This window comes from Mobula birostris, chromosome 7, assembly GCF_030028105.1.
Source record: "Mobula birostris isolate sMobBir1 chromosome 7, sMobBir1.hap1, whole genome shotgun sequence".
Classification (NCBI taxonomy): domain Eukaryota; kingdom Metazoa; phylum Chordata; class Chondrichthyes; order Myliobatiformes; family Myliobatidae; genus Mobula; species Mobula birostris.
The window spans coordinates 131374872-131446960 of record NC_092376.1 but is presented as its reverse complement, the minus strand read 5'-3'; the positions used below and the strand labels follow the sequence as shown (position 1 = coordinate 131446960).

The 72089-nt window shown below is 41.3% G+C and overlaps 1 protein-coding gene across 1 annotated transcript; it reads right to left on the bottom strand.

The window, feature by feature from the left end:
• Positions 1-23808: 23808 nt before the first annotated feature.
• Positions 23809-46881, bottom strand: LOC140200822 (histamine H2 receptor-like). The gene is made up of 3 exons (XM_072264440.1): positions 46823-46881; positions 45589-46667; positions 23809-24173 (listed from the first exon to the last, which is right to left on the bottom strand). The coding sequence occupies exons 2-3, from the start codon at positions 46656-46658 to the stop codon at positions 24152-24154; spliced, it is 1092 nt and encodes a 363-aa protein (XP_072120541.1). The 5' UTR covers positions 46659-46667; positions 46823-46881; the 3' UTR covers positions 23809-24151.
• Between the last annotated feature and the right edge of the window lie 25208 nt (positions 46882-72089).

Genomic DNA, 72089 nt, shown 5'->3' with positions numbered 1-72089 from the left:
CCACAGCTGTCTGTGGCAAAGAATTCTACAGATTCACCACTCTCTGGCTAAAGATAGAATTTGTCAAATGTGTTCAGAAATGATTTCTTAATCAGTACATAGAAGTTCCAATGAGAGTGTGCAATATGTGATCTCCTATTAGAGAATGAGACAGGGCAGGTGACAGAAATTTGGGTTGGGGAACACTTTGTACAGTATCTAGTGACCACAATACAATTAGTTTCAAAGTAAATATACAAAAATATGGGTTTGGTCCACAGGTTGAGATTCTAAATTGGAGAAAGGCTCCAGGATCCTTTAGTGGTATCAGAAAGGATCTGGCAAGTGTTGATTGGGACAGGCTGTTTCCTGGCAAAAGTGTACTTGGTCAGTGGGAGGCCTTCAAAAGTGAAATTTTGGGAGTACAAAGCTTGTACATGCCTGTCAGAATAAAAGGTAAAGAAAAGAGGTTTCGAGAACATTGTTTTTCAAGAGATATTGAAGCCCTGGTTGAGAGAAAAAAGGAGGTGCATAGCAGGATTTTGTAGGCAGTAAAAAATGAGGAGCTTATAGAGCATAAGAAATGCAAGAGAACTCTTAAGAAAGAAATCAGGAGGGCTAGAAGAAGGCATGACATTGCCCTAGCAGACAAGGTGAAGGAGAATCCTAAGGGATTCTACAGATATGTTAAGAGCAAAAGGATTGCAAGGGACAAAATAGGTCCTCTGGAAAATCAGAATGGTAATACATGTGTGGAGCTAGAATAAGTGGGGGAGATCTTAAATATATTTTTGCATCCGGTTTTAATCAGGACATGAACTCAGAGTCTATAGAAGTGATGCAAAACAGCATCAACTTCATGGACCATATACAGGTTACAGACAAAGAGGTCTTTACTGTCCTGAGGCAAATTAGGGTGGATAAATCCCCAGGGCCTGACAAGATTATTTGGTCGGACCCTCCAGGAGTCAAGTTCAAAAATTGCTGCGACCCTAGCAGAGATAGTTGAATCATGCTTAGCCACAAGTAATGTTCCGGAGGATCAGAGGATAGCCAGTGATGTTCCACTGTTCAAGAAAAGTTCTAAAAATAAACCAATAAATTATAGGCTCGTGAGCCTGACATCAGTAGTGGGAAAGTTATTGGAAGGTATTCTGAGGGACTAGATATACTAGCATTTGGATAGACAGGGACTGAGTAAGGTTAATCAGTATGGCTTCATATATGATAGGTCATGTCAAACCAAATTTACAGATTTTTTTGAGGAAGTTGCCAGAAAAGTGGATGAAGGCAAGGTGGAAGATGTTGTCTACATGGACTTTAGTACGGAATTTGACAAGGTCCCACATGGGAGGTTGATCAAGAGGATTCAGTCACTTGGCGTTCAAGATGAGGTAGTAAATTGGATTAGGTATTGGTTTTGTGGGAGAAGCCAGAGAGTGGTAGTAGAGGGTTGCCTCTCTGATTGAAAGCCTGTGGCTAGTGGATTGCCGCAGGGATCAGTACTGGGTCCATTGTTGTTTGTCAACTATATCAACAATCTGGATGATAATGTGGTTAATTGGATCAGCAAATTTGTAGACGACACAAAGCTTGAGGTATAATGAACAGCAAGGAAGGCTATCATGTCTTGCAGCAGGATTTGGACCACCTGGAAAACTGGACCGAGAAATGGCAGGTGGAATTTAATGCAGACGAGTGCGAGATGTTGCACTGCAGTAGAACCAACCAGGGTAGGTCTTACACAGTGAACGATAGGCACTGGGGAGTGTGAGATAGAACAAAGGGATCTGGAAATACAAGCCCATAATTCATTGAAAATGGCAACAGAGGTAGATGTGTTATTATGTGTGTACATAATAAAGAACTTCACTTCCCAGTGTGCAATGCAGGTAGTTCAATTGGAACCAGAAGTGATGCTGGTGAATGGGAGACACACACAGACACAGTCTCGGTGGGCTAGAAGTCCAGAGTAAAATGTAGGCAAGCTGGAGCCATGACTGTAGAATTCTCTAAAAAAAAAATGTTCTAATGTTTTTACACATGCAAGTTTGTCTTCATTAAAATACAAACATTACAGTAGATAAGGTCGTTAAAAAAGCTTTTGGCACATTGGCCTTCCTAAATCAAAGTACCGAGTACAGGAGATGGGATGTTATGTTGAAGTTGTATAAGACATTGGTGAGATCTAATATGCAGTTTTGGTCACCTACCAACGGGAAAGATGTAAATAAAGTTGAAAGAGTAGAGAGAAAATTTACAAAAAGTTTGCCGGGTCAGCAGGACTTGAGTTATATGGAAAGTTTGAATATGTTTGGACTTTATTCCTTAGAATGTAGAAGATTGAGAGCAGATTTGATAGAAGTATACAAGTTTATGAGGTGTATAGATAGGGTAAATGTAAGCAATCTTTTTCCACTGAGGTTGGGTGAGACTACGATTAGTGATCATAGGTTAAGGGTGAAAGGTGAGAAGTTCAAAGGGAATGTGAGGGGATGGTTCTTCACTCAGAGGGTTGTGAGAATATGGAGTTAGCTGCCAGCACAAATGGTGCATGCAAGCTCAAGTTTAATCTTTAAGAAAAGGTTGGATAGGTAATTGGATGGTTAGGGTATGGAGGGCTATGGTTCCAGGGCAAGTCGATGATAGTAGGCGTCTTGAGTGGTTCGGCACGGACTAGATAGGCCATTGGCGTGTTTCTGTGCTGTACTTTTCTGTGACTCTATATTGTGTTATGTGACTTTCCCATGTCATGCAGTAAACTTTATAATTAGCATGATGCACCTAAGCAATTCATGAAACAAAATATTGTGTGGAAATGTTTTTAAGGGCATATTCTGGGTGATTTAATGAACACTGTTTCTCCTTTAGGTTGACAGCTGTTTAGAACCTCTTTTTGACTATTAATTTGGCTGTTTTTGTGTTAATTTGTGCCCTGCTCCCAATTCTGACCTCTCTGTTTGGTGGATTCTCTAAATGTTTAACCTGTGATTTCTAATGAAAATAGCACAGATAAAATTGTGATGCCTACATACTTTGTAGATGAGATCAAGTTCAACTCATTTGGCTACAGTTGGAATAAGTTGAAGCCCTCATGCTGACAAGTTCCATATCAAAATGTTAGCAGTTAACAATTAGCAAATCTACTTTAAATGTGAATTTTCTGTCATTTTATATTGTTTCAAGTTAGTCTGCAGCTAACTTTGCTGCACATGAATGAATAAATATTGTGAAAAGATCAGAAGATAATTCTGAAGATTTAAATCTTATAAATTTCACTTGATGGTTAGGACGTCAAATTTTCTGTAATGTGCTGTTATGCCAAGTTTTAACTGTTTCACTGTATATAGCACTGTTGAAATCAATTTACTTGTCTTCCTGAAAGATATCAATTACATGTCGTAGTATCTTTAATAGAACAAATGGTGCTATGGAACTACACTAATAAATAGATACCACAGTAATAAAGATGTACCAGAGCAATACCTCAGATGCTCAATCAAAGAAAAGGTTTTAACATCCATCTTATAGGAGGGTAGAACCCATCAGATTCTCCTCCCATCCACCCACGCATGTTAAAACCTTTTCTTTGATTGAACATTTTGAGGTATTGTTCTGGTGGGTTTGAAGAGCTTTGGATCTAAGTAACTGATGGTAAGGATGTCAAGAAAAGCATTCTGTCGTGTTCTAATTACTGCGATAAGGCAAAGATAATCAGGGAAACACAAGACAAAGTAAATTTCCTATCAAAGTACATATATTTAACTGTATACCATCCTAAAATTCATTGTTCTGTAGGCATTGTAGGACAAAAAAAGGAATACAAGTGAATTTGCAAGAAACTGCACATAAATAGACAGCAATTGACAAACTACCAATGTGCAAAAGAAGACAAACTGTACAAATAAAAAAAAATACTGAGAATCTGAGTTGTAAAGAGTGCTTGAAAGTGAGTCTATAGGTCACAGAATCAGTTCAGAGTAGTGGTGATTGAAATTATCTACACAGCTCAGAAGCCTGATGTTGATAGGGTCATTATTTATCCTGAACTTGGTGATATAGTCCTGATGAAGGACCTCAGCCCGAAACGTCGGCTATACTCTTTTCCATAGATGCTGCCTGGCCTGCTGAGTTCCTCAAGCATTTTGTCTGTCTTCCTTGGATTTCCAGCATCTGCAGATTTTCTCTTGTTTGTGATATGGTATCTAAAGCTTCTGTACTTCCTGCACCGCAGAAGTGGGCATGGTCTGGGTATGGGGTCTCTGATGGTGGATGGTACTTTCTTGTAGCAGTGTTCCTTGTAAATGTATACAACTTTAGCTTTAGATTTAGAGATACTGCACGGAAACAAGCTTTTCCACACCAATGAGCCGGTGCCACCAATTATACCTATGTGACCAATTACTCTACTAACCAGCGCATCTTTGCAATGTAGGTGAACACCGGAGAACCTGGAGGAAACCCACATGGCCACGGTGAGGTTGTACAACTCCTTTCAGACTGCAGTTGGAATTGAACCAATGTCACTGGCGCAGAGATAGAGTTACACTAACCACTATGCTACTGCGTCACCCCAGTGGTGGAGAGGGCTTCAGCTTTGATGGACTGGGCAATTTCCACTACTTTCAGTAGATTTTTCCATTTCTGAGCATTGGCGGTCCCATACCAGGCTGTACTGCAGCCATCAGGATACTCTCCACTGTGCATCAATAGAAGTCTGTCAAAATTTTTGTCACGTGCCAAATCTACGCAAACTTCTGAGAAATTAGGGGTACTGTTGTGCCTTCTCTTTGATGACTCTTACATGCTGACCCTCTCCATTCCAGTCCCCAGTTGAGGACTGGACCTCTGGCTTCTACCTCTTGTAGTCAACAATTAGCTCTCTGGTTTTGCTAATATTGAATGAAAGATTGTTGCTGTGGTACCATTTACCCAGATTTTCAATTTCCCTCTTATATGCCAATTTATCACCACTTTTGATTTGGCCAACAAAAGTGGTGTCATCAACAAACTTAAATATGGCTTTGGACCTGTATTTAGCTACACAATCATAAGTATACAGTAAGTAAAGAAGTGGGTTCAACACACAGCCCTGTGGTACATCTGTGCTTCACAAATGGTGAGTCTGGTAGGGATGTCATTGCCAATTCGTAAAAATGGGACCTGCCAGTGAAGAAACCAAGGATCCAGTTTCACAAGGAGGTACTGAGGCCCAGGTCCTGGAGCTTAGTAATGAGGTTGTGGGCATGATAGTGTTGAATGAAGAGCACCCTGACAAATGAACCTTCATTGTCCAGGTGTTCTAGAGCTGAGTGAAGAGCTAATGAAATGGCATCTGCTGCTAACAGAGGGAGTTAGATATGGCCCTGCGGGAGTTAGATATGGCCCTTGTGGCTAAAGGGATTAGGGGGTATGGAGGGAATGCTGGTACAGGGCTTTTAGTTGGATGATCAGCCATGATCATACTGAATGGCGGTGCAGGCTTAAAGGGCCGAATGGCCTACTCCTGCTCCTATTTTCTATGTTTCTATGTTTAACCTGGTCTGTGAGTAAACAAACTAGAGTGGATCCAGGTCACTCCTCAGGGAGGAGTTGATATGCTTCATTACCAGCCTCTCAAAGACCTTCATCACTGTGGGTGTAAGTGTTAATGGATAATGGACATTGAAGCAAGTTATCATGTTCTTCTTGAGGACTAATAGCACTGGAGCAAGTGTGTATCTCAGACTGCCAAAGTGAGAGTTTGAAGATACACATAAACACTCTAAGCAGTTGGTTAACTCAGATCTTCAGTACTCAACCCGATATGCCATCTGGGCCAGACGCTTTCCAGTGATTCACACTTCTGAAGGACAGTCTGATATTGGCTTCAAAGACTGGGATCGCGAAGTGCTTGTGGGCTGTGGGGTTTGTGTTGGTCAAAGTGAGGGGGTTTGTGAGGAACATAGGGATCTTGTAGCTTTGCAGGGCTGAGGAGGTTGTCAAGAGAGCGAATAGCAAGGATTTATAAACTGGCAAATGAATATTATTATTGAGATTCTACTGGAATGCCAAGCACCGTAGGTTGGCAAACACAGATATGAAGGATTAATTGGAAGTAATATCAGTTAGAATATACACTGTAACTTTGGATGTGTTCTAGTTGCAAAATATGCATGATAGTAAGTGAAATAATCACATTTATACCTAACAAAGTTAGTAACAGAAAAAAATGCAATAATAATTATCTAATAATCTGCGCAATTGTGATTTTAAAGAGATTGGTTACTCACTTGCAAAAAGTTAGAACAAATCAATTATGACACCAATAATTCAGTTGTTATTGGTCAGAACTTTTTCTGTTTTCTCTCATTTTATGTTGTCTAATTTTGCTGCAGTTAAATGCATAATGATTGTGAAAAGATCAGGAGATAATTCTAAATGAATCACAGGACAGATGAACATCTAATTTCATTACAAGACACCATACTGTTTACCATAAGGCTCCTGGTGGTTTTGTGGCATTGTGAATATGCTCTGCTGAACATGTTTAAGCACATGCCTGACTCAGAAGCCAAGAGAAAGGCAGTTAGTTCTCTTTTCCCCCAAGGTCCCGCTCTTTGTAGAGCTACTGTTGAAATAAGAATCTAAGTATCTGAACAAATGCCTTTTAGAGTTCTCATTGCCTGCCCTAACTACCTTTTTTCCAAATAATCACTATCCTCTGCATGAAAAGCTCCATTCGCACCTTAAATTTATGTTTTCTAGTTCTAGACTGCCCTGTCTTTGGAAGTAGACTTTCATTATCTATTCAATCTAAGTCCCTTATAATTTTATAAACTTCTATAAAGTCACCCTCAGACTTTTACATTCCAGTAGGAATAAACCTGACCGATCCAATCTTTCCTCATATGACATCCTGGTGACTGTCCTCTGCACTACCTCTCTTGCTGCCATTCCTGTAGTCTGTACAGTCTACCAATGTTTTATATACCTACAACATAATGTCTCAAGTCTTGTACTCAATCCTTCTAAAACTTCTGCCATTTACTACAGTGTATATCACACCAGAATTTGACTTCCCAAATTGCATTACCTTACACTTCTCTAGATTAAACTCCACCTGCCCCACTTCATCCAACTTTCCTGCTGATCTATGTTTTGCTGTACACTCAGCTTTCTTTAGTACCTATGATTCCACTAGTTTTAATATTGTCTTTAAACTTGCTAATCATATGTTCTACATTCTCATCTAAGTCATTCAACCACTTTACCAACTACAGTGTTTCCAGCACCATTTCCAATGGTACACCACTTGTTACAGACTTTCAGAAGAATAAGTATCCACTTATCCATCATTGACCTCTGCTTCCTATCAACAAGGTAACTATTGATCCAGTTGGTCAACACACTTCAGGTCCCTTTTGACTTAACTTTATTTGCTTTTTGGCTTATTTCATTTTGGCTTGGCTGTGTGCACTCTTATGAATTCATTTGGGAAATGTTGCTATATTAAAGCTACTTTAATAATTCAAGTTTATAAATACATGTAAATTGAAAATTGCATGGAGTACTCCACAGAAGTCTCCTGGTTTTCATTTTGTGGAAAGAGTATATCAGTTTTGATTTTTACTTGACTGTCATTTAATATAAACATAAAAACTAAGAGCAGCAGCAAGATTATGGATATGAGGAAGCACTCCCTTCTCCTCCTCAGGGATTTTATCCTCCTTTTCTCTCCTTGAATTTTTGAATGACTTCATGAAGCAGAACTTGCCTGCATGTCCCAGTTTATTGGCATAGGCTTAAGGCAGTGGTGATACCACCACCTTGCTGACTGTGGTGCTAGCTGTCCTCAAACCATACTGGTAGCATCCTCATAAAGTCCAATCGAACAGCATGTAATTCTATAAGGTTCCCAGCTCAGCAACTGGAAAACCTGCCTGAAGTGGTGTTGGTACAATGGCTCCATTCAAATGAATCAGAAGAATTGGTTTCTGGGAGAATGGTGAGTGGAGCTAATTCTGTTATCTAAGGAAGTTACAATAGATTAACAATCTTATACCTGATATATAATTTTTAGTGTATTAAATGTAAAAAGAGGTCCATATTTTTGTTGAGTCACATGTAAGTTTGTGAATATCTGTAATGAGCTTTATGGGTCTGTGCAGGGTGCCAGAGAGCATTGGAATCTGTGTTTTTTAGAGCACCTGATTTGGTTAATTGTTGCTTAACGGGAGTTTTCATTGTTTAGATTTTGCTGTGTTTTTCTGCAGCGACTCAATCTTTATAATGCAGTCTCCGAGTGCTTCCTGTTTAATCTTGGTAAGTTTATTTTGATAGGCTTGGGAATTCTGTTTTTCTTGTATTACTAAATTTAAGAGGACACCCAATTAGTGCTAATCATGGAGTCCTAGTTTTGAGAATGTTGCTTCTTGCACTTGGGTTCTGATATTGCCAGCACACATGTGACAGAAGGACCTCACCCAGCAGCGTTTTGATATCGGTCAGCTTTAGGTGAGAATGCCATCTATTCTAGAGTCCATGTTCCGACTTTCTCAAGTTCACGTTCCAAGCCCATGTTCCGAGCTTCTCTAGTCTCTGTTCTAAGTTTCTCAGGTCACTGTTCCGAGCTTTTCAAGTCAAAAGAACTCCGGTTCCCAGCTTTGGTGTCCTGTTACTCAGGTCTACAAAACAACTGAGCACTTCAAGCAAGCTCGCCGATAAAGTTCGTTTGATTCAATAAACCAGTATTCAAGTCAATAGTGTTAATTTTGGAAGAACTTGCCCTTTCCTGATGTTCCTCCTTCCAAGTAATGGTACGCCTTTGTTAATGTAAAATCAATGTTCAGAAGGACACTATCATGAATCATTGACATAAGCTTTATGCCAACATCTGCAGCAGGAAGGACTAACCTTTGACAAATTATAATTCCCGTCTGTCTGATCTGATGAGTGATGGTATGGTCGCAAACATTACAGTGTACAAGTGTCTCCTGAAACAGTAATTTGAGTTTGCAACCCTGACGAGCCCTGCTCCAAAAACTGATCCCTGGCTGGTGTGCAAACACACAAGTAATCCTATCAAGCAACACACATAAAAGTTGCTGGTGAATGCAGCAGGCCAGGCAGCATCTCTAGGAAGAGGTGCAGTCGACGTTTCAGGCTGAGACCCTTCAGCAGGACTAACTGAAGGAAGAATAAGGGATTTGAAAGTTGGAGGGGGAGGGGGAGATCCAAAATGATAGGAGAAGACAGGAGGGGGAGGGATGGAGCCAAGAGCTGGACAGGTGACCTCTACCTTGCCGAGACACAGTGACAACTCGCGGATACCTCTTCTTATTTACCCCTCGATCGTGACCCCACTAAGGAGCAGCAGGCCATTGTCTCCCACACCATCACCGACTTTATCCGCTCAGGGGATCTCCCATCCGCTGCTACCAACCTTATAGTTCCCACACCTCGCACTTCCCGTTTCTACCTCCTACCCAAGATCCACAAACCTGCCTGTCCTGGCCGACCTATTGTCTCAGCTTGCTCTTGCCCCACCGAACTCGTTTCTGCATATCTCAACACGGTTTTATCCCCCCTTGTTCAATCCCTTCCGACCTATGTTCGTGACACTTCTCACTCTCTTAAACTTTTCGATGATTTTAAGTTCCCTGGCTCCCACCGCTTTATTTTCACCATGGATGTCCAGTCCCTATATACTTCCATCCCCCATCAGGAAGGTCTCAAAGCTCTACGCTTCTTTCGGGATTCCAGACCTAATCAGTTCACCTCTACCACCACTCTGCTCCGTCTAGCGGAATTAGTCCTTACTCTTAATAATTTCTCCTTTGGCTCCTCCTACTTCCTCCAAACTAAAGGTGTAGCTATGGGCACCCGTACGGGTCCCAGCTATGCCTGCTTTTTTGTTGGCTTTGTGGAACAATCTATGTTCCGTGCCTATTCTGGTATCTGTCCTCCACTTTTCCTTCGCTACATCGACGACTGCATTGGCGCTGCTTCCTGCATGCATGCAGAGCTCGTTGACTTTATTAACTTTGCCTCCAACTTTCACCCTGCCCTCAAGTTTACCTGGTCCATTTCTGACACCTCCCTCCCCTTTCTAGATCTTTCTGTCTCTGTCTCTGGAGACAGCTTATCCACTGATGACTACTATAAGCCTACTGACTCTCACAGCTATCTGGACTATTCCTCTTCTCATCCTGTCTCTTGCAAAAACGCCATCCCCTTCTCGCAATTCCTCCGTCTCCGCCGCATCTGCTCTCAGGATGAGGCCTTTCATTCTAGGACGAGGGAGATGTCTTCCTTTTTTAAAGAAAGGGGCTTCCCTTCCTCCACTATCAACTCTGCTCTTAAACGCATCTCCCTCATTTCACGCACATCTGCTCTCACTCCATCCTCCCACCACCCCACTAGGAATAGGGTTCCCCTGGTCCTCACCTACCACCCCACCAGCCTCCGGGTCCAACATATTATTCTCCGTAACTTCCGCCACCTCCAACGGGATCCCACCACTAAGCACATCTTTCCCTCCCCCCTCTCTCTGCATTCCACAGGGATCGCTCCCTACGCAACTCCCTTGTCCATTCGTCCTCCCCCCATCCCTCCCCACTGATCTCCCTCCTGGCACTTATCCGTGTAAGCGGAACAAGTGCTACACATGCCCTTACACTTCCTCCCTTACCACCATTCAGGGCCCCAAACGGTCCTTTCAGGTGAGGCAACACTCCACCTGTGAGTCGGCTGGGGTGATTTACTGCGTCCGGTGCTCCCGATGTGGCCTTTTATATATTGGCAAGACCCGACGCAGACTGGGAGACCGCTTTGCTGAACATCTACGCTCTGTCCGCCAGAGAAAGCAGGATCTCCCAGTGGCCACACATTTTAATTCCACATCCCATTCCCATTCTGACATGTCTATCCATGGCCTCCTCTACTGTAAAGATGAAGCCACACTCAGGTTGGAGGAACAACACTTTATATTCCGTCTGGGTAGCCTCCAACCTGACGGCATGAACATTGACTTCTCTAACTTCCGCTAATGCCCCACCTCCCCCTCGTACCCCATCTGTTACTTATTTTTATGCACACATTCTTTCTCTCACTCTCCTTTTTCTCCCTCTGTCCCTCTGAATATACCCCTTGCCCATCCTCTGGGTCCCCCCCTCCCCCTTGTCTTTCTTCCCAGACCTCCTGTCCCATGATCCTCTCGTATCCCCTTTTGCCAATCACCTGTCTAGCTCTTGGCTCCATCCCTCTCCCTCCTGTCTTCTCCTATCATTTTGGATCTCCCCCTCCCCCTCCAACTTTCAAATCTCTTACTCACTCTTCCTTCAGTTAGTCCTGACGAAGGGTCTCGGCCTGAAACGTTGATTGCACCTCTTCCTAGAGATGCTGCCTGGCCTGCTGCGTTCACCAGCAACTTTTATGCGTGTTGCTTGAATTTCCAGCATCTGCAGAATTCCTGTTGTTTGCGTTTTAATCCTATCAAGAGTAGGCTACCTTAAATTTGAACTGTTGATGAAAATCGTGGTACAGATTGTGAAAATGAACTTCCTTGCAACAAATGAAACAGATCTACAGAGATCTCAGTGATCAGAAGAGCCTGTCTATGCTGTGTCAATTTGTAAAACTGAGAGTACAGCACTTTATATCCTAATTTGCTCTGGGAAAAAATGAAGAGTAAAACACTGTTAGCAAGATTCGATTGGGATCCTTCCTACATAATGAGCTTCATGTTTTCAATGACTCAATCTTTTGGGTCTCAATGTTTTTTCTGGGTCTAAGCATCCTGTCCTAAGTGTACTGGCATAAGCATTCAAGTTTCTCAAGGTTGTTACGGTTTTCAGGGTCATCACAGTTCTCCAGGTCTCCCATAGCTCTGTAGGTCCCCCATGGCACTCCTGAATTCCCATGGATTTTAAGGTTTACAAGCACTTTTCAATGTTTCCAAGGATTTTTCATTACTCTCTCCGTTTCGAGGACTCCTGAGTCTATCTTGAGGACTCCCTGGACTCCCTCTTGGGGCCCCACTAGAGGTTCCCCTTGAGGTTCCCAAGTCCCACTTGAGGTTCCTCTTGAGGTTCGCAGGCCCCACTCAAGGTTCCACTTGATGTTCCCTGGCCCACTCAGGGTTCCCTGGTCTTGCCAGAGGTTTCGCTCAAGGTTCCCTGGTCACTCAGTCTCTCAGGGTTTCCTGTCTCACAGTCTCTCAAGGTTCCCATGTCTCTCTCAAGATCTCCAAGTCTCCTTGCACCTTGAAATTCCCAGGCCCCACTCAAGATTCTCCTTGATGTTTCCAGGCCCACTCGCAGTTCCCTGGTCTTGCTCGAGGCTCCCTGGTCTCTCAGTCTCTACAGGTTCCCAAGTCGTTTCCTCTCAAGTTTTTCCAGAACTCTCTCTCTCGATGTCCCTCTCGAGTTTCACAGTCCTCCCTCTTGAGTTTTCCATGCCTCCCACTCAAAATCTACATGCCTCCTCTCGCGTTTCCCAGGTCTCTTAAGTTGTCCCCGGATCTTGAGTTTTCATGTCTTCCTGAGCTGTCAGGTGCCAGCCATAGGGAGGGGGGTTGCTGTAATAATCTCTTTAGGCCTGTGTGGAGCACTGGAGACCATTGGGTTCTAAGGTTTTTAGAACACCTGAATTGGTTAATTGTTATTTAATAAGAGTCATTAATTGTTTAGAGTTTCTTGTGTTTTTCTCAAGTGACTAGCTCTTTGTAATGCAGTTTCCTGGTGCTTTCTGTCTAAGCTTATTAAATTTATTTTGATAGGCTCAGGGATTGTGCATTACTTGTATTAGTGATGTCTTTAGTCAGATTTCTTACCTCTTTGACTACCAGGAAGCTGTCACACATGTTCAATAGCACCATCTTAACTGGAAGTAACTTCCAGTTAAGATGACGCTACCAAACAACGTTGTTGTTCAATTCAATTGTTTGCATGGCTTGTATTTTCTTCTTTCTCTTGCAAATCGAGTGTTGGTCTTTTATTTTTATTTTTATTCTTTTGTTTCTTTAAATTGGGTTCTTTTGGGTTTCTTGCTTTGTGTCTACCAGTGAGCAAGCAAATCTCAACATTGTATGAGTTATATATTCTTTGATAATAAATGTACTTGAATCAGAATCAAAATCAGAATCCTTCATTATCACCAAGTATGTGGACGCATACAGGGAATTTGATGTCGGTTTCCCTGAGCTCTCGCTGTACAGAATCAAAAAGCAAACAATACAATAGTGCAAATAATCATGAACTATATACAATGAGGTATACCTGTGTATGTACAGGTGGACTTGGTTTATAATAGACTAAAATTCAAGTGTTCATAAGGCTGATGGCATACGGAAAGAAACTGTTCTTGTACCTATTTGTCCTGGCATACAGTGATCTAAAGCGCCTACCAGAAGGAAGGAGTTGGAACAGGTGATGTCCAGGGTGTGATGGGTCTACAATGATGCTGCTTGCTCGCTTCCTGGCTCAAGATGCATAAAAGTCCTGGATCGAGGGCAGCATTACTTAGTTAAGCAGGTGCCAATTTAGTACTAATCGCGGGGTCCTAGTTTTGAGAACATTACTTCTTGCAGTATCACTCGGCCAAGCCACCAAAATACTTTTGGAATTATTATGAATATACTATCATTGCTAAATCTACATCGGAGTGTGTCTTTTCTCCGCACTTGGCTCTGATGTTGCTAGCATGCATTGTGACAATGCCAGCAGGATTCACAAACATTCAATAACTTAGCTTTGTCCACCAGTCCAGCTCATTTGTGTGTGCAGCTGGCTGTCTGCTTGGTGACAACCCCTACACTGAAATCCCTAATGCTGGAAAATGTTGGGAACTAGCTCTGACCAGAAGACTGCTCCCATGTTATAATGATAGAAATAATATGGCCCATGAACAGAGTGCCAGTAATTTCAAATGATGGAGGATCAGCCCAACACCTGCATTTCCCATTTTTAATTCTTTTTCTGTCATTTAATAGTGTTTCATTGTTTTTTGAAAACCTTTAAGCTTTATTTTATTCATTAACTAGCAGTTTCTATCATATTTATGTTGAGTTAATATTTATAGAGATTTTCCTAATCTTTCCATTTGTTAATGATATTTTAAAGTTGCCTTCCAACAGTTGAATCCAAACGTTGCAGGTTCAAATCAGAAGGTTTCAACAAACAGCCTGGCCTTTTCCTTTGAAAAAAAAAGAAGCAAAATTAAGGTAAAATTTTCCTTCTCATATTTATATTTTTTAAAAGAGAAAGAGACATGTGCCAACTAGTGGAATGGTGCCACAGCAACAACCTGGTACTCAATGTCAATAAGACGAAAGAGCTGATTGTGGACTTCAGGAAGGGTAAGACGAAGGAACGTATACCAATCCTCATAGAGGGATCAGAAGTGGAGAGAGTGAGCAGCTTCAAGTTCCTGGGTGTCAAGATCTCTGAGGATCTAACCCGATCCCAACATATTGATGTAGTCATAAAGAAGGCAAGGCAGCGGCTATACTTTATTAGGAGTTTGAAGAGATTTGGCATATCAACAAATACGCTCAAAAACTTCTTTAGTTGCACCGTGGAGAGCATTCTGACAGGCTGCATCACTGTCTGGTATGGAGGGGCTACTGCACAGGTCCAAAAGAAGCTGCAGAAGGTTGTAAATCTAGTCAGCTCCATCTTGGGCACTAGCCTACAAAGTACCCAGAACATCTTTTGGGAGCGGTGTCTCAGAAAGGCAGCGTCCATTATTAAAGACCTCCAGCACCCAGGGCATGCACTTTTCTCACTATTACCATCAGGTAGGAGATACAGAAGCCTGAAGGCACACACTCAGCGATTCAGGAACAGCTTCTTCCCCTCTGCCATCTGATTCCTAAATGGACATTGAATCTTTGGACTCTACCTCACCTTCTTTTAAAAATGTACAGTTTTTCTGTTTTTGCACGGCATGTTTTTTAAAAAAATCTATTCAATATATGTAATTGATTTACTTGTTTATTTATTATGTTTTATTTTATTTATTATTTTTTTCTCTCTCTGCTAGATTATGTATTGCATTGAACCGCTGCTGCTAAGCTAACAAGTTTCACGTCACAGGCCAGTGATGATAAACCTGGTTCTGATTAATGTTCACTCTAAGAGATCCCATGCATCTCTGAAACTCTTTTTCACACTGAATATTTATTGTGGTGAATGAGCACTTAGAAACTGTGAAAAAGGCCAAAGTATGTCAATTCACAAATGCAACACAAGTTCTTACTGAAGAAGTAGATTTGATTATGAAACATTTTGGTTGATGAAATTCCAAGCCAACCATCCAAAATGTTTATATTAACCATTTTGTTCTGCCTATGTTATTATTGGAGGTATGCCCAGTAATTTGAAGTTTCATTACTTTCCTAAATACAGTTGCAGCACTTGTGTTGGCTTATGAAGCCACTATGGTTACCAGGGTGAAAACCTGATTCATATCTTTCTATCATTCCAATAGTTATTAAAATTAAAAGTTAAAGATCAAATGTTCTTGTTAAAGTTCCCAGGACCTTCAAAGTAATTTTATATCTAATAAAATAAAGAGAAATAAACTTATTTTGATCATGAACATGAAAGTTCCATGCTTTGGTGTACTGTAACACTTCGTCCTTTTACAGGGACAATTTTCTGTAGGTTATTGACACTTGAAACACTTGAAGTGAGAATGCATAGGCGTTCTATAAAGAGTCTGCTACAACTTCAATAGAAGTCCATGCATTACAGCAGGCATTCCCAACCTCTTTAATGCCGTGTACCTCTACCATTAACCGAGGGGTAAGTGGACCCCAGCTTGGGAACCCCTGCTTAGAGTGAGTGAAGTAAATGTCACTAATGCTTATTCGAGGATTTCCATATGTATGGCACCAAAGTTAGGAAAGATATTAGAATTAAAAGGATCTTCATGGAAATTAAATTCCTGGAGTCTAATTGAATAAAACCTGTTAAAAAGAAGCCTTTTTATGCAGCTTGTTTTTTGTTGGGCATGAAATTTGGAGTTTACTTGGAGAAAGTCTTGTTCCTTATTTAATTATATGGAATAAAGTTATTGAGAACGTTTTTTTAGTTAAGACTGCAGTAAGAAATTAATAAGAATTCAGTTCATGATTACATTAGGACTAGAGTACGAAAGGAAACGAGAGGGATTTAAAACATCAATTTCCTGAATTTTCATATTTATTAATTTTATAGAATGTGGAAATCTCTGGCAAGATGATTATTTATTCCTTGTATCTAAATGCACTTGAGAAGAAAGTGGTAGACTGGCCAATGTCTTGCTGAAGATGCAACCATGATGCTTTTGAACGGTGAATATTAGACCCAGCATTACAGTATATTTTATAAGCTAGAATGGAGTGTAATGTGGAAGAATGCTTACGGGTGATAGTGTTAATGGTTGGAAAATGCTTTGGTAGTTTAGGGAGTAACTGCAATGTATTTTATAGATGATGTGCACTGCAGCTTTGATGGATACTTAGTGAAAGGAGTCAGTGTTTAGAATAGTGATAGAGTACTAATCAGACTGAATACTTCTTGAGCACTGTTGAAACTGCATACATCTGAGCAATGAGTTTTCCATTGTACTCCAAACTTGTGCCTTGTTCAAAGTTCAAATTGTAAAAATGTCACCATATACAACTATGTGGTCCTTTTTGTTATAGGCAAACACATTAAATTTGAGAAACATGATAGAAGCAATGAAAGGCTGTACTCAACATGTCAGACCAACAAACAATCTGCAACAGACAACAGACTATGCAAATACAAAACAGAAAAAAAGAAATAATCATAATGATAATTAATAAATACAATAAATATCAAGAACATGAGATGAAGCATCCTTGAAAGTGAGTCTATAGGCTGTGGGAACAGTTCAGTGATGGGGCAAGTGTAGATGAGTGAAGCTATCCCTCTGGTTCAAGAGCCTGATAGCTGGGGAGTAATAACTGATCCTGAACCTGGCGTTGTGGGTCCTATGGCTCCTATACCTTCTTCCTGATGGCAGCAGCGAGAAGAGAGCATGGCCTGGATGGTGTGAGAGGGTCTTTGATGATGGATGCTCCTTTCCTGTGATGGCACCACGTGTAGATGTGCTGAATAATAGGGAAGGTTTTACCAATGATGGATTGGGCTGTATCCTCTACTTTTTACAGGTATTTCCCTTCAAGAGCATTGGTGTTTCCATACTAAGCAATGATGCAACCAGTCAATATACTCTTCATCTCACATCTATAGAAGTTTGTCAAAGTTTTGGATAACATGCCTAATCTTTGCAAACTTCTAAGAAAGTAGAGGAGCTGCCATGCTTTCTTCATAATGGCACTTATGTACCGGACCCAGGACAGAGCCTTTGAAATGATAACACCCAGGAATTTAAAGTTGCCGACCCCCTCCACCTCTGATCCTCCAATGAAGACTGCCTCACTGACCTCTGATTTCCTCCTCCTGAAGGCAATAATCAGCTCCTTGGTATTGCTGGGATTGAATGACAAGTTGTTATTGTGGCATCACTCAGCCAGATTTTCAATCTCCCTCAAACATTCTACTTTGTCACTACTTTTGATTGGGCTAATGACAGTGGTGTCATCAGCAAACTTAGATATGGCATTAGGGATGTGCTTAGCCTACGGTCATAAGTGTAAAATGAGTAGAGCAGGGGGCTAAGCACACAGCCTGTGTGGTGCACCTGTGCTGGTGGAGATTGTGGAGGAGGTGTTGTTGCCCATCCAAACTGACTGGGGTCTGCGAGTGAGGAAATCAAGGATTCAGTTGCACAAGGAGGTATTAGGAGCTAGGTCTTGAAACTTATTGATTAGTTTTGAGCAAATGATGGTCTTAAATGCTGAACTGTAGACAATAAAGATCATCTTCACTGTCCAGATGTTCCAGGGTCGAGAGAAGAAACCAATGAAATGACATCTGCTGTTATCCTGTTGTTTTTAGTAGGCAAATTGGAGTGGATCCAAGTTGATTTTCAGGGAGGAGTTGATATGTTACATCGCCAAACTCTCAAACCTCTTCATCACAGTGGATGTTCAGGAGTTCCCAACCTTTTTTTAGGCCATGAACCCACTAACGTTAACCAAAGTGCCCATGGACCTCAGGTTGGGAACCCCTGATGTAAGTGCTCCGAGATGATATTGGATAGGCATCAGTTTCTCAGGAAGTGAGTCATTTGCTTTAGGATACTTTGCTTCTGACCTGCTCCCATAAATACCTTATTTATGTGAATGATTTGCCTAAGCATCATACAAAATGGTGTGCCCAGGAAATTGTGGAATAGACTAATATACAGTATATCAATGTATATCCATTCTGAATTGATGAAGAAAAACCTGCTAATGATTCTGTTAAATGTCAAAAGTTGATGGTTATATTATCTATTAATGCACATGGTCATTACTTCGTACTTATGTACTAGAAAATAATCATCCATTTATCACCCTTGTCTAAGTTCGCTGCATGCTTCTGAATGGAATAATTTTAAATGTATTTGAATATGATAGCGAAAGTGAATGAAAAATGTGTTTAATTATTAAAAGGAATAATATATAATATTCCAGAAAACCTAGTCTGGCACAACAAAGTCCTGAACATATCAGAAAATTGGAACTTTACTGCGTCCTTTAAATCAAGACGATCTATTCTGAGCATTCAGGCTGAATCCCCTGTGGATATGATACACTTATATCGTATTGGAAAGTCAAATGCAGCCTAATACACATTTTGACAACAAAATTCCTTTTACAGTCTTGCAAATGTCAGTGACAGCCCACTATGAAGCAAGACTTCATCGGAGAGCAAAGGCCAATTAAAACATAACATTTGGCTGCTGCTATCTGTTCACGCAGACTGATCCTGTGCAACTTTACTGCACCCTTACATGACCTTACAGAATTTCCAGATCAAGAACTATAATTCTGAGATAATTCTCAGCTTTATCTCTCAGTTATGAAGAGGTCGGCTAAAAGTAGATATTTTTTGCATTAAGTTATGGAAATTTTATGGTTGCAATAATAATACAGGTTAAGTTACTCGTCTTTTTGCAACTGTGCCAGTTAAGTAAGTGAGATGAAGAAAATTCACTTCGTCTAATATTGTAAAGCCCAATGAAGATAAGGAAGTAAACATAAGAAATTTTTTTTTATATTTTAAATGTTATGGAAAACATCATCACTGCTATCTAAACATCAGGATTGATACTTGACTGGGGTTTTAGTCAATCCACACTTTTTTCATGCCTTTTGGTAACTAACATGTTAAGGTGGGGCAGACAGAATGAAAAACAAGAAAAGTCTACATGATTGAAATCGCACTATTTTACTTTCCTAAACCCCATTCAATTAGTGCAAGTTTATGAATTAATTGTTTTTGTAAAGAGAATTCAGCATAATAAACGCTCAGATATGCCCTGCAATGAGCACTGACAGAAACAAAAAAAAGATTATAGTCAAGCTGAAAAGCCACATAATGATCTGAATAATTTATAAACTGTATTTCTTCTGACTTTATTTAACACTAATATGTATGTAGTGGGCACACACTGTGCACGAATATGTTGTATATAAAATGCATTTGGAAAGAAAACTTGACCCTACACAAAGCCTTTGCAATCCCCACTTACGGCATCTTTTCTCACAAAGCAGCTGCAGCAACTCAGAGACTTAAGAATATCTACATATCCTGATTGGATATCTGTATTATTTTATACAGTGTAGCAGTAACTTAGCCGGGGAGCTATGTGGTCATTTCACTTTTTCTCCCCTGCACCTTCCTCTAACAGACGAACAAAATAAATTATACCAACTAACAACACACATAAAAGTTGCTGGTGAACGCAGCAGGCCAGGCAGCATCTCTAGGAAGAGGTGCAGTCGACGTTTCAGGCCGAGACCCTTCGTCAGGACTAACTGAAGGAAGAGTGAGTAAGGGATTTGAAAGTTGGAGGGGGAGGGGGAAATCCAAAATGATAGGAGAAGACAGGAGGGGGAGGGATGGAGCCAAGAGCTGGACAGGTGATAGGCAAAAGGGATATGATAGGATCATGGGACAGGAGGTCCGGGAAGAAAGACAAGGGGGGGGACCCAGAGGATGGGCAAGGGGTATATTCAGAGGGACAGAGGGAGAAAAAGGAGAGTGAGAGAAAGAATGTGTGTATAAAAATAAGTAACAGATGGGGTACGAGGGGGAGGTGGGGCATCAGCGGAAGTTAGAGAAGTCGATGTTCATGCCATCAGGTTGGAGGCTACCCAGACGGAATATAAGGTGTTGTTCGTCCAACCTGAGTGTGGCTTCATCTTTACAGTAGAGGAGGCTGTGGATAGACATGTCAGAATGGGAATGGGATGTGGAATTAAAATGTGTGGCCACTGGGAGATCCTGCTTTCTCTGGCGGACAGAGCGTAGGTGTTCAGCAAAGCGGTCTCCCAGTCTGCGTCGGGTCTCCCGATGTGGCCTTTTATATATTGGTGAGAATATATATATTGCCTGGCCTGCTGCGTTCACCAGCAACTTTTATGTGTGTTGCTTGAATTTCCAGCATCTGCAGAATTCCTGTTGTTTGCGTTTTTAAATTATACCAACTGTTGAATGTCAGTGCAACTGAAAATACATCATTCCACATTTGGTATTAAGAATGAGGAGAGATCATGTAAATAGAGGGCACTTCTCTAAAAGGGGTAAAAGAAATCAAGAGATGAGACGTATATATACAATACATAAATTATTGAAAGTGCCTATGGCAGGATGAGAAACCATTTAAAAAGCAGAAGGAATCTTGTGCTTTATTTATAAAAACATAGACTAAATGGGCACTGATTTAATCATAAGAAAAATTAATTTGACAAGAAATTAATATCCTTGCTGGATACTACACTTTAAGAAGAACATGAAGGCCTCATAGAAAGTGCAAAGAGGATCAATTTTTGAAACAAGAAACACCAGTTCTGTTATTTTTTAAAAGCTGTTCCACTTTGGAACAGAGGAGGTTGATAGAAATATTTAAAACCATGTTGTTTAAAACCATATTTAAAACCAGTTCTGTTATTTTTTAAAAGCTGTTCCACTTTGGAACAGAGGAGGTAGATAGAAATATTTAAAACCATGTTGGAAACAAGTACATGAAGAAAAACTGTTCCCATTAACAGAAGGGTCAAAAGTGAAGGGAAATAGAATGGAAGTGACTGACAAAATGAAGAAAAACTAGTTTTTTACATAGTGGGTGTTTAGAATATATATTTTTTCCTTAAGAGTAGGGGAAGGATGGGAGAAGTAATGGAACAGAGTCATACATGGAATTCAAAAAAGGGCTTAAATACAGATATTTATGCAGCACCCTTAGCATTATCAGTGATCACTCACATCTGTCCAACAATCTCTTTGACATCCACCCCTCCCCCACAACGCACCATCAGGCAAATAGTATCATCGCATTATTTTAAGAACTGTTAGGATGGGAAATAGCTTCCTCCCTCCCCCAGGCCAAAAAGACTGCTGAACTCTTTGCTACCATATATGGATCTCATCATGAAGACTCATCACGTATGAAGTAACAATCTTTACTCTTAACTTGTATTAGAGATGCACCTCATTATCTATTAATTTATTTGTAGTAATATTACTTGATGTGTTGCGTGTATGAATTATATGTGCTGAGTTGTGCACTTTGCTCTGGAGGGATGTTATTTCGCTTGGCTGTATACATCCGTACATTTGAATGACAATAAGGTGAATTTGAACTTAAAATGTACGTTAGTTGCTTTGCATAAAGTTAGCATGGCTTCAGAAGGCAGAAAGGCCTCTTTACATGCTGCAAAATTTTATAATAATAATTTTCCATTGTTAGTACAATGGAGAACCATATAAAAACAGTTGCATTAAGGTAGCACTGAGGACAGTTGAACAGAAGTTTGGTCAAACTGTTTTTAAAAAGTAACGGGAGGCAAAAGGTTTAGGAATGAAATTCCATAGTTTGGTGCTCAGGTACCTGAAAGAATGATCAGAAACGTGTGAAGAAATTTGAACAATATGCACAAAGCCAGCCACTTTGTTTAAATGATTCATACCTTTGCAAATAACCATTTATGCCATCTATTCCTTCAGAAAGAAAGTGTAACTAAAACATGCACAAAACTGCAGCAACGCAACAAGGTTACTTAGACAGCATCCGCCTTTGACGCAGTCTCTACCATCAGGATGGACAAATGGCTTGAGAACACATATCTGAAAGTTACATTGAGAAGTAGACATCTATAACTCTTTCTTAATGTCAGTATTCAATATTCTATCATTCAACATCTAAAATCACTGAGGGGCCACAATGATCACAGTTCAGAGGAGCTCTTGTCTACTTTGTTTTAGTCCAGAAGACTATAGGACATAGGAGCAGAATTAGGCCATATAGCCCAGAGCCATCAAACATTCCTCATATGATAACTATGATAACCCTTTCATTCCTGGAATCATCCTTGTGAACCTCCTCTGGACCATCTCCAATGTCAACACATCTTTTGTAAGGTGAGGAGCCCAAAACTGTTCACAATACTCAAGGTGAGGCCCCACCAGTGCTTTATAAAGCCTCAGCATCACATCCTTGCATTTGCTACATTGCATTTGCTTTCCTCACCACTGACTCTACCTGCAAGTCAACCTTTAGGGTGACCCCCAAGTCCCTCTGCATCTCAGATCCCTGGATTTTCTCCCTGTTTAGAAAATATTCCGGACATTTATTTCTACTACCAAAATGCATGACCATACATTTTCCAACATTTTATTTCATTTGCCACTTTCTTGCCCATTCTCCTAATCTGTCTAAGCCCTTCTGCATCCTACCTGTTTCCTCAACAATACTTGCCCCTCCAACAATCTTCGTATCATCTGCAAACTTGGCAACAAAGCCATTTATTTCATCATCTAAATCATTTATATACAGCATAAAAAGAATTAGTCCCAACACCCTCCCCTGCGGAACACCACTAGTCACTGGCAGCCAACCAGAAAAGGATCCTTTTATTCCCACTCGCTGCCTCCTACCAATTAGTACTTTCTTCTCTCTCAACAGAAGGTAGCCTGATTTTCTGAATATTTGCAGCCCTTGTTATTTATATTCTATGTATTAGGCAGCACTCACGTGCTGTCTGCTTTCCTTTTTGCCTTCAAAAAGCTCATTGTTTCCAGGTCATGGAGAATTCTCAGAACCATCACCCTCCTCAGTTTAGTAGTTCCTAGACCAGGTACTAGGTATGCCCACAATTACCTCTTATGGCCTTATTGCCTGAATGCATGTCATCAGTGCCTGCAATGACAGACATTATGTGAACTACCTCCTACCATATTTATCATCTCTATCACCACTTCTCTTGGTGCCTTGTATCAGATGGTAGTACCACATATTATCAACTTGGTAGCCAGATTGCAAAATAAATTAGGACACAGTGATAGTTATAATTGGTAACATTTGGTTATGAATCTACAGCTGTGCTTCTGTTTTGTGGTTAGGACATAATCTGTCTCATGATTCATCTTCATCTAAATATGAAATGAATTTACTTAATACAGACTTAATCTGGTGGACTCATTTCTTAGTTTGTAGGAAATTTTGAGTTCTTGCCTTGAGAGTGATAGAAAATAACCTTTTATTTCCTGTGTTCCAGGATTACAATAAAAAGCAGACTCAATACATTGATCATGTTATGTTCTGGGGAGAATTTTATTTTTGATCTGACGGTTTAAATATGTCATCCATTTTAACCAATAACTATAAAATATCATAAATCTAACCATAGAACAGAATAAACAAGTTTAAAGGTTAACATACAGATACAAGCATAAACTTTGAAATTCTGTTTATGTATAAACAAACTGTAAAACACTGTTGAATATCTTTCAATAACAAACAAAGGAAAGCAGTGATCAATAAATTACCAAATATTGCATATTCTTGCTGAAAACAATGTAAATACTGGACACAGCAGTTCAGTGCTCAAGGCCCAGTAATTTTTGGTGTATTAAAGAATTCACCTCGGTATCAGATTCAGGAATCCCAAGTTCTTTCTTCATCATTTCAATCCTTATCAACTATAAGTCTCTGCAGCAAGAGATGATCTCTTCTGGTTTTCCTCAGGGAGTGGCAAGATTTCAAATGTAGCAAGTTGTATGTCAGGTTAAAGGGCAGGATGCACCTTCCTGTAATGGGTAAAAACAACAAATAAACTAAGTTATCTGATCCACTAAGTAAACATGATGATTGTAGAACAATATTACTGAGTACATAACTGATAGATAGATAGATAGATAAATATTTCATTCATCCCAAAGGAAATTACAGTGTCACGGTAGCATTACAAATGTACAGATATACAAATATATAAATATTAGAAGAGAAGTAACAAAGAATAAAAGGAGAGTCTAACAGGAGGGGTCATCACTTTCCCGGCTATAGGTTGACACATTATAGAACTGAATGGCCGAGGGTAAGAATGACCTCATATAGTGCTCTTTGGAGCAGTGCAGTTGTCTTAGTCTATCACTGAAAGTGTTCCTCTGTTCAGCCAAGGTGACACGCAGAGAGTGAGAAACATTTTCCAGAATTGCCAGGATTTCCCACACATATTGTAGACAAGGGATTTCCTGAAACGTGGCCTGAAGTGTATCAGAAGCTTCAGAATATCAGTATCAATATGTGAAAATTCAAGAAAATCAATAAAGTTATGTTAATTATAGTCGACTAAAATTTTTGTTTTCTACGTAGGTATTTTCTTCTTTTTCAATCTTTTTATTAATTTTGAAGTGTAGAAACAAAACATAGCAATAATACAAATAGTAGGAGAAATATTGTTACACTTAAGAAAAGTAATTGTAAAATCAGATAGTGTAAGTTAACAAAGCTCCCAACCATGTAGAACTGACAACGGATAATACAAATCAAAAAAAAACTGAAAAAAAAATCATGAAAAAGAAAAAAAAACAAAACCAAAAAAAAACCCCATCCCCAAAGAAAAACAAAATTAATCAACTAAACTAAAAGACTTGGGCAAAACTAACAACTTAAAAATGGAAAAGAAGAAAACCTTAGTGTCAACAACTCCATTCCCCTCCAACAACAGTACAGAGAGATAAAACAAGTTTGGAAATGATCAAATTACATCAAGTGAAAATGCTGAATGAATGGCCTCCAAGTTTTTCCAAACTTAATGGAGGGGTCATAAACTGCACGTTTAATTTTCTCCAAATTCAAACACAACATAGGAGGGTTAAGCAACACACACCAAAGTTGCTGGTGAACACAGCAGGCCAAGCAGCATCTGTAGGAAGAGGTGCAGTCGACGTTTCAGGCCGAGACCCTTCGTCAGGACTAACTGAAGGAAGAGTGAGTAAGGGATTTGAAAGTTGGAGGGGGAGGGGGAGATCCAAAATGATAGGAGAAGACAGGAGGGGGAGAGATAGAGCCAAGAGCTGGACAGGTGATAGGCAAAAGGGGATACGAGAGGATCATGGGACAGGAGGTCCGGGAAGAAAGATGGGGGGGGGGACCCAGAGGATGGGCAAGAGGTATATTCAGAGGGACAGAGGGAGAAAAAGGAGAGTGAGAGAAAGAATGTGTGCATAAAAATAAGTAACAGATGGGGTACGAGGGGGAGGTGGGGCCTTAGCGGAAGTTAGAGAAGTCGATGTTCATGCCATCAGGTTGGAGGCTACCCAGACGGAATATAAGCTGTTGTTCCTCCAACCTGAGTGTGGCTTCACCTTTACAGTAGAGGAGGCCGTGGACAGACATGTCAGAATGGGAATGGGATGTGGAATTAAAATGTGTGACCGCTGGGAGATCCTGCTTTCTCTGGTGGACAGAGCGTAGATGTTCAGTAAGGCAGTCTCCCAGTCTGCGTCGGGTCTCGCCAATATATAAAAGGCCACATCGGGAGCACCGGACGCAGTATATCACCCCAGTCGACTCACAGGTGAAGTGTTGCCTCACCTGGAAGGACTGTTTGGGGCCCTGAATGGTGGTAAGGGAGGAAGTGTAAGGGCATGTGTAGCACTTGTTCCGCTTACACGGATAAGTGCCAGGAGGGAGATCAGTGGGGAGGGATGGGAGGGACGAATGGACAAGGGAGTTGCGTAGGAAGCGATCCCTGCGGAATGCAGAGAGAGGGGGGAAAGGAAAGATGTGCTTAGTGGTGGGATCCCGTTGGAGGTAGCGGAAGTTACGGAGAATAATATGTTGGACCCGGAGGCTGGTGGGGTGGTAGGTGAGGACCAGGAGAACCCTATTCCTAGTGGAGTGGCAGGAGGATGGAGTGAGAGCAGATGTACGTGAAATGGGGGAGATGCGTTTAAGAGCAGAGTTGATAGTGGAGGAAGGGAAGCCCCTTTCTTTAAAAAAGGAAGACATCTCCCTCGTCCTAGAATGCAAAGCCTCACCCTGAGAGCAGATGCGGCGGAGACGGAGGAATTGCGAGAAGGGGATGGCATTTTTGCAAGAGTTAATCTCTTTCCAATTCAACAAAATGGACCTTCTAGCCATTAAAGTAAGAAATGCAATCATCCTTCGTGATGAAGAGGTTAAATTATTTAAGTCTATCATTGGTAGTCCAAAAATAGCAGTAATTGAATGAGGTTGTAAGTCTATGTTTAGGACCATTGAAATAATATCAAAAATATCTTTCCAATATTTCTCCAACAAGGGACATGACCAAAACATGTGGGTTAAAGAAGCTATCTCGAAATGACATCTGTCACATATTGGATTAATATAAGAGTAATAACGAGATAGTTTATCTTTGGACATATGAGCCTTGTGCACTACTTTAAACTGTATCAACCTATGCTTAGCACATACAGAGGATGAATTCACCAACTGAAGAATTTTTTCCCATTTTTCAGACGGTATATTAATCTCAAGTTCTCTTTCCCAGTCAGCTTTAATTTTATTAGAAGCATCAGGACATAAATTCATAATTATATTATATATAATTGCTACTACACTTTTCTGAGAGAGATTTAAATCTAAGATTTTTTCCAAAATGTCCATTGGATATGGGTGTGGAAAATTAGGGGAAACAGTAATTAAAAAGTTTCTAATCTGTAAATATCTGAAAAAGTGAGATCTGGGTAAATTATATTTATTAGAGAGTTGATCAAAAGACATAAAACAATTATCCAAAAATAAATCACGAAAAGATATTATACCTTTGGTTTTCCAATCAAAGTAAGCTTGATCCATCGTGGAAGGTTGAAAAAGAAAATTTGATATAATGGGACTTGCTAGAATAAATTGATTAAACCCAAAAAATCTTCAGAATTGAAACCATATACGTAAAGTATGCTTAACTATTGGGTTATTCATTTGTTTATATAATTTAAAAGAAGTAAAAGGAAGTAAACTTCCTAAAACCGAACCCAAGGAAAACCCTTGTAATGAATTAGATTCAAGATTTACCCAATGAGGGTTTAAAGATACGTCCAAATCTCGTAACCAAAATTTTAAATATCGAATATTAATTGCCCAGTAATAAAATCTAAAATTCGGGAGGGCAAGCCCCCCTTCCTTTTTAGATTTCTGTAGATACCTTTTTCCTAACCTAGGATTTTTATTCTGCCAAATATATGAGGAAATTTTTGAATCTACGTTATCAAAAAAAGATTTTGGGATGAAAATTGGAACCAATTGGAATATATACAAAAATTTGGGCAAAATGATCATCTTAATAGCATTAATCCGACCAATCAAAGACAAAGAGATTGGCGACCATTTGGTAAATAAAAGTTTAATCTGATCAATTAAAGGTAAAAATTAGCTTTAAATAAATCTTTATATTTTTTCGTAATTGTTATCCCTAAATATATAAATGAATCAGTAACCAATTTAAATGGTAAACGTCCATAAGTAGGTACATGCTTATTTAAAGGGAATAATTCACTATTATTAAGATTCAATTTGTAACCAGAGAAGTTACTAAATTGAGCTAACAGATCTAAGATAGCAGGAATTGACTTCTCCGGGTTAGAGATGTATAACAACAGATCATCTGCATATAATGATAATTTATGTATTTCGTTTCCACGGGTAATACCAACAATATTTGGCGAGTCACGAATAGCAATTGCTAAAGGTTCAAGAGCAATATTGAATAGTAAAGGACTAAGAGGGCAACCTTGCCTAGTGCCATGAAAAAGACGAAAAAAAGGAGATCTATAATTATTTGTACAAACCGAGGCTACCGGGGAGTAATATAACAATTTAATCCAAGATATAAATGTCAAATTAAAATTAAATTTCTCAAGAACATTAAATAAATAAGGCCATTCAACTCTGTCAAAGGCTTTCTCAGCATCTAAAGAGATAATACATTCCGGGGTAGTAAATGAGGGGGTATAAATAATATTCATTAACCTTCTAATATAAAAGGATGAATAGCGATTTTTAATAAATCCGGTTTGATCCATAGAAATAATACGTAGGTATAATACATAGGTATTTTGAGTTCACCTTTTTGCTTGAAGGAAATGTGTGATGTCACTTTCTGGAAGTAGAATTTGACAAGCAGTCACCTATTTTGCTAATGCATTCTCTGTAAAGTTGTCCAACTCCACTTCATAATTTAACATTGAATCTGCATTACTCATAGACCATAAGCAACATGGATATAACTAATGAACGGTCTTGTCAGCAAGTTTATTAAATGGCCACCATGTTCAGTTTGAAGTCAGTAGTTAAACTATATTAGGCAAATCTTCATCTGTTGTTGTTAACATAAGAAACTCTAGAAAAGGGTTAAAATATTCTGCACCAATGAAGCTATTAATAAGCACAATAATATCTTCTACATGCTGTTTCTAATATTCTAAGTGTTGGTTAGAATATTCTAATATTCTAATATTCTAATATTCTAAATGTTGGCTCTACGCTTCTTTTTGGATTCCAGACCTAATCAGTTCCCCCCTACCAGCACTCTGCTCCGTCTAGCGGAATTAGTCCTTACTCTTAATAATTTCTCCTTTGGCTCCTCCTACTTCCTCCAAACTAAAGGTGTAGCTATGGGCACCCGTATGGGTCCTAGCTATGCCTGCCTTTTTGTTGGGTTTGTGGAACAATCTATGTTCCAAACCTATTCTGGTATCTGTCCCCCACTTTTCCTTCGCTACATCGACGACTGCATTGGTGCTGCTTCCTGCACGCATGCAGAGCTCGTTGACTTTATTAACTTTGCCTCCAACTTTCACCCTGCCCTCAAGTTTACCTGGTCCATTTCCGACACCTCCCTCCCCTTTCTAGATCTTTCTGTCTCTGTCTCTGGAGACAGCTTATCCACTGATGTCCACTATAAGCCTACTGACTCTCACAGCTATCTGGACTATTGCTCTTCTCACCCTGTCTCTTGCAAAAATGCCATCCTCTTCTCGCAATTCCTCCGTCTCCGCTGCATCTGCTCTCAGGATGAGGCTTTTCATTCTAGGACGAGGGAGATGTCTTCCTTTTTTAAAGAAAGGGGCTTCCCTTCCTCCACTATCAACTCTGCTCTTAAACTCATCTCCCCCATTTCACGTACATCTGCTCTCACTCCATCCTCCCACCACCCCACTAGGAATAGGGTTCCCCTGGTCCTCACCTACCACCCCACCAGCCTCCGGGTCCAACATATTATTCTCCGTAACTTCCGCCACCTCCAACGGGATCCCACCACTAAGCACATCTTTCCCTCCCCCCCCCTCTGCATTCCGCAGGGATCGCTCCCTACGCAACTCCCTTGTCCACTCGTTCCCCCCCATCCCTCCCCACTGATCTCCCTCCTGGCACTTATCCGTGTAAGCGGAACAAGTGCTACACATGCCCTTACACTTCCTCCCTTACCACCATTCAGGGCCCCAAACGGTCCTTCCAGGTGAGGCAACACTTCACCTGTGAGTCGACTGGGGTGATATACTGCGTCCGGTGCTCCCGATGTGGCCTTTTATATATTGGCGAGACCCGACGCAGACTGGGAGACCGCTTTGCTGAACATCTACGCTCTGTCCGCCAGAGAAAGCAGGATCTCCCGGTGGCCACACATTTTAATTCCACATCCAATTCCCATTCTGACATGTCTATCCACGGCCTCCTCTACTGTAAAGATGAAGCCACACTCAGGTTGGAGGAACAACACCTTATATTCCGTCTGGGTAGCCTCCAACCTGATGGCATGAACATCGACTTCTCTAACTTCCGCTAAGGCCCCACCTCCCCCTCGTACCCCATCTGTTACTTATTTTTATGCACACATTCTTTCTCTCACTCTCCTTTTTCTCCCTCTGTCCCTCTGAATATACCTCTTGCCCATCCTCTGGGTCCCCCCCCCTTGTCTTTCTTCCCGAACCTCCTGTCCCATGATCCTCTCGTATCCCCTTTTGCCTATCACCTGTCCAGCTCTTGGCTCTATCCCTCCCCCTCCTGTCTTCTCCTATCATTTTGGATCTCCCCCTCCCCCTCCAATTTTCAAATCCCTTACTCACTCTTCCTTCAGTTAGTCCTGACGAAGGGTCTCGGCCTGAAACGTCGATTGCACCTCTTCCTACCAACTCTGACTCCTCTCAGTCAATATTAGGGAAGCTAAAATTGCCTACTATTACAAACCGAAAAGTACTAAGGAGAAAAGTAAAAGTGACAGTCCGACAAATCCAGGGCAAGCGTCAAAAAGGGCCACTTTTCAACATAATTGTATAAGGGCTAAGAGAGTTGTAAAAGAGCGCCTGAAGGCTTTGTGTGTCAATGCAAGGAGCATTTGTAACAAGGTGGATAAATTGAAAGTGCAGATTGTTATTAATGATTATGATATAGTTGGGATCACAGAGACATGGCTCCAGGGTGACCAAGGATGGGAGCTCAACGTTCAGGGATATTCAATATTCAGGAGGGATAGACATGAAGGAAGGGGAGGTGGGGTGGCGTTGCTGGTTAAAGAAGAGATTAACACAGTAGAAAGGAAGGACATAATCCAGGAAGATGTGGAATTGATATGGGTAGAGCTGCGTAACACTAAGGGGCAGAAGACGCTGGTGGGAGCTGTGTACAGGCCACCTAACAGTAGTAGTGAGGTCGGAGATGGTATTAAACAGGAAATTAGAAATGTGTGCAATAAAGGAACAGCAGTTATAATGGGTGACTTCAATCTACATGTAGATTGGGTGAACCAAATTGGTAAAGGTTCTGAGGAAGAGGATTTCTTGGAATGTATGCGGGATGGTTTTTTGAACCAACATGTCGAGGAACCAACTAGAGAGCAGGCTATTCTGGACTGGGTTTTGAGCAATGAGGAAGGGTTAATTAGCAATCTTGTCGTGAGAGGCCCCTTGGGTAAGAGTGACCATAATATGGTGGAATTCTTCATTAAGATGGAGAGTGACATAGTTAATTCAGAAACAAAGGTTCTGAACTTAAAGAGGAGTAACTATGAAGGCATGAGACGTGAATTAGCTAAGATAGACTGGCAAATGACTCTTAAAGGATTGACGGTGGATATGCAATGGCAAGCATTTAAAGGTTGCATGGATGAACTACAACAATTGTTCATCCCAGTTTGGCAAAAGAATATATCAAGGAAGGTCGTACACCCGTGGCTGACAAGAGAAATTAGAGATAGTATCAATTCCAAAGAAGAAGCATACAAATTAGCCAGAGAAAGTGGCTCACCTGAGGACTGGGAGAAATTCAGAGTTCAGCAGAGGAGGACAAGGGGCTTAATTAGGAAGGGGAAAAAAGATTATGAGAGAAAACTGGCAGGGAACATAAAAACTGACTGTAAAAGCTTTTATAGATATGTAAAAAGGAAAAGACTGGTAAAGACAAATGTAGGTCCCCTACAGACAGAAACAGGTGAATTGATTATGGGGAGCAAGGACATGGCAGACCAATTGAATGATTACTTTGGTTCTGTCTTCACTAAGGAGGACATAAATAATCTTCCAGAAATAGTAGGGGACAGAGGGTCCAGTGAGATGGAGGAACTGAGTGAAATACATGTTAGTAGGGAAGTGGTGTTAGGTAAATTGAAGGGATTGAAGGCAGATAAATCCCCAGGGCCAGATGGTCTGCATCCTAGAGTGCTTAAGGAAGTAGCCCAAGAAATAGTGGATGCATTAGTGATAATTTTTCAAAACCTGTTAGATTCTAGACTAGTTCCTGAGGTTTGGAGGGTGGCTAATGTAACCCCACTTTTTAAAAAAGGAGGGAGAGAGAAACCGGGGAATTATAGACCGGTTAGCCTAATGTCGGTGGTGGGGAAACTGCTGGAGTCAGTTATCAAAGATGTGATAACAGCACATTTGGAAAGCGGTGAAATCATCGGACAAAGTCAGCATGGATTTGTGAAAGGAAAATCATGTCTGACGAATCTCATAGAATTTTTTGAGGATGTAACTAGTAGAGTGGATAGGGGTGAGCCAGTGAATGTGGTATATTTGGATTTTCAAAAGGCTTTTGATAAGGTCCCACACAGGAGATTAGTGTGCAAACTTAAAGTACATGGTATTGGGGGTAAGGTATTGGTGTGGGTGGAGAGTTGGTTAGCAGACAGGAAGCAAAGAGTGGGAATAAACGGGACCTTTTCAGAATGGCAGGCGGTGACTAGTGGGGTACCGCAAGGCTCAGTGCTGGGACCCCAGTTGTTTACAATATATATTAATGACTTGGATGAGGGAATTAAATGCAGCATCTCCAAGTTTGCAGATGACACGAAGCTGAGTGGCAGTGTTAGCTGTGAGGAGGATGCTAAGAGGATGCAGAGTGACTTGGATAGGTTGGGTGAGTGGGCAAATTCATGGCAGATGCAATTTAATGTGGATAAATGTGAAGTTATCCACTTTGGTGGCAAAAATAGGAAAACAGATTATTATCTGAATGGTGGCCGATTAGGAAAAGGGGAGGTGCAACGAGACCTGGGTGTCATTATACACCAGTCATTGAAAGTGGGCATGCAGGTACAGCAGGCAGTGAAAAAGGCGAATGGTATGCTGGCATTTATAGCGAGAGGATTCGAGTACAGGAGCAGGGAGGTACTACTGCAGTTGTACAAGGCCTTGGTGAGACCACACCTGGAGTATTGTGTGCAGTTTTGGTCCCCTAATCTGAGGAAAGACATCCTTGCCATAGAGGGAGTACAAAGAAGGTTCACCAGATTGATTCTTGGGACGGCAGGACTTTCATATGAAGAAAGACTGGATGAACTGGGCTTGTACTCGTTGGAATTTAGAAGATTGAGGGGGGATCTGATTGAAACATATAAAATCCTAAAGGGATTGGACAGGCTAGATGCAGGAATATTGTTCCCGCTGTTGGGGAAGTCCAGAACGAGGGGTCACAGTTTGAAGATAAAGGGGAAGCCTTTTAGGACCAAGATTAGGAAAAACTTCTTCATACAGAGAGTGGTGAATCTGTGGAATTCTCTGCCACAGGAAACAGTTGAGGCCAGTTCATTGGCTATATTTAAGAGGGAATTAGATATGGCCCTTGTGGATACGGGGATCAGGGGGTATGGAGGGAAGGCTGGGGCAGGGTTCTGAGTTGGATGATCAGCCATGATCATACTGAATGGCGGTGCAGGCTCGAAGGGCCGAATGGCCTACTCCTGCATCTATTTTCTATGTTTCTATGTTTCTATTTCTATAGTTATCTCCCTACGTATTTGCGCCACTAGTTCCCTCTAATTATGGTGGGGTGAGTAGTGCTATAGTCCAATCTCATCAAATCAATATGATAGCAAAACCTAAGAAGAATTTGGCCAGGTGCAAGAACTGGCAGGGAAAAAGGGTTTGGACCACGTGTAGCCGGATGAGATTAATTTAGATTAACATCTTGGTTGGCACAGACTGTCCTGTTTTATATTCTACATACATGAAACATTTTGGAAGCACAGTTGAGTACAATCAAGGTAATAATATACACTGAATTGCAAATATGTAATTTAAAAGAACATGTTCTGCTTTGTTCAAAACACTCAACGGGCTAATTTTGCATCTGTTGAAGAAATGCAAATATATTTCCATTAGTCTGCAGAGAGTAAGAATTTCAGGTTGTATATTGTATACATTTTCTGATATTAAATGGAACCAATGTACACTGAAAATAGTGTGGGAACCTACCATCTTTAAGGGTTTCAAATCCAGGTCTGACTGCTGTTACAAAATATCTTCTTTCTATCAGTCCCAAATGAAACTGGCTTTACAGTCTTGACATAATTTCCGAATCTGTTAGCACAGATTTTCCCATGATTTACTGCAGAATGACTGTTCTATCCAGATTCATTAGTTAGAAGTGGAAACGTCAATACTGCAGCAAGAGCTGCTCTACTGAAGTCAGAGTTTAAGTATCTTGTTAATATTTAGCACAAAGCCTGCATCTAATCCACAGCACATGTACTTGATCTGCCCTGAAAGTACATTTCATTTCCCAGAATATATTAATGTGTTTTATTTCTAGAGTAGTAAAAACAGTAAAAAAATATTCAAAGTACAGCAACGATAAACCCTGATTTTAATTGCATTATTTAGCATTTTTTTTTAAATTCAGAGGCTGAAGTCTGTAGTAGAATTTATATTTAGCATATTTGGTTATGATTCCTGCAATAAATGAAAAACATATAAGTAATCCCCAGTCACGAGACAGCACACCCTGATGCCTTCCCAGTCATTGAGGGAGACTTCAATCAGGTCAGCTTAAAGAAGTCTGACAAACTACCGCTAACATGTCCCCTGTGGAAGCAGAGGAGCCAACACATTTAGTACCTGTCACACCACCCTGAAAAATGCTTACCGTGCCATGTCACACCGGCACATTGACAAGTCCAATCGCCTAACTGTACTTCTACTCCTAGTGTATGGGCAGAAACTGAAGACCACACCACCAGTGGAGAGCACCATGAAGATATGGTCAAGGGAGCAAGAAGAGTGTTTACAGAACTGCTTTGAATCAGTATACTGGACCATATCTAGGGACTCATCTTTGGATCTGAATGAAAATGCCACAATTGTCACCAAGTTCAATACCTGTGTGGTCGAGTATGTGCCTTCAAGAACATACTAAACATAATCAAACCAGAAGTTGTGGATGAACTAGGAGATTTGCATTCTGCTGAGGGCTAGATCTGTGGTGTTTAAGACAAGACATCCAGAACCCTACAAGTCCAACTATGCCTTACAGAACACTATTATGACAGCAAAAAGGCACATTTCATGTGAAGTTAGATGTACGTCAGGGTCTGTATGCCATTACTTCTTAGAAGGCAAAACTTAATAGCATAATTGGCAGTGATGCTTCAATTCCTGGCACACAGACAGAGACTGAAGACCACAGCACCAGTGGTGAGGACTGCGAAGGTATAATCAAAGGAGGAGGAAGAGCACTTACAGACGGCTTGAATCTTTTTACACAACTATGTTCAGGGACTCAGCTTCAGATCTGAATGAAAATGCTACAGTTCTCACTGACTTGTCCCTGATGCATTTTCTTCGACAGTTGAACGGGGCACGGCTGCGCAAGCGCATGTAAGTCGGACCCTGAGGCAGCAGGAGTATTTAAAAGGGAACAGTTTAACGGAGCAGGCAAGGGAGTAGAGGGAGACAGAGTAGGAAGGCTTTGGCTCCTGAGGCTTCGGCGAGCAGAGGCAGAGGAAGAGCTTCATTCCAAGTGTGGTAAGGCCGGGTAAGTTCCTTTAATAAATCTAATTACCTTAAGAGCAGGTAATGGAGGCAGCAGTTAGGGCAGTTGAGTGCTCCGTTTGCAGGATGTGGGGGAAGTCAGGGCAAGCACAATCGTCCCTGAATACTACACTTGCGATAGGTGCATCCAGCTGCAGCTCCTGACAAACCGAGTTAGGGAACTGGAGCTGGAGCTGGATGAACTTCGGATCATTCGGGAGGCAGAGGCAGAAATAGAGAGGAGTCACAGGGAGATAGTCACCCCTAAGGGCCAGGAGACAGGTAGCTGGGTGACTGTCAGAAGAGGGAAGGGGAATAGACAGAATGACCATAGCACCCCTGTGGCCGTTACCACCAATAAGTACATCGTTTTGGATATTGTTGATGGGGATGTAGGAGTGTAGGAACAGATGTAGGGAAGAAGGAAGAAAAAGAAAATAGTAAAGTTGTTTGTACCATTAGTGATAATCAGAGAGTAAGTGGTGGAAAATTTCTTAAATGCATTTATTTTAATGCTAGGAGCATTATAAGAAAGGTGGAGGAGCTTAAAGCATGGATTGATACCTGGAAGTATGATGTGGTAGCTATTAGTGAAACATGGTCACAGGAGGGGTGTGATTGACAACTAAATATTCCTGGATTTAATTGCTTCAGGTGTGATAGAATCGGAGGGACAAGAGGTGGAGGTGTTGCATTGCTTGTCAGAGAAAATATTACAGCTGGTGCTCTGGCAGGACAGATTAGAGGGCTCATCTAGGGAAGCTATTTGGGTGGAATTGAGGAATGGGAAAGGTGTAGTAACTCTTATGGGGCTGTATTATAGACCACCAAATGGGGAGAAAGAATTGGAGGAGCAAATTCATAAGGAGATAGCAGATATTTGTAGTAAGCACAAGGTTGTGATTGTGGGAGATTTTAATTTTCCACACACAGACTGGGAAGTCCATACCGTAAAAGGGCTGGATGGTTTGGAGATGTAAAATGTGTGCAGGATAGTTTTTTGCAGCAATACATAGATGTACCAACTAGAGAAGGGGTAGTGTTGGACCTCCTGTTAGGGAATGAGATAGGTCAGGTAACGAAGGTTTGTGTTGGGGAGCACTTTGGGTCCAGTGATCATAATGCCATTAGTTTCAATATAATTATGGAGAAAGATAGGTCTGGACCCAGGGTTGAGATTTTTGATTGGAGAAAGGCTAACTTTGAGGAGATGCGAAAGGATTTAGAAGGAGTGGATTGGGACAATTTGTTTTATGGGAAGAATGTAATAGAGAAATGGAGGTCATTTAAAGGTGAAATTTTGAGAGTACAGAATCTTTATGTTCCTGTTAGGTTGAAAGGAAAGGTTAAAAGTTTGAGAAAGCCATGGTTTTCAAGGGATATTGGAAACTTAGCTCGGAAAAAGAGAGATATCTACAACAAATATAGGCAGCATGGAGAATATGAGGTGCTCGAGGAATATAAAGAATGTAAAAAGAATCTTAAAGAAATTAGAAAAGCTAAAAGAAGATATGAGGTTGCTTTGGCAAGTAAGGTGAAAATAAATCCCAAGGGTTTCTACTGTTATATTAATAGCAAAACGATAGTGAGGGATAAAATTGGTCCCTTAGAGAATCAGAGTGGACAGCTATGTGTGGAGCCAAAAGAGATGGGGGAGATTCTGAACAATTTCTCTTCTTCGGTATTCACTAAGGAGAAGGATATTGAATCGGGTAAGATAAGAGAAACAGGTAGAGAATTTATGGAAACTATGATGATTAAAGAAGAGGAAGTACTGGAGCTTTTAAGGAATATAAAAGTGGATAAGTCTCCAGGGTCCTAACAGGATATTCCCTAGGACATTGAGGGAAGTAAGTGTGGAAATAGCAGGGGCTCTGACAGAAATATTTCAAATGCAATTAGAAACGGGGATGGTGCCGGAGGATTGGCGTATTACTCATATTGGTCCATTGTTTAAAAAGGGTTCTAAGAGTAAACCTAGCAATTATCGGCCTGTAAGTTTGACATCAGTGGTGAGTAAATTGATAGAAAGTATTCTTAGGGATGGTATATATAATTATCTGGATGGACAGGGTCTGATTAGGAACAGTCAACATGGATTTGTGCATGGAAGGTCATGTTTGACAAATCTTATTGAATTTTTTGAAGAAGTTACTAGGAAAGTTGACGAGGGTAAAGCGGTAGATGTTGTCTATATGGACTTCAGTAAGGTCTTTGACAAGGTCCCACAGGGAAGGGTGGTTAGGAAGGTTCAATCATTAGGTATTAATATTGAAGTAGTAAAATGGATTCAGCAGTGGCTGGATGGGAGATGCCAGAGAGTGGTGATGGATGACTGTTTGTCAGATTGGAGGTCGGTGACTAGTGGTGTTCTTCAGGGATCTGTACTGGGTCCAATGTTATTTATCATATGCATTAATGATCTGGATGATGGGGTGGTAAATTGGATGAGTAAGTATGCAGATGATACTAAGATATGTAGAGTTGTGGATAATGAAGTAGGTTTTCAAAGCTTGCAGAGAGATTTAGGCCAGTTAGAAGAGTGGGCTGAAAAATGGCAGATGGAGTTTAATGCTGATAAATGTGAGGTGCTACATTTTGGTAGGACTAATCAAAATAGGACATACATGGTAAATGGTAGGGCACTGAAGAATGCAGTAGAACAGAGGGATCTAGGAATAATGGTGCATAGTTCCCTGAAGGTGTAATCTCATGTGGATAGGGTGGTGAAGAAAGCTTTTGGTATGCTGGCCTTTATAAATCAGAGCATTGAGTATAGGAGTTGGAATGTAATGTTGAAATTGTACAAGGCATTGGTGAGGCCAAATTTGGAGTATTGTGTACAGTTTTGGTCACCGAATTATAGGAAAGATGTCAACAAAATAGAGAGAGTACAGAGAAGATTTACTAGAATGTTACCTGGGTTTCATCACCTGAGTTACAGAGAAAGGTTGAACAAGTTGGGTCTTTATTCTTTGGAACGTAGAAGGTTGGTGGGGACTTGATAGAGGTATCTAAAATTATGAGGGGGATAGATAGAGTTGATGTGGATAGGCTTTTTCCATTGAAAGTTGGGGAGATTCAAATAAGAAGACATGAGTTGAGAGTTAAAGGGCAAAAGTTTAGGGGTAACATGAGGGGGAACTTCTTTACTCAGAGAGTGGTAGCTGTGTGGAACGAGCTTTCAGCAGAAGTGGTTGAGGCAGGTTCGATGTTGTCATTTAAAGTTAAATTGGACAACTATATGGACAAGAAAGGAATGGAGGGTTATGGGCTGAGTGCAGATCAGTGGGACTAGGTGAGAGTAAGAGTTCGGCACGGACTAGAAGGGCCGAGATGGCCTGTTTCCGTGCTGTAATTGTTATATGGTTATATATGAGTTCAACGCCTTTTATGAACAACATGAATGGGAGAATGAAATTACACCTCCGTAAGTACTCAAAATATCTGGCAAACCTATGATCTCTGTCCCGGAGGCTGATATCAGAACATTCAAGAAGGTAAACCCTTGCAAGATGACAGGCACTGAAAACCTGTGCCGACTGGCTGGAGTGTTCAAGGACATCTTCAACCTCTCACTGATGCAGTTAGACGTAGCCACCTGATTGAAAAGAGCATTCATCGTACTGGTGGTCAAGAAGAGCAGGGTGAGCTGCGTCAATGACTATCACTCAGTAGTGCTCATATCTATTGTGATGACATGTTCTGAGAGGTTCGTGGTGGTTAGAATTAATTCCAGCCCAAGCAAGGATCTTTACCTTTGCAATTTGCCTACTGCCACAAAAGGTCTAAAGTAGACACAATTTCACTGGCTCTCCACTGGGCTTTCGACCACCTGGACAACAGTAATGCCTATGTCAAGCTGCTGTTTATTGATTACAGTTTGGCATTCAACACCATCTCCCCTCAGAACTAATCAACCAGCTTCAAAATCTGGGCCTTTGTACCTCTTTCTGTAACTGGATTCTTGACTTCCTCTTCAGGAGACCACAGTCAGTGTGGATCGGAATTAGTATCTCTTTCTTGCCAACAATCAACACAGGTGTAACTCATGGATGGGATGGGTGCTTAGCCCATTGCCCTACTGTCTCTACACTCATGACAGTATGACTAAGCACGGCTCAAAAGCCAAGCAGAATCAAGTTTAATATCGCAGGCATGTGTTGTGAAACTTGTTATGTGGCAGTACTACATTGCAATACATAATAATTAAAAAGCTATAAATTAAAATAAGTATATATAAAAAAGAGAATTAAATAAGTAGGGCAAAAAGAGAGGAAAAAATACTGAGTGAGTGTCTATGGGTTTATTGTCCATTCACAAATCCAATGGCGGAGGGGCAGAAGCTGTTCCCATAATGTTGAGTGTGTGTCTTCAGGGTCCTGTACCTCCTTCTTGATGGTAACAATGAGAAGTAGGCATAGGCTGGGTGAGGTGGGCTCCTTCACGATGGAGCTGTCATTTTGAGGCATTACTTTTTGAAGATGCCTTCATTGATGGGGAGGCTAGTGCCCATGATGAAGCTGGCATAGCTTACACCTTTCTGCAGCCTTTTCCAATCCTGTGCACTGTCTCCTACATACCAGATGGTGATGCAACTAGTTAGAGTGCTCTCCATGGTACATCTGTAGAAACTTGCCATTGTCTTCGCTGACATACCAATTGTCCTCAAACTCCTAATGAAGTATAACCACTGTTGTGCCTTCTTTGTAATTGCATCTACGTGTTGAGTCCGGGATAGATCCTCAGAGATTTTGACACCCAGGGACTTAAAACTGCTCACACTTTCCACTTCTGATCCCTCAATGAGGACTAGTGTGTGTTCCCTCAATTCCTACTTCCTTAAGTCCACAGTCAATTCCTTGGTCTTACTGACATTGAGTATAAGTTTGTATAAATTCACTGATGACACCACAGTTGTTGGCAGAAACTCAGATGGTGACAGTGTGGTGTACAGGACTGAAATAGATTGGCTGGTCAAATAGTGTCACAACAATAACCTTGCACTCAATGTCAATAAGATTAAGGATGTAATTGTAGACATCAGGAAGGAGAAGTCAGAAGAGCACACATCAATCATCATTTCGGGGTCAGCAGTGGAAAAGGTGAGCAAGGAGTCAAAATCTCAGATGATCTATCCTGTTATGGGGATTTGGTATGTCACCAAAAACACTAGCAAATTTCTGCAGATGTACTGTGGAGAGCATTCTGACTAGTTGATCACCACCTGGTGTGGAGACACCAATACACAGGGTCATAAGAGGCTTCAGTGGGTTGATGACTCACCAATTCCATCATTGGCTCAAGCCTCCCCCATTACCAAGGGCACCTTCAAAAGGCAATGCCTCAAGAAAGCGGCATCTATCCTTAAAAACTCTCACCATCTGGGACAAGCCCTCTTCTCATTACTACCATCAGGGAGGAGGTACAAGAGCCTAAAGATCCAAACTCAATGTTTTAAGAACAGTTTCTTCCCCTCTGTCATTAAACTTCTAAATGATCAATGACCCCTTGAACATCCTCTCCCTATTTCTCTTGCACAATTTTATTGGTTTATTTTTAATGTAACTTATAATAATTTCTTATGCCTGTACTGCACTGCTGCCACAAAACAACAAATTTTATGACTTATATCAGAGACAATAATCCTGATTCTGATCCTAACATTCATTATTACTATGATTCTAACATTCATTATGACTATGCTTTACAGAAGAACTGAGCAGTTGTGATGAGGAAAACAAACTTAAAATTTCTTGTCTGCTATTTTCCATTGCTTCCTATTAAGTCACTTCTGGAAGTACCAAATTTTACTTCAAATACATGATCGTTACTGTTTATAAAGTATTAGTTTTCAGGATTTGACTTTCTGTAGACATTCCCAGAGCTCCTGTCCTTATTCAGAACCTATTTTGAGAGCGGGTGGGGGGGGGGGGGAGTGTTAAAATAGAGTTGCAGGGGATTAGGAACCCAAGCGCCAGTGCAGATTGTGGAGTGGTTGTGGAGAAAGATGTGTTAAGTCTACATACAAAGTTAGGAATCAAAAGGTTGATCTAGGTGCGACTACTGTTGTGAGCTGTGTATATTTCAATGCAATGAATATTTTAGAAAAGATGGATGAGCTTAGGACATGTAATTATGACATTATAGCTATTAGTGACACTTGGCTGCAGAAGGGGCAGCACTGGCAGTTCAATTCTCCAGCATTTCATTGTTTTAAATATGATAGAGTGGGAGGGATTGAAAAGGGAGGGGTAGCATTACTAGTCAAGGAAAATGTCACAGCAGTGCTCCGACAGGACAGACTGGAGAACTTGTCCACTGAGGCTATATGGGTGGAACTGAGGATTAAGAAAGGGGGATTTTATTATAGACCATTAAACAGTACGTGGGATTTAGAGCAACAAATTTGTGGAGAGATTACAGACTGTTGTAAGAAACATAAGAGTGTGACAGTAAATGATTTTAACTTCCCACATATTGACTGGGTCTTCAATACCATGAAAGGGTTGGATGGAATAGAGTTTGTGAAATGTATTCAGGAAAGTTTCCTTCATCAGTACATAGAGATCCTAACTAGAGAGAGCGTGATACTAGATCACCAGTTAGGGAATGAATCAGGGCAGGTGACCGAAGTTTGCAGTGGGGAACCATTAATTTTAAGATAATTATGGAGTATGATAGGTCTGGTCCTCAGTTTGAGATTCTAAATTGGAGAAATGCCAATGTTGATGATATCTGAAGGGATCTAGCAAGCGTGGATTGTGATAGGTTATTTTCTGACAAAGATGTGTTTGTTAAGTGGAAAAGACAAATTTTGAGATTGCAGAGTTTGTGTGTTCCTGTCAGATAAAAGGCAAGGATAATAGGTTTAGGCAACCTTAGGCTATGTCCACACTACGCTGGATAATTTTGAAAATGCCAGTTTCGAGTAAAAATGACAGGCGTACACACTAAGCGTTTTTCAAAATATTTCTTTGTCCACACTAACACGGATATTTGGGCGAATCTCCTCTACTGGGCACGCGCAGGACACACAGAAAACAAGCCAAGAGGAAACAGTATACTTAGTGCGCGTTTGTCCAGTTACAGAGTAGAAAAACTTAAAAAGAATTGCTCTTGGCTCTCGCGTAGAAGGACTTAAAACTAAAAAAAACAAATACTGGAGCGTATGGAGGCAACCGACGGGGAGTTCACAGACAGTATGACCTGGCTGACGACGATCATTGAAAAATTGACTAACTTTGTTGCATTAATAAAGCACCTTGTTAAATGTATAAAACATGCCTGCATCAGTGTTATCTGGTATTTTCATACAATATTATATTAAGTTGTTACACATCTATTGTCAGAGAAGTACTTGCATAAATAGGTAAACCACCTTCATACAAGCAAGGACAGAAAACAGGGCAAAGTGAGTATACTTATTTATTCAGTAAGCAATGGGTCAAAGTATTTGGTGAGTACATTTCTAACTCTTCTGGCTTCAGTCTCATTGCCGTCTGTTCTGAAATTGTTAGGTTCTGCGAAGCGCAGAATCAAATATCGCTGTGATGATTGTATGCTTTAATATCAATTGTTTGGCGACAATAAAGTAGTAATAATAAGAAGAAGAAGAAGAAGGAGAAAACAATGAAATGCCGGGCTGCCACCATCTGTTCCGGCAGTCATGACAGTGGTTTTAAAAAGCTCCGGTTACCCCATACACATTGCAACGGATATTAGGTGTTTTCAGGTTTATTCACTCCGGAGACCATTTCTGAAAATCTCCATTTTTGGGGGATGAAAACGTCATTTTAGTGTGGACAGAGAGTCAAAACGAAGAGAAAAAGCTTCGTATTCAAAATTATCTGGCATAGTGTGGAAGTAGCTTTAGTTGAGGCCCTGGTTGAGATAAAGAAGGTGGTACATAACAGGTATAGACAGGAAGGAATAAATGAGGTACATGATGAGTATAATGCAAGAGAACAGCTAAGAATGAAATCAGGAGGGTTAATAGAACACAGGAGTTTGCTCTAGCAGACAAGGTGAAGAAGAATCCCAGAGGCTTCCATAGATAGTACGCATTAAGATCAAAACGATAGCAAGGGACAAAATTGGCCTCTGAAAAATCAAAGTGATCATCTATGCATGGAACTGAAAGAGATTTTAAATGGATTTTTTGCATCTGAATTTACTCAAGAGATGGACACAGAGTCCATTGAAGTGAGGCCAAGCAGCAGTGAGGTCATGGATCACATACAGATTATAGAAGAGGAGGGCTTTGCTATCTTGAGGCAAATTAAGGTGGATTAATCCCCAGGGCCTGAGAAGGTGTTCCTTCAACCTTGTGGGAGGCTAGTGCAGAAATTGCAGGGGCCTTAGCAGAGATACTTAAAATGTTTTTAGCCTCAGGTTAGGTGCTGGATGACCAGAGGATAGCTAAGGTTGTCCTTTTGCTTAAGAAACAGTTTAATAATAAGAAGAAACCAGAGCACCTGGAAGAAACCGAGACACTCAGATATGCGTACAAAGTTTGAAGGAGGACACCAAAATTAAACTCTGAACTCTGATGCCCAAGCTGTAATAGTGTTGTGCTAACAGCTATTCTACGTAGCATCAAAGATATTTGTCTGTGGTAGGTCATGTATAACCAATCTTATAGAATTTATTGAGGAAGTTACCAGGAATGTTAGTGAAAGCAATGCAGTGGATGTAGACCAACCTCCGAGGCCGGACCTTATCAGAAGCCCTGAAAAAGCCCATGTAAACAACATCTCTACCTTTATCCCTTTTCTCTTGAGCAACCATGTTCATACCAAAGTGAAATATCTGTTAAAATTTCCATCTGTCTCTGAAAGTTCAAATGTAAGTTGCCCTGCTGATCTCTAAGGGGATCTACTTTCTCCCTAGCTACCTTTTTTACTCTTAATATAGCTATAGGAATTCTTGGGATTTTTCCTCACCTTTCCTGCCAGATCCATCTCATAACCTTTATTTGCCATCCTAATTTCCCTCCAAGGAGTATTCTTAATCGTTTTGTCATGGAGAAAGGGTTCACTAGCCCATGACCTAGTAAAACGAATGTCTATTTCCTTCATTTTCTTTTTTTGCCCAGTGCTTCAATATCTTTCATCAGAGAAGGTTCCCTAAACTTGACAGGTTTACCCTTCACTCTTAACAGAAATATGCTGCACTTGGACACTTGCTATCACACTCCTAAAAGCCTCCCATGACTTTTGTGTCTTTCCCTTCAAACAGATCCACCAAATCAAGTCTTGTGTAAAGGCCTCAAAATTAGTTCTGCTCTAGTTTAGGAACTTAACCTGTGGGCCTGCCTTATACTTTTTTATTATGGTCTTAAACTAATAGAATTATGATTACAAGAGGTAATCATAAAGGGATTTAAAAGGAGGTCCCTTATTGCACCTTTCTGAGTAAGGCCCCCTATATATTGACTCCTATTGTGGTCCTATTTTTCTTACAAAAATTTCTCTACACATCTGCTCTTTAAGTTCCTGCTTACTATTGTGGGGGTCTATAATATGGTCCTACTAGAGTGACTGTCTGATTATTATTGTGAAGTTCTACCCTTTTGGACTCACGGTATGATTCCGCCCCCCCCCAAGAACTAAGTACTGCTGGTACCTCCCTCAACAAAACATCTATAACCCCTCCTTGTCCATCTGTAAGACAGTCTTGCCTTTCTCTCTGCCATGTATTCTATTATGGCCAGTCCTCGGAGCCATTTCATGCTTAGTTTGTCTGCCTTAACTGTTAAACCTCAAACAATGAAATAAATGCAGCTTAACTGATGATTCTGTTCCTTGCTTTTACAAGCTATCCTGATTACTTGATTTGCTCTTGCTGGCAACTGTTTTATCCCATGACTCAGAGTCCCACCAAAAGAAACTTCACAGGAAACCATCATAGACAAAGACTGAGAATGTATTACCTTTCAGACTCTTCTTTGCTGATGCCAGTATCTTTAGTAATGTCAGAGCTAGGCTCGTTATCATCCAGAATTTGGACCAACTGGTGGCACTGTTCATTCCTGGACTGACAGGTCCGATAGATGATGTGGGAGCCCTGCTTGTGTGCATTCCTTTTCCTGCAAAACAGTAGCTTCTTGTATGCCATGCGGAATTCCCGGTTGAGTACAGCGTACACTATGGGATTCAGACCTGAGTTTACATAACCCATCCATAGCACCACAACAAAAGTGGTCTTGTCGGTTCGAATTCCTGAAATCCCTTCATGGAGAAACACTGTAAAATAAGGGAACCAGCAAATAATGAAGACTCCCATCACAGTTGCTAGAGTTACTGTTGCTTTATGCTCCTTCAGAATTCTACATCTCCTGGCGTTGTTGATTCTTCTGGCCTGTCCCCTTGCAATTTTGAATATTTTGTAATAAGTTAAACTCATGATGACTAAAGGAATATAAAAGGTGATGAACGCATCCACAATGGCAAAGGTTGTGTTCAGTTCTAAGTGGCAGTCAGTGGTCGCATTTGAGCTTTGCACTAATAGATCTTTGGTATTCCATCCCATGTTGATGGGCAAGAAGGAGAACATGATGGAAATGCTCCAAATCAGTCCGAGTGAGATGACAATACGCTTTGGAGTAATGACCGTGATGTACCTCAGAGGGGCAGTGACGGCAAGGTAACGCTCGAGGCTGATCACAAACAGATTGAGGATAGAAGCGGTGGACAGCATGACATCCAAGCTGGTGTAGATATTACAGAAGGTGGACCCAAAAGGCCATTCTGAATTTAGCAGCTCTAAGATTGTTGAGAAAGGCATGACCAGCAAACCCAGCAGTAGGTCAGTTGCCGCCAGGGACACAATAAGACAGTTGGTATGGCCCTGGAGATGACGGTTCAACCCCACCACTAAGCACACCAACACATTGCCGAAGATTGTTATTAGTGTAATCACGCCGAACACAAGCCCAACCAGTATTGTGGAGAAAACAGATCCACTTTCAGATTCACCGGTGATAGTCAGATTGCTCTCCATGTCCACAATCTTGTATTAAAAAAAAGTCATAATATTGACAAATACAATGAAGTCACATCAAACATTTAAGATTCATTACTTCTTAAGTCACAAGTCTGTACAAAGGGAGAATGCAACTGAAAACACATTAGCAGGCCATTTAAGGTGACTTAAATCATCTCTACCTGATTTCTTTAAGTTATCAGTGACAGCAGGAGGTTGGATATGGAGAACACAATTTCCTATATCCTGTGTATGTTGAAGCAAATTCAATGTTGTCAGGTGAACAGCCAAGGTAATGTCAGATCTGTAATAAAAGTGGCAAGGTAAGCATTGGTTTAGAAGCATAGCGTCTTATAGCATGGAAACAAGTCACTTGGTCCAATTCATCCATGTGACTATGTTGCCCAGTGAACTAGTCCCATCTGCCAACATTTGGCCCATAACCCTCTAAACTCGTCCTATTCGTGTACATATCTAGATGCCTTTTACATGTTGCTAATGAGCTTGCCTCAACCATTATTTCAAGGAGCTCATTCAAAATGCTCAACCCCCTTTGCATTGATAAAGCTACCCCTGATGTGCCTTTCCAATATCCCCTTTCTAATCTTAAAACTATGCCCAAGAGATTCTGCAGATGCTTAAAACTATGTTTTGCAGATTAAAAATAAGTTCTCCTTAAAACGATGACCTCTTGATTTTAGCGTCCCAGCTCACTGGAGAAGAGACTATGTGCTTTTGCCTTATCTAAGGCATTCATGATCCACAGGGGCTCCTAACCTTTTTTATGCCATTAGCCCCCACCATTAGGGGTTCTGTGGACTTCAGGTTAGGATCCCCTGCATCTAGCAGGTCACCCCTCAATCTCTTTATGTTCTAGGAAATAAAGTCATAGTCTACATAATCTCTCTTTATAACTCAGGCCTCTAAATCCAAGCAACGTCCTGGTAAGTCTTCTCTTGTGCTTTTTCAGGTTTATAATATATTTTCTATAACAGGGTGACCAAAACTGTGCACAATGCTCCAAATGTAGCCTTGCCAAATTTTATATCACTGCAACATAACTTCCCAACTCTTAAATGCTTCCTTGAAAGATGAAAGCCAATATGTCAAATGCCTTCACCACCCTATCTACCTGTGATGCTGCTTTCAACAAACAACACTCCCCAGCCCTACTATTCACTGTTTAAATCCTACCTTAGTTTTATCTCCCAAAATACATTACCTCATATACAGTATAAAGAAAGCCAGTTGCCAATCCTCAGTCCACATACTCAGCTGATCAAGATCCCTCTGTAATTCTTCATAAAACTATCTACAACACCACTTATTTTAGTAACATCTGCAAAGTTATGAACCATACTTTGTGTATTTATATCAAATTGTTTATATAAATGAAAGACAACAACGATCCCAGCACTGACCCCTCTAGCATACCAGGAGCCTCAGACCTTTAATCTGAAGAACATTCCTCGGTTGTTACCCATTGCTTCCTATGACTTGTCAGACATGACTTTCCATGCATGAAGACACACTGACTGTTCCATATCACACCCTGTCTCTCCAAATCCTGGTAGATCTTGCCCCTCAGAATCCCTTCTAGCAATTTACTTACTGCCAATGTCAGGCTCACTAGCCTGTAGTTCCATGGTTTGTCTTTGCTACCCTTTTTAAACAATGGTACCACATTAGCCACTGTCCAGTCCTCCAGAGCCTCACCTGTGGCTAGAGATGGAGCAAAAATCTCTTTGTATTTTTTTTTCTTTAGCTTCCCACATGCTCTAAGAAAGCATTAGGTCAAACCTGGGGATTATTTCATTTTAATGCACATTAAGTTCTCCAACACTTCCTCCCCATGAATTCCTATGAATCCTGGACAACACCACTCATTTCCTCCATTTCCTTGGCTTCCATTGTTTTCTTCACAATAAGAACTGAGGAGAAATAAATATTCATTTAAAATCCCTCCCATTTCTTTTGGTTCTACACACAGAAGGCTATATTGATCTTTAGTGGGACCTATTCTCTCTCCGTCACCCTTTTAATATTAATATACCCGTAGAATCTCTTGGGATTTTGTCTCACCTTGCCTGCCAGATCATTTTTGTATCCCGTTTTTGCTCTAACTTCTCTTATAAGTGCACTCCTACACTTCCTGTAGTCAAAAGATTCATAGTTTTCAATTTCTTATGTGCAGTGTGTGCCTCCTTATTTTTTTAACCAGTGTCTCAAAATTTCTTGTAGACCAAAGTTCCTGAAAACTACCAGCCTTGACATTTGAACTAATAGGAAAATGAAGGCCCTAAACTCTTGGTATTAAACTTTTAAAGGTCTCCCACTTGGAGACGTTCCTTTTCCTGTAAAAATTTTTGTCCAACCAACCACTGAAAGATCCCATCAAATGGCTTCAAAATTTGCTCTCCTCACTTCAGAACTTAAGACGAATAGAATTATGGTCAGTGGACCCAAAGTGCATGCTAACAGACACTTCACCACTTGCCCTACTTCCTTCCCAAGAGGAGATACAGTGTTGCACCATCTCTAATTGTCCCCAATATATATAAATAAAGGAGCTTTCTGAGGCACATTTCACAAATTCCACTTCATCCAGACTTTAAACTATGGTTGGCCTAGTCAATATTAGGGAAGTTAAAATCTTCCACTAATACTTCCCCCTTATATGTAGAACTAGCGGCAATCTCTCTACAAATCTGCTCCCCCAAGAATATCCTTGCTAATGATTTTTTGTTGTGACCTCTTTCATCAAGATTTCAACTTTTCCTCTTCTCTTACCTGCACCTCAGTCATATCTGTAACATGTATATCCTAGATTATTAATTACCTATTTTGCCCTTCCCTCAGCTATGTTTCTGCTGGGCTATAATAGCCCATTTCCCTGCGATAATCCATGCCCTGAGTTCATCTACTATCAAGCCTCTCACATTGAAATAAAGACAGTGTAAACCCAATTTGCTCCCATTGACTACAGTTTTATCTCCTGATTTCTCAACGGCCACCCTATTGCTTAGAGGTCCACCTCCTTTCACTCTAGTTTAAACCCTCCTGAATAGCACTTGCAATTCTGCCAGGCATGATACTGGTCTCCCTCCAGCTCAGGTGTAACCCATCTTCTTCCACCGGCCATCCCTAACCTAGAAGAGATCCCACTGATCCAGGAATTTGTATCCTGGTCCCCTGCACTTTCTCCTCAGCCATGCATTCATATCTTTCTATTTCTACCTTCTAGTATTGGGCACTGGGAGTAAAATTGAGATCCTGCTTTTTGGGTTCTTTCCTAACTCCCTATATTCACCACCAGCTTACAAAGTTTGAGCTAGTTATAAAATGAAACTTGACCAAAAGGACACCATGGATCTGCCCCACTCTCTGAAGGTCTGGCTGCAACCCCAGGGAAGCTCGTGGTATTGCAACCAGAGTGGGGCGAGTGAACTAACTGCAGTGATGAAAGGTGACAGAACATACGAACGAAGGTGTGGGAAGGAAAGAGTCTGATGGTACGTACATTGTGGGTCTCGGCCTCATGATCTGGGACATAGAGTACAAGCAGCCAGAATCTGAGCCCAGATGCTCCAGGTTAACTGGAGATCATTTGGGTGTCAGCCCATACACAGATCACTGACCCTGTCAGCCATGATATTGAGAACAAACACTACAGACTAGTCCTAGAACAGCCTAAAACTAAACCCAGACCCTGGGGTTCAAGTCCAAGCCAGCCAGGATCTGATAGTAGAAGATCTAGACTAAACCAGTGGTAGAAATAGTCAAAGAGAACTACAGCATAGATACAGGCCCTTCAGTCCATCTACTTCATGCTAATCTAGTCTTTTGCCTATAAACATCTACCTGTATCAAGACCACAGCCCTCCATACCCCTCTCATCCATGTACCTATCCAAACTTCTCTTAAATATTACAGTTGAACCTACATCTCCCACTTCCGCTGGCATCTTGTTCTACACCCTATCCACCCTCTGAGTGAAGCAATCCATGGCTCAGTACATTCACTCCTGACTAGGTCCTGGATAGTCTAGGCTAGAAGGAACTGACATGCCTCCCATCATTCAAAAGTCCAGGTGCACCGACTCTTTGACACATATATCTCTTTCTAGACAAGGTGGCATGTGACAACAAAGACACTTATGCCAGAATCCTGTACATTGATTTCAGTTCAGCGTTCAATACCATCATCCCGCAGAGACTATTGGAGAAATTGTCGCTGAGGGAATTAAACGCAGCATCTCCAAGTTTGCGGATGACACGAAGCTGGGTGGCAGTGTTAGCTGTGAGGAGGATGCTAAGAGGATGCATGGTGACTTGGATAGGTTGGGTGAGTGGGCAAATTCATGGCAGATGCAATTTAATGTGGATAAATGTGAAGTTATCCACTTTGGTGGCAAAAATAAGAAAACAGATTATTATCTGAATGGTGGCCGATTAGGAAAAGGGGAGGTGCAACGAGACCTGGGTGTCATTATACACCAGTCATTGAAAGTGGGCATGCAGGTACAGCAGGCGGTGAAAAAGGCGAATGGTATGCTGGCATTTATAGCGAGAGGATTTGAGTACAGGAGCAGGGAGGTACTACTGCAGTTGTACAAGGCCGTGGTGAGACCACACCTGGAGTATTGTGTGCAGTTTTGGTCCCCTAATCTGAGGAAAGACATCCTTGCCATAGAGGGAGTACAGAGAAGGTTCACCAGATTGATTCCTGGGATGGCAGGACTTTCATATGAAGAAAGACTGGATGAACTGGGCTTGTACTCGTTGGAATTTAGAAGATTGAGGGGGGATCTGATTGAAACGTATAAGATCCTAAAGGGATTGGACAGGCTAGATGCAGGAAGATTGTTCCCAATGTTGGGGAAGTCCAGAACGAGGGGTCACAGTTTGAGGATAGAGGGGAAGCCTTTTAGGACCGAGATTAGGAAAAACTTCTTCACACAGAGAGTGGTGAATCTGTGGAATTCTCTGCCACAGGAAACAGTTGAGGCCAGTTCATTGGCTATATTTAAGAGGGAGTTAGATATGGCCCTTGTGGCTACGGGGGTCAGGGGGTATGGAGGGAAGGCTGGGGCGGTGTTCTGAGTTGGATGATCAGCCATGATCATAATAAATGGCGGTGCAGGCTCGAAGGGCCGAATGGCCTACTCCTGCACCTATTTTCTATGTTTCTATGTTTCTATGCTTGGCCTTACCACTGCCATGTGTCGCTGGATTCTGGATTTCTTGACAGAGAGACCATGGTCAGTCTGTGTTGCCAGGAACATCTCTGACTCCATCACACTGAGCACTGGATCCCCACAAGGCTGTATGCTTAGCCCATTGCTCTTTACACTGCTAACACATGACTGTGCAGCCAGATTCAAGGAGAACCTGATCGTTAAATTTGCTGATGATACCACAGTGGTGGGGTCATCAGCAAAAATGATGAAACAATGTACCGGGAGGTCAAACACCTAGTGAACTGGTGCAGTAATAACAACTTGATGCTTAATGTCACCAAAACCAAGGAGATGATCGTCGATTTCAGACGGTCTCAGCCTGAGCACACACCCCGCAGCATCAGTAGCCCCACAGTGGACAGAGTGGAAAACATCAAGTTCCTTGGGGTGCAGATCTCGGACAATCTCACCTGGTCCAGGAACACCACTGGAATTGTGAAATGGGCCCAGCAGAGATTGTACTTTCTGAGGAAGCTTAAACAAGCATCTCTCCCCACTAACATCTTAACTACATTCTACAGAGGTGTGGCTGAGAGTGTGCTGACCTTTTGCATCACAACCTGGTACTCCAGCTGCAGTGCTGTTGACAAAAAAGCCTTGCAGAGGGTGGTTAGGGGAGCAGAGAAGGTTATTGGGGTCTCCCTACCTTCTGCCCAAGACCCCTTTCAGAGTCGATGCCTTCAGAATACACGGTACATCATTAAAGACCCCTCACACCCTCTCCATGAACTGTTTGTTCTTCTGCCATCAGGCAAACATTACAGGAGCATCAAAACTAAAACCACAAGGCTAATAAACAGCTTCCTCCCACAGGCAGTCAGACTGCTAAATAGCTGCTCCATCTGATTCTGCTTTGGACACTTTTAACTTGCAATGGACACTTATAACTTGATTTTAACTGACATGTGGCTGTTGTGTTTTACTATTTATTGTTATGTTTATTATTTAGTGTTGCGTTTGTTATGTCATGATTGCACTGCTCCTGGGAAATGCTGTCTCATTCTGCCCTGCAGAGCTGATGTATGGTTAGAATGACAATGAAGTTTTTGAATCTTTGAACCTTTGAATGTGACTAAATGTTGCAGGTTCCGAGGAGCAAGTAGATTGTAACCTGTTTTGGGGAGAATACGTGGGTCATTACAAGAAGGCCAATTGCTAAGTCTACGGTAAATAGTGGGCTAGAATCATGAGAGATGGTTATGTCCTGAAACATAATTCTCCTTGTGTTCTACCATCTTATCGACTAACACTCTCCAATCTAAATACCTAGTTGTAGATAGCATAGGCATGAAGGTTAATTCACAAACGTGAGGTAATGTATTTTGGGAGCATGAATGAGGCTAGAACATACTCCTGGGTTTTGTACAAATCCATGGAGTATTGAAGATGATAACTTATGTAAATCATGTGGTTAGGAAACCATACAGAATACTCACCTCTATTTGTCAGGACATTGACTACTAAGGTAAGAAGTTTAAGCAGCATCTTTGTAAATCCTCGGCTGAGTCCTGTGTGAAGTTCTGATCACCAGCATAAAGGAAGAATATAATAGGACTAGAAAGGGTGCAGAGAAGATTCACCAAGACATTTCCTGGGATGGAGCAGTTCAGTTATGAGGAGAGACTGGAGAAGCTAGGTCTTTGCTCCCTGGAATGGAGGAGGTTAAGAGGGTACATGATGGAGATGTATAAACGGTAGAAAATGTTCCATCATCTTAAAGATAGGTAAGACTAGAAGGCATGGGTTTAGGGCAAGAGTTCCAGAGAGGATGTGAGGAACCCTGTTACCCAGAAAGTGGCAGGTGCCTGAAGTGTACTGGCTGAGGGTTAACAATGGGTCACTGACAGCATTTAAATAGTTTCTAGTTGAACAGTTGAAACACTAAGGTAAAGAGATATAAGACCAAGCATCTAAAGATAGATTTAACACAAAAGAGTCCTCATTGGTCAGGATGGATGAATTGAGCCAAACAGCCTGTTGCCACACCATATGATTCTATAATTCTAGCTCTCACACTGCACAGGACTGAGATGAACATCTTGATTGGCAAGCAGCACCTTAGCAACTCTGCCTGTGTTCATCATTATGAAGCAGGGAGGAATCAACAGGGCACAATATGTTGAACAGTACTTCTACACTTGTGCCTTCCAATGTTGAAGTATCCATGTACACAAACAACAAGAACATAGTATCAAAAGGCTGCAATAGAAAAGTATGGCCTGCATCATCCAAGCTCAAATAATCACGGCTGTGTATGCATTGTGCGAAGGAGCTTTCAGAGTGCCACAGGAGCCCAGTGATCCGTGCTCCAACACATTACTGGGGAACTGCCCTGGGTAAATGGCAGTAGCTCCAAGGAGCACATGCTTAAAGTCCTCCCTTTGCATTTCTCTAGTCACCTCACAGCCCTTGGTGAATGAACTACTACGCGGCCGCCCAAATACTCCACTACGCAACTGGGTGTTGGGCTTCCTAACTGACAGGCCTTGATAATTTAGATGCACAACTGCTCCTGTTCCTCCCTCTCCATCATGCTCAAGACTGGTGCTCCCCAGGGCTGTGTGCTGAGCTCATTGCAGTACACCCTACTCACAGGTAACTGCACGGCCAAACACCCGAGTAATCACAAAGTCAAGTTCGCCGATGACACGACAGCGATTGGGCTCATCACCATCAGCAATGCGTCAGCCTATGGAGAGGACATGGAAGAGCTCGAAGCCTGGTTCCAGGCAAATAACCTCTCCCTCAATGTCCGTAAGACAAAGGAGAAGGTTATCGACTTCAAAAGAACTTGCAACACTCACACCCTCTTTGCATCAGTGGCACAACAGTGGAAACTGCAAGCAATTTCAAACTCCTCGGAGTTCATATCGTACAAGACCTCTCATGGTCCTAAAACGCATTCTATACAATCAGGAAAGCTCACTAATGCCTCTACATTCTGAGGAGACTGAAAAGAGCTGAACTATGCATGTCTATACTCATGTCATCCTACAGATGCACAGTAGAGAGCATCCTAACAAGCTGCATCACTGCATGGTATGGAAACTGCACTGTGACAGGCAGGAAGGCTCTACAGCGGGTCGTCAAAACTGTCCAATATATCACCAGCGCCAGCCTACCTGCCATCAAGGACGTAAGAAAAGCGCTGGAAATGGCCGGCAACATCATGAAGGATCCCTCTCACCCTGCTCATGGACTGTCCTATTCCCATCAGGGAGGGGCCTACGTAGTATCCACACCAGGACCCCCAGACTCAAAAACAGTTACTTTCCCCAAGCAGTAAAGCTGATCAACACCTCCACCCATTACCCCAGCGCTCCACACCCCCACCCAGCAGTACTTTATCATTTCCTGTCAGTCATCTTATGTATAGATACTCATGTCGCTTTATGGACACATAATCAATCTATGTGTATCAGTGATCTTAAATATTTATTGTGCTTTTTTATTATTATTGTGTTTTTTCTGCTGCATTGGATCTGGAGTAACAATTATTTCATCTCCTTTACACTTGTACATTGGAAATCCCATTAAACAATCTTGAATATTGAATCCTAACACTGCTGACCAATTTGCCAGACTGACATTCTCCATGCTAAAATGTTGCAAGCCAAAGTCGGGTCTTCTGAAGTTAGAACTGCTCAAAATCATCCTGTAAACCTCCCCACGGTCTCCTGCACCGATATCTACAGATTTCCATTTGTAATGCAGCCACTGGAAGAGAACTATATAGGCAAAGACTCACAAACAAGTATACAACTTTGGATACCTGTTGGTGGACCTACCAGGGGAAAGCCACAGTGACCAGGTCTCTGTGTTGGGCTCTATGGCTCTTAAGGGAAAGCGGGGGCGCAAGTGGAGTGCGATGGTGATAAGGGATACAATAGTTAAGGGAGCGGACAAGAGTTTCTGCCAACGTGAAAGAGACAACCAGATGATTGCCTCCAAAGTGCCTGGTTAGGTGGGTGATAGAGGCAGATACATTAGGGTCAGTTACAAGATTCTTAGATAAGCACATGGACAATACAAAAATTGAGAGCTATGTCGGAGAGAAGGGTTAGGCTGAGTAGACTAAAAGGTCAGCACAGCATCGTGGACTGAAGAGCATGTATTGTGCTGTGGTGTTCTACATTATGTTCTATGTTTTAAAAGTCAGCAAGTAAGGGAATGCTCAAAGGAGATTAGATCATCTCTGTAGGCAATATAACAGGATTAATTTGAAAATGTAGCTTGGTAATTTTGTTATTGCTTTTGTTTTTTTTCTCTGCTGTGATCCAAAGATAGTGATCAGTCAAATACATGTGGGATTGTTGATAACTGCAGAAATAAGTCTGTGGTTGTCCTAAATTAAATAGTAAATGCAAGGAGAAGGTGTCTTCAGCAACGCTAGGGCCAGCATATGAGTACTAAAGAAAATGCTGATTCACATGCAACTACTTTTGTCAGAAATAAGTAGAAGATTAATCTCAACTTCTACCTGAGACCCCTCCATCACAAGAACATGTCTGCAGCCAAGTTGATTCACTTTATGTGATATCTGTGTGAATTAAATGGGTTAAGTGGGTCCTCTAGCAAAGCAGTTCTTATACAGTCACAACTTGTTAGGGGCATCTTTTAGGGGTTAGGGAATGGGGATAGCAGGTAATACAAACAGGAAGTAACCAATCTTCAAAAAACCTGTTGAAATGTAAAAAAAAAAATTAGTAATCAGTTTTGAAATTAAGGATATCTACAGAGCATAGGCTGCAGGGGGCTGACCGCTCAGATACGGTTTGTAACCTGACAGGACCATGAGACATTCTCATCTGTATCAGCCAAACAAGAGACAAGGGATCTACATCATAAGTTACTTTTGCACCCTCCTTCCAGAGATCTAGGAGGGCTGTCAGATGAGACTAAATTTTGTCACTTTCCTTATCAAACAGGGTCATAGGCATACTTACTCCATCAATGATTGGATTATTTGTGTACTCAGAGAGAGAGTCAGCCCTCACAGCACTAAACCTGGGTGTCTGGTTCTCTCTCCTCAGAAGGTCTCTGACCACAGAGTGAATTAATTTGTCCTAACAAGGGTGTTTGAAACTTCAGCGGTTACAATGTGCTCCCACTACAAAAGATGTACTTCAATGAAACTATTTCTCAGGCACTAAATATTGAAGTAAAAATGTCATGGTAGTTATTGAAACAACCTACTTTTATCATTATGACTGGTGGGATGGAGGTGTGTCTCTAACAAAGGAAGTGTAGGGCTCTCCCTCCTTCCACTAGCCTGCAGGTGACTATTGGTATGGTATATTACCTGCTTAGCCCCCCGGTCAGCAGAGAATCCATAGGAGCAGGTAGTGGATGGTCGTATGAGCAATGGTGTGTATTACAAGTAGGATTGCCAACTTTCTCACTCCCAAATAAGGGACAAAAGTAGCAGGCAAATGCGGAACACTTGTGTTTACCCCGAAAAAGACTACCATGACCATGAAGCCTTGCGCGGGCACCTGTGTGCGCATGTGTGACGTGCGCATGCGGGTACGTGCCGATTTTTTTCTACAAATCAGTTTTGGCTTAATCTTCCTGATTCTGATACACTGTGCATATATTATTTCTACTTTATATAGGCTGTGTATTTATCATATCATTCCTGCTTTTACTGTATGTTAGTGTTATTTTAGGTTTTATGTGTTATTGGTATGATTTGGTAGGTTATTTTTTGGGTCTGGGAAAGCTCAAAAATTTTTTCTATATAAATTAATGGTAATTGCTTCTGCACTTTATGCCATTTCAGCTTACAAACTGTTTCATAGGTACGCTCTACCTTAGCAGGGGAAATACGGAACAAGGGCGGTCCCGTATAGGACAAACCAATTTAGCCCAATATACAGGATGTCCCGGCTAATACGGGACAGTTGGAAACCCTAATTACAAGTCCTCATTATGCAACTATTGCTAATAGCTAGGGTCACCCATCTTGTAAAGACACTGCCCAGAAAAAGATGATGGCAAACCACTTCTGTATAAAATTTGCCAAGAACAATCATGGTTATGGATAGACTATGATCCTCCATATCATATGACCCAGCACATAATAATGATGATGATGAATTTTACCGTTGCCTTTAAGATTATAAAATCTTGATCCACTTCTACTGAGAGGGTCTCCAAGACAACATCTACTTGCCATGATGAGTAAAAACTTTCATATCCACCAGTTTCTCCAGTCATAACACTACCTAATGCGGAACATTACCTAGGTATAATTCATTCACATAAAACAGTCAGTCTACTTTCAATCATCAGTAAAGAGGCAGCAGGGGTTTGAGTTCAGAGCTTTCCTTTTCCTAGGTGAACTGCCAACAATGGCTGACAAGCCCCATCTGCCCAAAACAACTGGTTTTAAGTTGTCAGTAACCCACATTTACCCCACCTCCTGTCAGTAGAAATGGTTCCGCCGGGCTTCACGAGCTAAGCCACACGTGACAACCAGAAGCTGGATTTGTTTGTCGAAGGCCACTGGGGGCATTTAATTGATCACCCTGCCTCCCCCAGCTACGACAACAATAAGGAACCAGTATCCCATGAATCAACCTAAATATTCATTCCCTCCAACACTGTCTTGTTTGGTCCTGAATCAGACATATATTCTTAGACCTTTATCACCACCAGTTTGCTTTTGTGTTAAAGTTGATGGGATAATTATTCAAAATACTTCACAAATATTGGCCCATGTACTTTTTTCTTATTCTGTCTTGTACAAGTTGTGGGTGAATAACTTCAGTCACATGCAATAGGTGACACCAGACAAAAAGTACAAAAACTTAAATGGTGTCCTTGGGTACCTTCAAGGTACCTCCACCACTGCCTCCAAGAAGATTGCCATTGATATTTTAAATCATATTCCATTGTTGAAAATATCATGATCTGTCAGTCCAGGCAGCTCAAAGTTTACTTCAGCAGGCCATTTCTTTGTTCCATCAGATTCAGGCAGTAAAATGCTTTTGCTGTGTGCATACCATTCTTAAACAGAACAGTTCTGCAACACAAGTTATCTGCCATACCATTAATGGTCAGCCATTGTTTCCCTATAGCTAACTTTTGGTTTGATGCAGTGGCTCTTTACAGCTAGCATGGCGGATGGTTAAGTACAGTAGTTCTGCATTCTGACAACTGCCAGAATACTCTATCTTGCATACTGTTGCACATACTATTTATTATAAATTGCACATTGCACATTTAGATGAAGATGTAACGTAAAGATTTTTACTCCTCATGTATATGAAGGATGTAAGTAATAGTCAATTCAGTTCATTCATTCAATCTTCCTGCTCTTATGTTGTGTGTCTCAGCCAATAAAAATATTTTCTTTTAACATCTTATCTGGGTATCCTACTAACTTTCTAAATGTGTAGAACAGAGTCCATCTGCTCCTCTGAATTTCTCAGAATTAACTCCCCTTTACAACCGCCTGCTGCACCCATATCTATTGTGCATTTCCCTGCCTTGTTTGCATTAGTTTCCTGTTCTCCAGATTGAAACCATTCAACACAACTGCACATCAAAGTCCACTCCTGATGTTTACTGCTTTGTCCTTATTGTCATAACCAAGCACATATACACTTTTAGTTACTGTACATATTTTGTTAAAGTATTGATCTTATTGTCTAGAATATGATGTATATTCCAAAAAGCCTTTTGCTAATTATGAAAATACATTGCTTTCATTGATTAACCTTTGTTACTTCCTCAAAAATTCAATGAAGTCAGTTACAACAAATTTATGACTGCCTATGAGTTATCCAAATGATGATTAATGCTCTCACTCATTTCTTTTGAGTGATTTGCTTGTAATACAATGCTGACTAGGCTGCAAATACTTCATTTATGTTTTTCTTCCCAGTTAAGCAATGGTACCATGTTAGTAGTTTTCCAGTATATAGGCTCCATGCTCAAAGCAGAGAGGATAGAAAATAATGATCATAGCAACCACCATTTCATTCCTTGTTTTTTTTTTACAATATTAACCTATTTCCTTGATTGAGAATTTAATCTATTCCAATATTTCAAACTTCTCCCCATTAAAATATCTACCTCATCCTCTTCTTTTCCACACTACCCATTTGTCAAGAACAAAAGCAGATCATTATTTGTTCTCTGATAAATTCTATTTCCTCCACTCCATGACTTCCACTGTTCTGACATCAAACTCACCATGGCCCAGATAGGAACTTTTTCAAATGGCAATTTTTCCATAGATTTCTTAAATCTAACTGAATTATGATGAAATAAGATGATGTCCCCTAATATTCCTCTTAGCTGCCCACTTTTATTCCCTAAAAGTATGTTCAGATCTTTAATGGCTTTTTCATGTTTAGGGTAAAAACTTATTTTAATACTTTCTAATTTTAACCCAATTAACAAAATGGTAAATAAAGTCTCCTGCAATTACTGCCCTTTCATTTTCGTTCTTTAGTCAGTAGCCTTCAGGGACGCCTCCGACTAGCAGGAGATCAACTAGAACATCAATAGCTTGACTGTTTTAAGAATAGTTTCTTCCCCTCCGCCACCAGATTTCTGAACGGTCCATGAGCCCATAAACACTACCTCATCATTTGTCTTTTGCTCTATTTAATTATTTTATAATTTATAATAATTTTATGTCTTACACTGGGCTGTTGCTTCAAAGACAACAATTTTCATGACACACTGTATGTCAGGAATAATAAACCTGATTCTGATTCTGACTTTACTTTCCTCTTCTTCATAGTTCAACCATTATGGCTTCAATTATGCCCAGACTGTTGCTTCTCACTACTTCACTGATACATTTGCTTTTTCAGCCAGTATTGCAACCATTTAATTTCCCCTCACTATCCCATCCTCCAAGTGGGAATATGAATTACCTAATTTGCTGCTGTGATTTTAGAACGCAATATTAACTTTAGTGTATTATTATTTGATTAATACTGTGCAGGACTGAACCGCTATGCTTTCTGAGATTATTAATGCATTGCTTAATTTAGCTCCGATTTTTTTTCCAATACACATGCTGTGTTGCTGTGGTTTATTAGCCCAGTGGAATTTGTTTCTTTCAGCCTAACCATTAGATTCCCATGGTGATGATGCTATATATAATACTGTACTCAAACTATAAAACCTACCAAAAAAAAAAACGGTTGGCAACCTCAAATACATAGCATCAAGTACATGCATCAATCTGCTTAAATTACTAGGGATGCACTGCATTTTCTGATTGCCAGCCAGATAAATATTTGCAATACATTCAATTGTGGTGGTCTAGTAACTCAAATATGATTAAGTACAAAAAAAAATTGAAGCTAGGATGTGGAACTTTCCATTAAAAAGTGGATAAGAAAGGAATTACAGAATTTGGAGTCCAGGTAGCAGAAGGCAAGGGTACCAGTGACAGAAGTCAGGACAGGTGGTTAAAAGTAGAAGCGTGCAGAATAGGTTACCAAGTAGGGGGACAGCCTTACACCTATTTCAATTGCCCCTTTAGTTCCTTTCAATTTTATCTCTAAATCTAAAATGCTGCACTTTGAAAATGCCCAGTCAAACCATAAAATGACCTTGGGGAAAAATATATTCATACATAAAAATAAAATACTTCAGGTGCTTGAAATCTGAAGTTATGAAATATCACATGAACTCTCCGAGTTAAGCAGGCTCTATCATGGAAACACATCAATTGTTTAGACATAAACTCAACAAAGCCCAGAAATGGTATTTAGAACAAAACCCGCTGAAGGCATATGAGGACAAATTAATCCTGGATGTTTGTGTGAGAAAAGACATTAATGTTCTACTGTCAGGCCAGGGATCAGCATGATACAAGTAAATTGAATATGGCTGCAACAACCCTTCAGATTTATGTAAAAAAATGAAGATACACATTTATACAGAGGACACAGTGAGTATGAAAAGGGCAAAGTAAAGAGAATGAGAACAATGAAAACCTGCCAGAGTAGAACTGGCTGAAGAGACTGTGCAGTGCATAGGGTGGCACGGTAGTGTACTGGTTAGCACAACGCCTTGCAGTGCAGGCGACCCAGGTTCAATTCCCGCCGCTGCCCTGTAAGGAGTTTGTATGTCCTCCCGTGACCACACACATGGATTCCCCTAGGTGCTCCAGTTTCCTACCATGGTTCAAAGACCTAGTCTTTAGTAGCTTAATTGGTCATTGTAAATAGATTTAAATGATATATCTTTCTCAATCAACAAGAACAAACAGAAAATGTGACAATCGACCATTAAATGAGAACATATAAAGAATGATTTCAAAAGACAGAAACATTAGGATATTCAGACCCTGGAACTTACTCTAGTGTCCAGTATGATCAGAGCTGACCACCCATATTCAGTAGCCAGCTCCTTCTTTCCCTCATATCCCTCATTCCCCAATTCTGTATCTCTTTCTCAAATATATTTAATAATTTGAAATCCATCATGGGGTCCTTTCTCATTCTTCTAAACACCAGTGAATTGGCTCAATCTCTCTTTCTAGATTGACCAGCAAATAATTAATCTAGACAACCTTTGCTGCACTCCCTCCAAGAATATCCTTCCTCAGATAAGCAGACCCTAACAGCTCACACTACTCAAGGTCTGATCTCAACAATGTTCTGTACAACTCTGTAGGGCAGCTCCAATCCTGTACTTGAATACCCTCACCAAACAGTTCCACATACCATTTATCTTCTGAAATGTCTCTGCACCTGCAAACTGTCTTTTGTGACTGGTGCATAAAAATCCAAATGTACCTCCCCTTTCTTTCCTAATCTATTGCCATACAGATAATAATCTGCCTTCCTGTTATTGACACCAAAGTGGACATTGATCCAAATTATACTGCATCTGCCGAACATTTGCCCACACGCTCAGCCTTTCCAAATCATAATGGAATGCATCCTCACAACTCACACCAGCTCTGTCCTAAATTGTGCATTGGAGATTTTACATTGAATTCCCTCATTTTATCATTTATAATGTGAAACGAGTAATAATAATAATAAATCATTAAACAGCCATCGGAGGGGTGTGTAATAAAAAGAGTCCAGACATATGAATGAATAATTATAGAAGTTTGAAACTCCGCACGTTTTAACATTTTAACTGGGAGCTTCACCGATACAATTCGATATGGTCACAAGTCGTATATACTTTTAGGAATGCTGAAAGTTGTTTGAAGGAATCATGGTAACGTTATTATCAGGAGGTTAGGATAGAGCGGTCCATCGATTCGGCATTTAGGTGTAACTTCTTCCCGCTGCTCCTCCCTTCCCTCTGCGGGTAGTGGTGATCTGCTGGGGGCTACTTGCTGGAACAGTGCTGAGCGAGGACCCGTGTGCTCACCGATCGAGCATCTCAGTAACACGTGAATCTGTTGTAGACCGAGCAAGCAGCCGGTGCTCACTCCACCTCCGGTGAGTCGAAGCGGGACCACCGCAACATGTTCCAGTAAACGCCCTTAAAACTAAGAAAAGAGCCCCAACTGCCTAATCGAAAAAAAGAAGCAAAGGTTTTATGTAGTGCCGCTAAGATTCCTTTAATCTTAAAGTCTACCGTGAACGAACACAGTCGTCCGTCAGCAGCACTCAGTCGAAGAAACGTTTCTACCCCAAACTTCGCGGCAGAGAAACCTGAAGATTATTTGTTTTGGTTTGTTTTGCCAGCCTTACTCTTGTGCTGTCTCGTCCCACCCAGCTCCTCCGCTCCCCCTCTTACCCGGACGGTTGTCCTCGGTGGAAATCCACACAAAACTCCGAGTGTCAAGAGAGGAAGAGCAAACGAACTAAACGCAAGCAGCTGCGGGTCCAAGTCGGTCGGTGATGGGGAATACCGACCACTGGCTATCCAAAATCTCTTGACTCAGTCATTGTGGTCCATGCCTCCTCCAAAGGTACATTACTGAAAATATTCCCAATAGACAGTGTTTGGAAAATTTCACAGAGCAGCTCAGACCAGGAAGAATATTTATTGTAGAAGAGACTTTTGATAGGTTACCTGGCCCTCGTTGGCCCAATTGTTTGAAGGGCAATAGCATGTGAAATGTGGCTGAAGGAGATGTTGCTTTGCGCTGAAGTGGAGTTTCGCTGCAGAGCGGAGAGTCGCGGCCACCCTGTTCAATGCGGACGCCCTTGAATTTCACTGCTGCCGAGACAAAGTCAGATCGCAGTTCCACGCGTGTTTGCTGGTCGTTCGGCGCCAGCGTTTGTGTTTTTGCTGACACAATTGTAGAAAATCTGCTGTTTGCTTTTCCTCACGTGGACCGAAACTTCGAACGAGTGAAATATAGCAGTGTATTAGAAATTTAAGTGCAAGGTGGGGATTGTATGTTGCCAGCTAATAAGAACATACCAAATGTACCTGGAAACACAGAGATATTTTCAGTTGAATTCACTGGAGCATCTGTTCTCATACTTAACTGGCACTTACTCAGCCTTCCTGTTATCACTGCTGTCGACAGACTGGAATTCCCCATATTTCTCCCGCAAATTTCCACATTATCGCGTCTGCCCGAGCCATGAACTTGGCGGCAGTACTGGTGTCTGTTCTATCCTCCACACAAAGGCAGGGTTGATGCTTATCGTGAAATGGCCGTTAACAAAGTTAAAGCGGAGGGGACTTTTTCGGACTGGGCAGGATCGTTTCATTTGGAAATTGTACCATGATTTGACCATAAGATCAGAAGATTTAGAACCAGAGGTAGATCTGGCCCTTTAGTTAATGTGAATGATTTTCTAGCTCAGAACCATTTCCCAGTGCAATAACTATTTAGAAATTAGAAACATAGAAAACCTACAGCGCAATACAGGCTCTTCGGCCCACAAAGTTGTGTCGAGCATGTCCCTACCTTAGAAAGTACTAGGCTTACCTATAACCCTCTATTTTACTAAGCTTCATGTACCTATCTAAATGTCTCTTAAAAGACCCTATCACTTCTGCCTACACCACTGTTGCCAGCAGCCCATTCCACGCACTCACTATTCTCTGAGTAAAAAACTTATCCCTGACATCTCCCCTGTACCTACTCCCCAGCACCTTAAACCTGTGTTCTCTTGTGGCAACCATTTCAGACCTGGGAAAAAGCCTCTGATTATCCACAGGATCAATGCCTCTCATCTTATACACCTCTATCAGGTCACCTCTCATTCCCTGTCGCTCCAAGGAGAAAAGGCCGAGTTCACTCAACCTATTCTCATAAGGCATGCTCCCCAATCCGGGCAACATCCTTGTAAATCTCCTTTGCACCCTTTCTATGGCTTCCACATCCTTCCTGTAATGTGGTGAACAGAACTGAGCACAGTACTCCAAGTGGGGTCTGACCAGGGTCCTACATAGCTGCAACATTACCTCTCGGTTCCTAAATTAAATTCCACGATTGATGAAGGCCAATACACCGTATGCCTTCTTAACCACAGAGTCTACCTGCACAGCTGCTTTGAGTGTTCTATGGACTCGGTCCCCAAGATCCCTCTGATCCTTCACACTGCCAAGAGTCTTACCATTAATGCTATATTCTGCCATCATATTTGACATACCAAAATGAAGCACTTCACACTCATCTGGGTTGAACTCCATCTGCCACTTCTGAGCTCAGTTTTGCATCCTATCGATGTACCGCTGTAACCTCTGACAGCCGTCCACACTATCCACAACACCTCCAAACTTTGTAGCACCAGCAAACTTACTAACCCATCCCTCCAGTTCCTCGTCCAGGTCATTTATAAAAATCACTAAGAGTAAGGGTCCCAGAACAGATCCCTGAGACACACCACTGGTTACCAACCTCCATGCAGAATATGACCGGTCTACAACCACTCTTTGCCTTCTGTGGGCAAGCCAGTTCTGGATCCACAAAGCAATGTCATCTTGAATCCCATGCCTTCTCAATAAGCCTTGCATGGGGTACCTTATCAAATGCCTTGCTAAAGTCCATATATACTACATCTACAGCTCCACCTTCATCAATGTGTTTAGTCACATCCTTAAAAAATTCAATCAGGCTCGTAAGGCGTGACCTGCCCTTGACAAAGCCATGCTGACTACTACTAATCTCATTATACCTCTCCAAATGCTTATAAATCCTGCCTCTCAGGATCTTCTCCATCAACATACCAACCACCGAAGTAAGACTCAATGGTCTATAATTTCCTAGGCTATCTCTACTCCCTTTCTTGAATAAAGGAACAACATCCACAACCCTGCAATCCTCCAGAACCTCTCCCATCCCCATTGATGATGCAAAGATCATTGCCAGAGGCTCAGCAATCTCCTCCCATGCCTTCCACAGTAGCCTGGGGTACATCTTATCTGGTCCCAGCGACTTATCCAACTTGATGCTTTCCAAAAGCTCCAGCACATCCTCTTTCTTAATATCTACATGCTCAAGATTTTCAGTCTGCTGCAAATCATCACTACAATCACCAAGATCCTTTTCCACGGTGAATACTGAAGTAAAGTATTCATTAAGTACCTCTGCTATTTCCTCCGGTTCCATACACACTTTCCTACTGTCACACTTGATGGTCCTAATCTTTCAGGTCTTATCCCCTTGCTCTTCACATACTTGTAGAATGCCTTGGGGTTTTCCTTAATCCTGCCTGCCAAGGCCTTCTCATGGCCCCTTCTGGCTCTCCTAATTTCCTTCTTAAGCCCCTTCCTATTAGCCTTATAATCTTCTAGATCTCTAACATTACTCACTCTCTGAAACTTTTGTAACCTTTTCTTTTCTTCTTGACTAAATTTATTACAGCCTTTGTGCGCCACGGTTCCTGTACCCGACCATAACTTCCCTGTCTCATTGGAACGTACCTATACAGAACTCCAGACAAATATCCCCTGAATATTTGCCACATTTGTTTGTACTTTTCCCTGAGAACATCTGTTTCCAATTTAAGCTTCCAATTTCCTGCCTGATAGCCTCATAATTCCCCTTACTCCAATTAAACGATTTTCTAACTTGTCTGTTCCTATCTCTTTCCAATGCTATTGTAAAGGAGAAAGAATTATGATCACCATCTCCAAAATGCTCTCCCACTCTGACACCTGACCGGGTTCATTTCCCAATACCAAATAGAAACATAGAAACATAGAAAATAGGTGCAGGAGTAGGCCATTCGGCCCTTCGAGCCTGCACCGCCATTTATTATGATCATGGCTGATCATCCAACTCAGAACACCGCCCCAGCCTTCCCTCCATACCCCCTGACCCCCGTAGCCACAAGGGCCATATCTAACTCCCTCTTAAATATAGCCAATGAACTGGCCTCAACTGTTTCCTGTGGCAGATAATTCCACAGATTCACCACTCTCTGCGTGAAGAAGTTTTTCCTAATCTCGGTCCTAAAAGGCTTCCCCTCTATCCTCAAACTGTGACCCCTCGTGCTGGACTTCCCCAACATCGGGAACAATCTTCCTGCATCTAGCCTGTCCAATCCCTTTAGGATCTTATACGTTTCAATCAGATCCCCCCTCAATCTTCTAAATTCCAACGAGTACAAGCCCAGTTCATCCAGTCTTTCTTCATATGAAAGTCCTGCCATCCCAGGAATCAATTTGGTGAACCTTCTCTGTACTCCCTCTATGGCAAGGATGTCTTTCCTCAGATTAGGGGACCAAAACTGCACACAATACTCCAGGTGTGGTCTCAACAAGGCCTTGTACAACTGCAGTCGTACCTCCCTGCTCCTGTACTCAAATCCTCTCGCTATAAATGCCAGCATACCATTCGCCTTTTTCACCGCCTGCTGTACCTGCATGCCCACTTTCAATGACTGGTGTATAATGACACCCAGGTCTCGTTGCACCTCCCCTTTTCCTAATCGGCCACCATTCAGATAATAATCTGTTTTCCTATTTTTGCCACCAAAGTGGATAACTTCACATTTATCCACATTAAATTGCATCTGCCATGAATTTGCCCACTCACCCAACCTATCCAAGTCACCCTGCATCCTCTTAGCATCCTCCTCACAGCTAACACTGCCACCCAGCTTCGTGTCATCCGCAAACTTGGAGATGCTGCATTTAATTCCCTCATCCAAGTCATTAATATATATTGTAAACAACTGGGGTCCCAGCACTGAGCCTTGCAGTACCCCACTAGTCACCGCCTGCCATTCTGAAAAGGTCCCATTTATTCCCACTCTTTGCTTCCTGTCTGCTAACCAATTCTCCACCCACACCAATACCTTACCCCCAATACCGTGTGCTTTAAGTTTGCACACTAATCTCCTGTGTGGGACCTTGTCAAAAGCCTTCTGAAAATCCAAATATACCACATCCACTGGTTCTCCCCTATCCACTCTACTAGTTACATCCTCAAAAAATTCTATGAGATTCGTCAGACATGATTTTCCTTTCACAAATCCATGCTGACTTTGTCCAATCATTTCACCGCTTTCCAAATGTGCTGTTATCACATCCTTGATAACTGACTCCAGCAGTTTCCCCACCACCGACATTAGGCTAACCGGTCTATAATTCCCCGGTTTCTCTCTCCCTCCTTTTTTAAAAAGTGGAATTACATTAGCCACCCTCCAATCCTCAGGAACTAGTCCAGAATCTAACGAGTTTTGAAAAATTATCACTAATGCATCCACTATTTCTTGGGCTACTTCCTTAAGCACCCTGGGATGCAGACCATCTGGCCCTGGGGATTTATCTGCCTTCAATCCCTTCAATTTACCTAACACCACTTCCCTACCAATATGTATTTCGCTCAGTTCCTCCATCTCACTGGACCCACTGTCCCCTACTATTTCTGGAAGATTATTTATGTCCTCCTTAGTGAAGACAGAACCAAAGTAATTATTCAATTGGTCTGCCATGTCCTTGCTCCCCATAATCAATTCACCTGTTTCTGTCCGCAGGGGACCTACATTTGTCTTTACCAGTCTTTTCCTTTTTACATATCTATAAAAGCTTTTACAGTCCGTTTTTATGTTGCCTGCCAGTTTTCTCTCATAGTCTTTTTTCCCCTTCCTAATTAAGCCCTTTGTCCTCCTCTGCTGAACTCTGAATTTCTCCCAGTCCTCAGGTGAGCCACTTTCTCTGGCTAATTTGTATGCTTCTTCTTTGGAATTGATACTATCCCTAATTTCTCTTGTCAGCCACAGGTGCACTACCTTCCTTGATTTATTCTTTTGTCAAACTGGGATGAACATTTGTTGCAGTTCATCCATGCAACCTTTAAATGCTTGCCATTGCATATCCACCGTCAATCCTTTAAGTGTCATTTGCCAGTCTATCTTAGCTAATTCACGTCTCATACCTTCAAAGTTACCCCTCTTTAAGTTCAGAACCTTTGTTTCTGAATTAACTATGTCACTCTCCATCTTAATGAAGAATTCCACCATATTATGGTCACTCTTACCCAAGGGGCCTCTCACGACAAGATTGCTAATTAACCCTTCCTCATTGCTCAAAACCCAGTCCAGAATAGCCTGCTCTCTAGTCGGTTCCTCGACATGTTGGTTCAAAAAACCATCCCGCATATATTCCAAGAAATCCTCTTCCTCAGCACCTTTACCAATTTGGTTTACCCAATCTACATGTAGATTGAAGTCACCCATTATAACTGCTGTTCCTTTATTGCACACATTTCTAATTTCCTGTTTAATACCATCTCCGACCTCACTACTACTGTTAGGTGGCCTGTACACAACTCCCACCAGCGTCTTCTGCCCCATAGTGTTACGCAGCTCTACCCATATCGATTCCACATCTTCCCGGCTTATGTCCTTCCTTTCTATTGTGTTAATCTCTTCTTTAACCAGCAACGCCACCCCACCTCCCCTTCCTTCATGTCTATCCCTCCTGAATATTGAATATCCCTGAACGTTGAGCTCCCATCCCTGGTCACCCTGGAGCCATGTCTCTGTGATCCCAACTATATCATAATCATTAATAACAATCTGCACTTTCAATTCATCCACCTTATTACGGATGCTCCTTGCATTGACACACAAAGCCTTCAGGCGCTCTTTTACAACTCTCTTAGCCCTTATACAATTATGCTGAAAAGTAGCCCTTTTTAATGCTTGCTCTGGATTTGTCGGCCTGCCACTTTTACTTTTCTCCATAGTACTTTTTGTTTCTACCCTCACTTTACACCCCTCTGCCTCTCTGCACTGGTTCCCATCCCCCTGTAGTGAACTAACCTCCTCACGCCTAGCCTCTTTAATTTGATTCCCACCCCCCAACCATTCTAGTACAGACTCTCCTCTTGTAGGCTTATCTACATATTGTGCCAAGAAACCTTCCTGAACTCCACCTAGCAAACTCCACCCCATCTAAACCCCTTGCTTTAGGGAGATGCCAATCGATATTTGGGAAATTAAAATCTCCCATCACAACAACTCTGTTATTATTAGACCTTTCTAAGATCTAGTAATAATAATAATCTTCCCTATCTGCTCCTTGATATCCCTGAGAAGCACTGAACCACTTGCCTAAACTTTCTATTGTAAGAGTGTACAAAGATTTGTCAAATTTGTCTTCCTTTCCCAACTCTATCGCCATAATTCCACATTCTCCCAGCATTATCTCCATATTCCTTCGTTTTCCAGCAATATCACCAAAACCTCCAGGAGGGAGAGGGTCAAATGGCAGAATGCTAGTGTAGTGTGGGGGAGGGGTGTAGGGTTTGTAGGGTAGGCGCTGAAGAAGCTGTGCCATTTACTCAGCCCCTCTATATCTTCTTGAACCTTTATCCCTATTCACTTCCGTACCAAGATTTGTGCAGTCAGCAAATTTAGAAATATTATATTTTATGCCAACAGCCAACTTATAGCTAGATAGATAGCCAGCCAGCCACACAGCCAAGCAGAGAGACAGACAGACAGATGGATGGATAAATAAAAAGATAGATTGACATAATTGATCTCTGTCGTATTCCACTGGTCACTGCACAAAAAAAGCAAAAAAAAAACTTCAGTGTTTTTCAAATAGTAATACTTTATTTACATCCAGCATGGTAATAGGCCCCTCCAGCCCAATGAGTCTGTTGGTGTTCAAAGGGACCGGTATGTGTTTGCATTTTAAGTGTTTGGAGGTGTAGTGATGTTAGAGCCCATAACTGGAGAACAGTGTGCAACACTGAACCCCTTTCCTAAACTTGGTATTGCAAAAGCGTACAAAGATTTGTCAAATTTGCCCCTGTGATGGTGGGTCTGTCAGATGTGAGGACATTGTGTGGGCCTCTCATTCTTTTGAGTTGAGAAGCATGAAAAGTGACATAGAAACAGTCAAGATTCTGAGTGGTTTGGTAAGATTAACATGGGTAGCATGTATCCTCTAATGAAGCAACCAAGGATCGCAGTCTTGAAATAATGGATGGGCCATTTAGGACTGAAATGAGGAGTAATTTCTATTCTGAGAGCATGTTGAGGTGAATCTTTAGAACTCCCTACCTTCAACTATTGTGAAGAGTCAATCATAGATTGCATTCAAAACAAAGATCGATAGATTTCTTGATGTCAGAGAAATCAAGAGGTAAAGTGAAATGGCAAGAAAATATTGTTGAATAGAAGGTCAGTTTGGAACAGAGTAGTCTCAAAAGGCCAAATTGCCTGCTTCTACTCTGATTACTTATACTTATAATCTTTAAATATATTGGCTTAAAAACAATTTATTTACTTATTTGTTTGTTTATTTGGATATACAGCGTGGAAGACTTTGTTCTAGCCCAAAGAGCCATGCCACTCAGCAAACCACCTACTTAACCCACTGGACAATTTACAATGACAAATTAACCAACTAATCATTACATCTTTGGATTGTGGGAAGAAAGCAGAGCACCTGGAGGAAACCCACATGGTCACAGGGAGAATGTACAAACTCTTTTCAGGTGGCGCCAGAATTGTACTAAGAACTCCGACACCCCAAAAGCTGTAATGGCATCACACTAACTGTTATGTTACCACCCTAATTTCCATTTTAATGTGGACGTTTGGAACATTATTTCTTTACACTACTTTTTATTGTATTAGTGTAAATTATATTAACAAAAGTTAAATTTAATGGAATAAAGTTTTCTTAAGTGCATTTCACAATTACATTTAAAAATAAAGCTATTTGTTCAATATAATGAATTGATGAGATATTGGAATGGATGTCAGAAAAAGCTATTGTTATTTCAAACAAAATAGATTTCTGTTTATTTAATTGCAGTCTGATTACTTAGGCGGGGATAC

Coding starts and splice junctions, on each gene's coding strand:
- LOC140200822 (XM_072264440.1), bottom strand. CDS start 46,658: ATGGAGAGCAATCTGACTATCACCGGTGAATCTGAAAGTGGATCTGTT. Junction 24,174..45,588: donor AGCAAAGAAGAGTCTGAAAG/GTAATACATTCT, acceptor TACCCATTACAG/GAAGGTGCATCCTGCCCTTT.